This window comes from Physella acuta, unplaced genomic scaffold (genome assembly GCF_028476545.2).
Source record: "Physella acuta isolate Inbredline_101_S28 unplaced genomic scaffold, ASM2847654v3 ptg000605l, whole genome shotgun sequence".
Classification (NCBI taxonomy): Eukaryota; Metazoa; Mollusca; class Gastropoda; family Physidae; genus Physella; species Physella acuta.
Window position 1 is genome coordinate 322,536 of NW_026732124.1, and position 66,252 is coordinate 388,787.

The 66,252-nt window shown below is 36.5% G+C and overlaps 4 protein-coding genes, 1 long non-coding RNA gene and 1 other non-coding gene across 9 annotated transcripts; 2 read left to right on the forward strand and 4 right to left on the reverse strand.

Moving 5' to 3' along the window:
* Positions 1-1,914: 1,914 nt before the first annotated feature.
* Positions 1,915-8,209, reverse strand: LOC131947741 (lipoyl synthase, mitochondrial). The gene is made up of 11 exons (XM_059309023.1): positions 8,114-8,209; positions 6,532-6,698; positions 6,241-6,334; positions 5,765-5,845; positions 4,825-4,981; positions 4,350-4,407; positions 4,026-4,154; positions 3,012-3,157; positions 2,762-2,832; positions 2,400-2,511; positions 1,915-2,175 (listed from the first exon to the last, which is right to left on the reverse strand). Exons 1-11 carry the CDS (start codon positions 8,171-8,173, stop codon positions 2,120-2,122), a joined length of 1,131 nt encoding a protein of 376 aa, XP_059165006.1. The 5' UTR covers positions 8,174-8,209; the 3' UTR covers positions 1,915-2,119.
* A 5,820-nt stretch (positions 8,210-14,029) lies between these two features.
* On the forward strand, positions 14,030-35,395 carry LOC131947742 (serine-rich adhesin for platelets-like). Of its 2 annotated transcripts, XM_059309024.1 has the most exons (6): positions 14,030-14,271; positions 16,318-16,426; positions 31,165-31,335; positions 32,195-32,319; positions 32,612-32,660; positions 32,967-35,395. In XM_059309024.1, the coding sequence occupies exons 1-6, from the start codon at positions 14,113-14,115 to the stop codon at positions 35,360-35,362; spliced, it is 3,009 nt and encodes a 1,002-aa protein (XP_059165007.1). In that variant the 5' UTR covers positions 14,030-14,112; the 3' UTR covers positions 35,363-35,395. The 2 variants fall into 2 exon arrangements, with proteins under 2 accessions (XP_059165007.1, XP_059165008.1); XM_059309025.1 differs by lacking the exon at positions 14,030-14,271 and having other exon boundaries at positions 16,358-16,426; positions 31,165-31,331.
* Positions 18,166-18,271, reverse strand: LOC131947751 (U6 spliceosomal RNA). Its single transcript, XR_009387918.1, has one exon. It is a non-coding gene; the product is annotated as a U6 spliceosomal RNA (small nuclear RNA).
* On the forward strand, positions 21,222-23,535 carry LOC131947744 (uncharacterized). Its single transcript, XR_009387917.1, has 5 exons — positions 21,222-21,293; positions 21,856-21,999; positions 22,583-22,696; positions 22,984-23,041; positions 23,280-23,535. It is a non-coding gene; the product is annotated as an uncharacterized LOC131947744 (long non-coding RNA).
* A 3,390-nt stretch (positions 35,396-38,785) lies between the features above and the next one.
* On the reverse strand, positions 38,786-47,786 carry LOC131947750 (ankyrin repeat and protein kinase domain-containing protein 1). 3 transcript variants are annotated; one of them, XM_059309040.1, is made up of 4 exons: positions 47,768-47,786; positions 42,026-42,155; positions 40,989-41,163; positions 38,786-40,700 (listed from the first exon to the last, which is right to left on the reverse strand). In XM_059309040.1, exons 3-4 carry the CDS (start codon positions 41,147-41,149, stop codon positions 39,677-39,679), a joined length of 1,185 nt encoding a protein of 394 aa, XP_059165023.1. In that variant the 5' UTR covers positions 41,150-41,163; positions 42,026-42,155; positions 47,768-47,786; the 3' UTR covers positions 38,786-39,676. The 3 variants fall into 3 exon arrangements, with proteins under 3 accessions (XP_059165023.1, XP_059165024.1, XP_059165022.1); XM_059309041.1 differs by lacking the exon at positions 47,768-47,786 and adding an exon at positions 47,634-47,745 and having other exon boundaries at positions 40,989-41,160; XM_059309039.1 differs by lacking the exon at positions 47,768-47,786 and adding an exon at positions 47,634-47,745.
* A 1,190-nt stretch (positions 47,787-48,976) lies between these two features.
* On the reverse strand, positions 48,977-55,271 carry LOC131947730 (uncharacterized). Its single transcript, XM_059309014.1, has 6 exons — positions 55,160-55,271; positions 53,836-53,902; positions 53,588-53,653; positions 52,991-53,007; positions 52,661-52,712; positions 48,977-52,407 (listed from the first exon to the last, which is right to left on the reverse strand). The coding sequence occupies exons 1-6, from the start codon at positions 55,259-55,261 to the stop codon at positions 49,271-49,273; spliced, it is 3,441 nt and encodes a 1,146-aa protein (XP_059164997.1). The 5' UTR covers positions 55,262-55,271; the 3' UTR covers positions 48,977-49,270.
* Between the last annotated feature and the right edge of the window lie 10,981 nt (positions 55,272-66,252).

Sequence of the window (66,252 nt, forward strand, 5' to 3'; positions counted from 1 at the left end):
TATACAGAAGTGCCACAATAGGCAAGTAGCATTAAAAGGTAGTTTAGTAAGTAAGACATTAGTTTTAGGCTACTAGATTATAATGAGGAATTGAGTCATAATTGCTGATAACCCGAGCAATGCTTAAAGATAGAAACTATCCTCTAAAAGAGATCTTCCAGAACACTATCAATTGATTGATTAAACATCCAACATAATGTTGTAAATTGATGATTCACATCGCTAATTCCAATGTACAAAAACCAGAACTCGCTAACAACAACACACACAAAACCTGTCCCTCGTAGACAAGTACTCCAGAATCCTGGAACTTTGCATTCATCTTGCCCCAAAGTTAACTATTTTGGAGTTATTCCTCTTGTATAACCTTAAGACATCATGGAATCACTTCTGTAAATACTGGACTCGCTGATTCATGATTGTCATGTGATCACACTGGAGACACTACACAACCATTCTGGTTTGATGTAGACAACCTACTCTAACACAGGACTTCTTCATTAGCTGTTGCCATGGTTACCGATAACTATATGGGAATCTTGAAACTACCTTATATCATGAAACCAGTTTACTGTACATACTAAGTTATGTGTTAATTTATTATAGATGGGTGAAGATTGAAGCATCTGTGATTGTGTCTTGTGTTCAAGTTGTGTTTTTAAAAATGTTTGATGATAAATATCACTACCTGTGAACAGATGTGAAAGGACTTAATAGATTTGCCGTAACATGCAAATCATAATTATGCATTGTAGTAGCGGCAGTAGCTTTAGTAACTAACCCTGTGTTTTGGTGGTCCAGCTGATAGGATACACACACAGCCACACAGTATATATATATATATATATATATATATATATATATATATATATATATATATATATATATATATATATACACATATATATATATATATATATATATATATATTGATATATATATATTGATATACATATATATATATATATTGATATATATATATATATATATATTGATATATATACATATACATACATATATGGATATATATATATATATTGATATATATACATATACATACATATATGTATATATACAATATATATATGCATTATATATATAGAGAGAGATATGTATATATGTATGTATATGCCTGTATATCCCCTAAAGAAGTGAAATATTTTTATCATGTTAATTTTCTTGGTAAAAAGCCAAGGTTTTTCCACATAGAAATTAGAAATTTTAAGGTACTATTGCTTTATATTATTCAAATTTGAAATGAGAGTAATTTATTAAAAATTTTGCTTTTAAAAAAGGAAATTTTAAGTTTTCTATTAAGTGTAAATTGGAAAAAATGTAAGAATGAGCTGAAGTTGTGTAAAGACACCTTCTTTCAAATAGTTAATTAATTTGTTAAAACATTTTAAATGAGATTTACAAAATGTGAGTTTTGGCACCTTTTTTCTTACAACCAAAATGCACTGTGTGTATATTTCATATTTATAAACGTTTGCTTTTTACATGTGTACAGAAATTGTGTATAAAAATTAGTTTTGCCAATGACAAACTAGTATTATTCATCCTATGCTTCAACGGTCACATTCATACTGGTGTATGTTTATATGTTATTTATTCAGATTTATCACGTTTCATAATTAGACATGTTTATGCCACTTTTAGTGAATAATTATTTAAATTAGAAGGCTAATGACAAAATAAATTTTGTAGAAACAAGTAATGAAATTGTATTTTTTCTTTCTACATCTAACATAATATCTTAATGAGGGGAAAGAGGGGACGTGTAAAGGCCATACTTTACAAAACTAGGCAATTATGAGTTACAAACATATTATTGTGTATTACTTTATTAATATAAGTCAGTCTGTTTCCGCAAATATTAAAAAACAAAAACAAAAAAATTCCATTAAGCCATAATTCATTATTTTCTGCATGATACCATTCTTTTTATTGTGCACATATATTATAAATTAATATCATTGAACCACACACAATATAATTTACTACATTTTTTAAAAATAGAATTCCCTGAATCCATTATGTGGAGCGGCTAAATGTTGGGGACCTAAGTCCAGTCAGCATCGAACCCAAGTAAAAAATACTAAGATGCAGCCATTTCCCATCATTCCTGTGTTTGTGATTTCCTTTCTTTTAACAAATTCTTCATGAAAAACTCGCCTGAAAAAACAAAATATAACAAGTGTTTTGTAGAGCACTAAACACATTTTCTGAAACTGAGATCAAAGCTGTTAACATATGTAAGCTGGTCATTAGTTTCAAAGGAAAAAAAATGGTTTGCCTCATAATGTCCACATGTAGACCTATGTGAAACAACTGACCTGGCCAATGTAAGGGAAACAACCTCATAAAAAGGCCTGACTAATTAAAGGGAAACAACTCACCAGCCTTATAAGAAGACCTGACCAATGGACCACTCGCTGTATAGAGAAAACCTAACTTGTTTCCAACTTCCTGCCAATAGTTAAATTTATCTGGATGGATATACTCCTTCACCTGTAACAAGACAAAGTTATTCAATACTGAGTTTATTGTATACATGATACTTAATTGTTTAACTTTAAAACTATTTTTTTCTTCTCATCATGCATAAAAAGGTTTTAATTATTACATCATATTCAGAAAAATAAATGCAATAATATATGAAAAATTAAAAATCAAAGGCAAAATATTAATATCATATTATTCATGTTAAATTTACTGATATAATTAATGTAAAGGGAACAATGTTCGATACAACACCCACCTTCAAGTGTCTTTTGGTTGGTTGCATGTACTGGCCAAAGGTTAAACAATCTACACCAATCTCACGTAGATCTGTGAAAGAAATGTTTTATCAAGCAGGTATAGAATTACAAGGATATAATAAATGTGAGGATATAATAACTATGAGGATATAATAACTGTTTATCCGGAGATTAAACACCTACTTATGAGATATAATAAAACTTAAACTGATAACATATTGAAACAGTGAGACTCAAACTAAAACTTACCTTCCAGAGTTTTCAAGACTTGGTCGTCTGTTTCACCCAAACCCAGCATGATGGACGTTTTGGTGATCATTTTTGGGTTTCTAGACTTGACAAACTGTAACACAGACAAGGACTGTTGGTAGTTGGCTCGTGGATCTCGCACCAACCTGATGAAACAATTCAAGGGAAAGTTTGATTCACAAGAACACTGATGTGTGAAATAGTACATGAGACAGACAAGGACTGGTGGTAGTTGGCTCGTAGATCTCGCACCAACCTGATGAAACAATTCAAGAGAAGGCTTGATTCACAAGAACACTGATGTGTGAAATAGTACATGAGACATGGACATGCAATTATCCATTCAGGCAAAAACCCTTCTAGGGAAATGCCATTTGAGCAAAAATCTGGCAAGTCGTGAAGTAATAAATTACAGGATGTTGGGAAACAAATATGTTGGGTTTCTTGCCCTTGACCCTCAAGGGAAATTTTTTTATGATCATGTATAGTACAATGTGTTTGGACATGACTGCTTGCACTTAAGACAGGTTAGGATCTAGATTAGAGTACGTATAAGGTCCATAGTCCTCCCGGCTAAAATGGGTAGGCCTCCATGTTAGGGAAAGTAAAGAATGACGGTAATAATATTGACCACATTTTCCTGCTATATGCTATGGTCATAGAAACAGACAAGCTCTACTTGATCTGCCCGAATGGTTAACTTACTGGTAGCACATGGCTTATGTGCAAAATAAATACAGTAGGTTAATAAAAAAAACTGGCTCTATAAATAACACTGATATGTCATGGGAAATAAATTCAATGACCACTAATAAACATTACAATAAATAAATGAAAGCAAATACTTAAATTTAAATTACTAACAAAGAATTGCAATAAATGACAATTAAAAACTAATTTTAATAAGAAAAACAAAAACCAATAAGCAATCATAAACACTACTAAACAAAGTAACCATAAACTATCACGGTGACTAATGTAAAAAAAATAAACAACACCAAGGTGTAGCCTAACCATTGTAAACTCTCCACTGTCTCCACATTATGTGCATACACATCTAGACCAGAATCTGCCACAACAGCAACAGCTTCCTTATCTCCCCTGAAGTCTGGCGTTAAACACTCTACAAGGATGTTTTTATTTCTGCAAGCAAATCAAAAAGTCACTAAATTTTTCCCTTAGACAAGTGATATAATTAGACAAAAGAAAGTGTCACGATGTTTTATTCCTTTAATCAAATAAAAAAATCCCTCCATTTTTCCCTAAGACAAGTGATATGACTGGACAAAAGAAGGTGTCAAGAGTAACCTGTCAATCATAGTAACTAAATACTACTACCTGGACTTGATTTCCCTCACTGTGTTGGCAAAATGCAGGGAACCACCATCAGGTAGATCTAAAGAAACAAAAAGTATTTAAAACAAATGCACTCATTTAAGTTTAGTACTTATAATTTAGTACTTGCCTACCTAAAGTGTTAAACAATTATTAATTGTCGGTGACAAGACAAATTATCTCAGGCAAAATATCCCAGGGAAATTTTACAAGGACAATGGATCTTAGGACAAAATATCTCAAGACAAATGATATCATGGACAAATGATCTCAGAAAAAATATCTCATGGCAAGTTATTTATAGTATTTTTTATTATTTTAGTCCACTAGGTTTATTTTTATTTAATTTACACATGATAATTGTGAGAAAATCATATGTCCTGAGATCACCAGTCATGGAACCTACCTGTCATAAGCTTCCACTACCCTGAGAGCTATATAAATACATTAGAGTGATTTACTCTTGAAATGTACTTACCATCCCTATCAACTGAGGTCAAGACGACATAATCTAGACCCCATTCAGCAATAGCCGTGGCTGTATTTACTGGTTCCATTGGATCTGGTGGTGGGGGGCTGCGCGATGTCTTGACTGAACAAAATCTGCAGCCCCTGGTACATTCATCCCCAAGAATCTAGTGTAAAAAAAAATTGAAATATAACCATGATATGGTATACGAGGACTGAGTTGCCCAGTCAGTAAAAGTGCTTTATTGAAGTCACTGTCTATCTTATTGGTAGACAAGAGAGTCATTAATCTTACTTTAATCTATTTAGAATGAATTGAGGTTCTAAATTTCATTTAGCAATATAAGTCTTGAAAAGACATTGAAGTTTTGTTAAATGCTTTGTTTTTAAAGTTGTCAGAGTTGTGATATTATTGGTATTAATTATAGAGTTGTTTATTTTAGTTCAAGATGAATATAATTTAATTGAATTTAAATAGAATAAAAAGCTTAACAAAAAAATTGTACATTTAAAATCTTTAAGTCTTTGATACCAATCACTGTTTCTGGCTACTATCTAGATCCAGGTTATGTGTTGCCAAAATAATTCATCATCTTTTCTTGCACATGCTCAAGACACAAGGACTGACAAAGTAGAGTTTCAGTGTATGAGGGATAGTGTTGGTAGCACTAAGCTTAGCTGCCTTTGTTTACCTAGCATTAGTCAGGTACCTATCAGAGTGAACGCAGGGTTATCCTACCTAAAGCCCTGGATACCAACTCAAGATTTTTGGGTTAGCAGTCGTAAGCTCTACCACATGACCATACCATCCACAGGTCAAAAGAGATACAGCACATATTAATGTCACTGTTTTCGGCAAGTCACTTTAACTGTTTTATCTAATATCATTGACAATATTAGTTTCTGTTAAAGATCAACACGGAAAACTATGTAACAATTTGAAATTTTACCATAATTGTAGCTGTGGCTGTTGCATGTTCGCCCCCACCCCAGCATTCACCTATATTGGGACACTTGGCTTCTTCACACACCTGCAACAATACATTTTATTTGGGTACAGAATTGTCTAAATGAGATCTTTAAAAGCATTTGTGATGTGATACTATACAAACGTGTGTTGTTGGACTTCATTAATGCAATGTAATAAAATATAGAAAACGATTCAGTTTTTTTTGTAGAAAATGTGTCGAAACTAAAAATTAGCTGTAAATGTAATCTTTTTTTAAGGTAATTATTTTCATTTCAAATTACCGAATTTTAAGTTCAAAATTTTAAAACAAAAAACTTCAAAGGAATTTAAATTTTAAATGGTTTAACAACTTGATCAAGCAAGTTCTCTTTTTAAAGTGGTGGTACTAGTTAAGGCTAGCTATCCGTTACACAAAATAACTAATTTCAGAGTTTATGATTAATTTGTAATACTTACAGTATGGAGATTCAGTTTTTTCAGGGACTTTTTCAATGCAACATAATTCTTTCCAATGGGTATTTCTGTTTTCAACCAATCTGGCAAACGCAATCTGTGGATTTAAGGATTTACCTGTTAACAAACAAGCATATATTTATTTTAGTAAAAGGGTTAAGTAAGGTATTCACCATTTTACCCTATATAAACAAATTATTGAAGTTTGTTTTGGGCCTAAAAACATGTTGTCTACATCAATATATATATATATATATATATACATGAAATATCAAATAAAATATATGTTCATACCTTTCTCCTTTAACTCTTTTAATACTCTCATGACCAGAATATTTTTCTTGTCCTTCATTTTGAATGAAATCTTCCAATCCAGGCCCTTCAGCCAGTTTTTCTTTCTGCTCATCAGTTAATTTAGCATAGCGGCGGCATTTTATACATGCAACATTTGCATTTAACTTCTGAAATATAAAAGTAGGCCCAATCAATGTGTGTGATGTGTCAAAAGTGTAGTCAGTGTAGGTCTCAAACTTGAACTTCAATGTAAAAAAGGTGTAGCCAATTACTAACAATGTGATGCTTGTTTACACTTAACATTTAATCTAGAATGGAGAAACATGTTTAGGAGGCATTCTTATGGATTGAAGTAGATTTTTATCATTTCTTAACACATAGGCTAATTAATAATGAAATTGAATTAGTTGTTGCAAAAGAAGAAACTTTCCATAAAAAGCAACTGAAGAAAATGCAATTCAGTGTTCACAGTTAATAATAGTACATATTATTGGCAAATCATGCTAGATTTTACACATAAAACTGATTAAAACTTTTATAATGATTTTTAAATGGTTTGCAACAATTTTTATAAAAAATGTATACTATATGCTACATTACACAGAGTTTTGTAAACCTGACGTCAGTTCAGTAGAATTTTGCTTATAAAGTCCTACCATAGCCCTAACCGTAAAACTAATACTAATAATTAGCCCTTGCATTAACACTAAACTTGATACTACAGTACTGCTGTGCTAGTAACCTAAGTTACTTTTAGCTTGAGTTTTAAATATGGTCATATATTGAGTTTGTTGTTGAAGTGTTGTCTTGGCAGGCAGCCAAAGCCAAAAGAAAAGGAAGGAGAAGAACAATCTGATGAATACTATAAAACTAAAAAAATAGTAAAACATCTAGATCTATCTATTTTTGGATAAGACATAAGACTCTATCTAGGCCTATAGGCCTAAAATGCCCTAAATTATTACCAGAGTTCAATACTCAATGTAGAAATAGGACTACTACTCTGACCTAGACAGAAATGTATATATTTCTTTTCATACTTAGGGCCTAAAGAATAAAATATGCCAAGTCATTCACAACTCAATCAATAACAATCACTCGTGTTATTTGCTTAACTTAACTAGATCTATGTCACATTAAAGTGACATTATGAATGTTATGAATTATGAACATCTGGTAAAACTTCCAATAGAGAGACCTAGATCTAGAATCTAGAATCTAGATCTAGCCTAGATCTATTCTAAGTCAAAAGACTGAAAAGAGATTGCTCCCAGTGATCATAATTTCAAAAATATTAATTATAATTTTGAAAATAACTGAACATGAAATAGTTCTAAATACGAGATCTAAATATGGATTATATTTTCAATCTCAGTCAGATTCTCGGTCTGCCAATCATGAATCAGCTGTTTTACAAATTAATGAAATTTGATTACATAACACACCAAATAAATTCAAGCTTATCTAATGACAAATATATGCAGTAAATTCAATTTAAACATAAAGTAAAAGCTTTTTAGACTCCACTTAAAGCTTTAGAATTTAGAGCTTTAATTTGTATATCAGTAGTCATGTTACTTACGAAAGCCTGAGAAAAAATATATGGGATGTGTCCTGTCTTCGAAAATGTACACACAGCCATTATTTAGTCTAACATTGACCAGATAAAATTATTAAATAAATGTTTTATTTTTATACAGTTTTTTTAACATAGTATTTTACTGTAATATTTTTATCTTTTATAATCAACACTAAGCATATAATGATACATTCAAAATAATTCAAATTTGGGATTTAAAATTTGAGTAGACTAATTTTAAATTTAATAGGTTTCTTTTTAAAGACATGCTTTGGGAAAATCCTACTCTGACGTAGTAAGTTATTGTGCTTAGCTATTTTTATTTAACAAAAGAAATGTATGCTTTCATTTTGTTTATTTTAAATTGACCTTATTAGTGTATCACTCTTAATTTATGTTAATGTTATTATAACCACTCCTGACTCATGCTATTTATTTACCGCACGTTGTAACTTATCTTTTTCTGCCAATATGACATACGTGTAACAAAACCGGAAATCCATTATCAAAACATTGACTTACCCGAACTGCCGAAACCAAATGTGCGAAACATTAAGTTCTGATTTGCCGAAATGCAATGCTTTTATTACGAACGCCTAAACATTGTAAAACGAATGGTTTATTTCTTACTCAACGAATCCAGTCTTAAAACTGTGTCGCTACAATGTCGTTCATCAATGACGTACTTTTTTAGACCACCCCCCACACAGTTTTGGTCATCATAATCACAATCATCATAATCACACATTCAGAGGCGTAGCGACCCTTCCCGGCGCCCGGGGACAAACTTTTCGATTTGCACCCCCCTCAAACTTTCGATTTGCAACCCCCTCAACCTTTCAATTTATTTTTCCAACCCATTTTGGCGCCCCCTAAGGTCGGCGCCCGGGGACATATGTCCCCCCCGCCCCGCCCCCTCGCTACGCTACTCCACACATTAGAAAGAATTTATCCACTCCAAAAAAATTCAACTTTCATTTAGTTTAGCACCCCCCCCCCTTTCCCAACCAATTTGCTAGATGTATCAAACTATCTTGTCCGTACCCCCTATCGTTCAAAGAAAATAGGCCCCTATTTTAAAAATAGTTATAGTCGACGATCAACATATAGACCAAATAAAAAATAATTGCACTTCTTATTTCGGTTTTTAAAGCTACAGAACTTATCGTACTGTTAATATGAGCTGATCATAGTTCCCTATTAACATGAACAGAAGTAAACGCAAAACTGGGCAAATTTTGTACTAACCCTAACCCATTTAGCGTTATGTTGCCTTATGATGTTATATAGGCTTAATAAAAGCATTATACCCCCCCCCCCCCTTCCTATGCACCCGACAAAAGGACTCCCGACCGACAAAAAGACCTGCGATCATAAGGCTCCTGGTAAAAGGGCTCCCAACATATAGGCTGCCGACAAAAAGAGACTAGATATGGGCCTATAGGCTCTAGAGCTATTGGCTCCCGGCGTATTAGCTATTCTTTGGTGGGCACTCATAAATAGTTTCTTATTTCTCTGTTATCAAGTGGTATTGAGGTTAAACGGCAGTAAGGTACTCCTTGTGCTGATGTTTATTTATTTAATAATATAAAGCATTTATTTGTATAGGCTACATTTACCACTTCCAGAAATTTGTAGATGGTATTAGTGTACATCCAGAAGCTATTCAATGCTATTTATATGATGTGGTATTTCCTATGGCTCATTATTAGAGCCTATATATTACACAGGCTCATGACTCAACATCAAAATGGCGGCCATCAACCACGCTATTTCGCTGACAGAAATAATCATATTTATAATCACTTGTCAACTCGAACCTTTGCATCCAACTTTTTCTTGCCGCTATAAATATGACCTCGCGGATTAATACCCTTTTTAAAGTGACCTTTCTAATTTCTTTATACTGATTTATTCTATTTCCCTCAGGCTGTAACCACATTTATTACCTCCCTTGTGTCATAACCATATTTATTACTTCCCTTATATCTTGACCATAAAAACAAACACGGCTGACGTCCTAGAAGAACGTGGTTGATTTATCATTCCATCAACGCTGGGCTTGGATACGGATGTACAAGAAATCGATACCAGTCGCTGAAAATGTGACTGCAATTAACGACAAATCAACAACCCGAGTGGTAGCAAGAAAGAAGAGTTTCAGTATTCACTTCAGGCTAGGCTTAAGTGATGAAAAGTCAAAAATTAAATCTCAAAATACATTTTAAATGTCTGTTGTTTTTGTTTTTGTTTTTCCGGCTCAGATTCTAAATAACTTCAGGTTTTAAAGAAAAATACGCGTAGCATGTCTTTCATGTGTATATATAAAACTCATATTTTAAATAATAATTCCTAACAAACCTAATTAACAGTTATGCCTGTCTACGTTACTTAACTTGCCATTTATGTTATTAAAGAATTGTAATGCAGCTTAAAATACGCCATTATTTTATAACTTCTTTTTATTTAAACAAAATCATAACGATTTTTTAAAATGTGTAACATTATTTTGATTCTTCATGTTAAACTATCATAAATTAATAACGATTAGTTTAATATAGTTTGGATACTAAAATGAACTTGCTAAGTCTACCATCATTAACTGACCACCATCTGCATAACATCATTAACCTAAAATCATAAAAATACCATAACTAGCCTAACAAGATTATCCGACTTTTATTACCAGTGTTTCTTCCAGGTACCTCTTCGGATGGTGCCCCCCACCGAAGAAAGTCTACCGCTCCCCACCCACTCCACTCCACCCCCACCCCCGAACGAAATGGAATTTATATAGAAAATATATACTTTTAAAGGAGTGTCTGCCCCCCCCCCCGGGAAAATTAAGTCCACCTCCCCGAAAATTTCAAGCCCCCCCCCCCCCCCCCCCCCCCGAGGAAAAAAAAATTCTGGAAAAAAAACATTGATTATTACTAACCTACTACCATAACCTAGCAACGTTAGATAACCCTCAGCAGACTACCATTACTAATCTACCTTAATTAGCCTAACGTCATTAGCCGACCATCATTAGCCTACCATCACTAACTACATTAGCCTCTCATCAGTAATGGCATGCATGATGAGCCACATGTGACAGTGTAAGGCTATATTTAGCAGTTGAATAATAAAAATCGTAATGAGCACGTGTCTGGCTAATTAAAATGCATGTGGCCACCGTTGTTTTGTTTTCGCCTTCTAATTTAAATAGATGAATCACCTTCATTAAAATATTTTTTTTGAAAATGTTTTTAAGTGACGACATTGTTGGGTTGATGCGGGCTTGAATTAAACATATGGGGCTCATAGGCGGCGGCAGAGTTTCTTCCAGGCATCTGTGTGGGTCGACGTCCCCCCCCCCCCCCGAAGAAAGTCTACTGGCCCCCACCACCCCGGAAAATTTAATCTCCCCCCCCCCCGGAATATATAAAGTGCCCCCCCCCCCCCCCCTCCGGAGAAAAAAGTCTGGAGGAAACACTGGGCGGCGGAGATCTTGTCATCGACTAACCACGCTTAGATATTCCAACATAAGACAAATACTATCTTCTTGGTGTATATTTACGACTTTGAAAAAATAAACAGGAAATCTTAGAAATGAAAACAAAACAAGACGAGTAGACCAACTAAATAAAAAACTTGTAACCTTACGTTTTAAAGTTTTCCTACTGAATGCTAAACAATATAACAGCAGTGTTTCTTTCAGACATTATCTCATGGGGAAGGGGGGGGGGGGCGACTAAGATTCGGACTAAATTTTCGGGGGGGGGGGGGCGCAATGGTGCATAAAATAAACACTGTATAACATTCAGACCGACGGGATGACCTCAATGTTCTACAGTATAATCCACAGCAGAGCCGGATTTAGACTCGCTGAGTCTATCCCATGTTATCGACATAGTCGTCGGTTGTTGTTGTTTGTTTGTTGTTTTTTTTTTTTTTTTTTTGTTTTTTTTGTTTTTTTGTTGTTTTTTTTTTTTTTTTGTTGAAATTTGGAAGCAAAATAAACATAAACTAATGTCGTAAGAAAAAAAAAATGGTGGCATTTGTTACGTTTGGTGTGATTTTTCTTTTCACTTGTATGTAACCTTTTATTTCAGTAAACTATGAGCACTCACGTTTAGTTTTGAACTTAAATCTGACATTGACCAACAGACTGCGTTAAGTCTTAAGTCGAATACAGCGAATCAAAACAATTTTTTTTTTGTTCTCGGCGATAGATCTTGAAGAAATTCTTTACGCTCTATGGCGCGGAAAACCAGCTTAGCCAAACTGTTCGATCCTGGTGTGTTTGCCCTCCCACTCCCTCGAACAAAATAGAATTTAAATAGAAAATGTATACTTTTACCAGTGTCCGCCCCCCCCCCCTTTCCCCTCGAAGAAAAAAGCCTGAAAGACGCGCTTCATCATTGTGAAATGTTATAATTTGTAGCTTGAGTTATATATCTACTTTTACTTATCAATTCAGTCTTACCAATCGTTTACAGGCTGATTTTTCCATCCTGTTAAACGTCAAAACATCATTTCGTCATCCATAAATCAATTCTATGGGGCGTCTTTCAAGTCAGTAGAACGACCCTGAGTTCACCCAGCTCTGATGGGTACCTAACTCGTGTTACGGAAAGTAAAGGCGGCTGGGAAAAGTGCTGACCTCACTATCCCTTCATGTGCTGAGGTCACTGAAAGAGGTGAACTCTACTTCACTTAACCCCATGGATAAGTTTGAAAGGGGAACTTCGCTTAGTTTTTTTTTAAATAAATTGTATTTAAAACATATTCCAATGCATGAATGTTTTTTTTATTTCATTTTATTTCAGGGTTTTTTCCGCAAGGAACTTTCGACTTATTTTCCGGGTAGAACCATGAATCAGATTACCACATTTATTGGAGAATCGGATTACCACTTTTATTGGAGAAATAGAAACCACCCAGATACCACCGCTGTAGCCGGCAGGGCTGTTGGGCCCGGCGAGGATAGAATTATGTTAATATCGCCTAACGACTGGCGTGTATCGATCGCTTGCACCATATTTCTCTTTGTTTTATTGTCTAGTTTAAAACCCGGACCCGCGCCAACACACCGGTAGATAGCACACGTGTCACGGCGTGGTGTGTTAGAGGCAAGTACACACCAGAGGATAAGTAAAAAAAAATAAGTGTGTAACTTGTAACACTGTGTAGGTGTGTAGCTTTCTGAGCCTATTTTTTTATATTATTAATTTAGTAGGCTTAGCAAACAAAGAAGAAAAAAAACTCAAGCACGCGTTTGTTATTTTATTGATACGTGGTGTTAGAGTACACACAGTGCGTGTTGCGTTTCGCGAGCAGGATGACGCTTTGACAGTGAGTACGTTTTAGTTTATAACCCGCCTTTCTCGTGTTCGTAGAGTTTTAAAAGCAGTGTAAACAAAGTGATAATATATAACTTTATACTTAAGTAAGTTCAGTTTTATTTTCATAAAAGTGTTGTGAACTTATTTATGAAGGTCATTTTAATTATCTATTTATTTATTTATTTTGGTAAATTAAATGAGCGCGCTTAATGAAGTTGTTAAAACACAAATTGGTTCAGCCCTGTATAAAAAAAGACAAAGATACTCAAATCAAAAATTTTCAATCGCTTAGAACAGCAACACGCTCATAAGAATTGAAATATTTAAAAAAGAAATATATGTGCACAATGTAACACTATTTTGGCGTAACAAGGGGGTGATAATTAAGGGGGTCGCTCCACCTGGAGGGGCAATTTTCTATATATTTCGTGATGATTGGCGGTTTTAAAAAACCTATTCAATACTATTGTGTCGTTATAAATACGGATAGAAAGCACTCGTATATAGAATCTAGATGGGCTTTATAAATTATCTCTTTTTAGCGATTGTAAAATAATCTATAGTGTTAAAGAAAATGAATTACTTTATGTTGGGCTGTCTCTATAGTTTACTCCAACACCATAGACTTGTAGCTCAGTGATAGCACCCAGCCTTAACCGATGCTTTAAGAAGATGCTTGCCTTGGATGTCAGTACCAGACGTGACTCCCCTGCAGCCGACACCACTTCAGACTCGAGCGAATTCTCCAACAACCCAACAACACCATGCGCATGTCAGCAGACGACCAGCGGAGTGGATAACCAGACGCTCGAGTCTAAACACGTGCATCAGGTAGGGGATTAACTCTATTTATAGAATTCGAACACACTATTCCTCTGTGTTGAAATCGATGAGTTCTAAATCATCTGTCCCATGTGTCTTGGACACAAACAGGTACAGTTGATGATGAAAGTACAAGATTGCTAACCGAGTCTAATTATACGCATCATCTACAGAGTTTCTTCCAGGCATCTCATCGAGGGGGGGGGGGGCGAACGAGATGGAATATAGTAAACATATACTTTTACTAGTGTCCACCCGCCCCCCCCCCCCCCGGAAAAAGTTGACCGCCCCCTTCCCCGAAAATATCAAGTGCCCCCCCCCCCCCCCCGAGAAAAAAAATTGGAAGAAACACTGATCTACTACGGGGCCTAACTCTTTTATTTAACTTGACCTACCGTAATGTACACGATTACTAACCTGAAGTCCTCCAGTTCTGTTACCTGGTTAAAGAAGGCGTACAAAACAATTAGATATATGAGAGGAGGGGGTGAAAAGTCACAAATTTCACTTTTTAGGATCTGGAGACAAGAAAAACTTGCTTTGACTTTTCGCCCCTGTGACTTTTCACCCACTCCTCCCCTATACACATATAAGACATACACTATTGAAAAAAAAAAGTTGATTTGATAAATTTTAAGTTAAAACATAAAATTGAATAAATTGTGTGGTCAAATGCTCGATTGTTAATCCAAAAGTCACGAGTTCGATTCACTGGCTCAAATTAGACCACCCAGCCAATATGTCTACTTTGAACTAATCATGGAACATAAAGTAGGCTAAGAATGGTGATGACTACACAATCACTTCATAAGCAGACTTTAAAGAAAAAAAGTTTAACTTTATTTTGTTGCCAAATAAACTATCAACTCCACAAGAGTACTATCCTTAATTTACGCTTTGATATAACTTTTTATAATATGATATGATATGGCTATTATAACCAGTGGCGTCATTAGAACAGGGTGTCACCCAGTTCAGTAAGTGTTCGTGTCACCCCAGCCCCTCTCACAAATTTGCGTTTTCTGTTTTGTGTCACTCCCCCCCCCCCCTACTATTTTGTTATTTTAACCGGTTAAAACATTTTTTTTCGACTGTAAGTTTTACGATTTATCGTCTTGGTGTCCCCCCTCCCCCCTTAAATGGTGTCACAAGGTGCGGACCGCACCTCCTGCCCCCGCATTATGACGCCACTGACTGTAACTACTATATTAAACTAGCTTTGAAAGTAATTATACCTACAACTATAATCATTTTTTTTCTTAAGCAATAGATTAAAATATAACGGGAAAAAACATTATTCCGTATTTTTTTCTTCGAGTTTTTAATTTTAAAAGCAATACTAAACGATTGATAGCTTTGTCGATTGCTGCCACACTCCCGGAAGTCTAAACCCACGTGTGTGGGGGGTGGGGGAAAACGTGCTCTGAGATTAACATCAGCGTCTAAAAATAAACATAGTGCATGGAGTAAATAACAATGACGTCGTGTTTACTGGAGAGGTTAATGTGTAGGCTACGTGGGGTGCATCGCAGAAATTGTTGTAGTTAGAGTGGGGGTTGGTGTATCGAAACTTCAGCAGTGTTTCTTTCAGGCATCTGCCTTTTAGGGACAGCCCACTTTCATTGTATCTCTTCGATACAGAGTTTCTTCCAGGCATCTCTTCGTGGAAAGTCTACCGCCCCCCCCCCCCGAACGAGATGGAATTTATATAATAAACATACACTTTTACTAGTGTCCGCCCCCCCCCCCCCCGATTGCGCCCGAAAAATGTTTACCGCCCCCCCCCCCCCCCCCGAAAATATCAAGTGCCCCCCCCCCCCCTCTCTCTTTCACAATGAGGCTACCAGTTATCCAAAATATTAAGCAAAAACGTCATTTTTAGTATTTTTTACATAGTCATGGACTGTGTTTCATTTTTAAGCACAATACACCTTCATAGGTCAGATGGATATTTTCATTAGTCCTAAATTGGATACACTTTTACTAAATTTGATACATCTTAGTAAAAGGACATACTGCCATTATCCCTAAATTTGGTACGCCTCTATGTTGCAGGTGTATGCGGTAATAGCCCCTAAATGTAACCACATCAAGCAGATGGCTTGGCCTAAAGTCTGTCGTTTTTTACAAGGTTTACAGTACGGGGCACTGGTGGCCGATGTAGGTGAGTTGACGTTGTTTTGTCATGCAGGTTTTTTTTAAAACCTTTTTCTTCAGGTACTAGGGGGGGATATAACTTTCATGTAGAGGGGGGGGGGTCGTGGGCACAGTGATAATTTCCGAGTGGGTGGGTGTGGTGGATGATTAAAGTATATATAGTCTATATAAATTATATTCTTTTTTTCATTTTTTTCCGAGGGGGGGGGGGGGGTGGAAGTACTCTGGGGATGAGTATAATTGCCATCCCCTCTCCCTTCTCTAAGTTCACGTCAACGGTAGAAACCTCAAGCGTGACCATCTCATCTGTTAACATTTGTGATCATCTCATCTGTTAACATTTGTGACCTCATCTGTTAACATTTGTGACCGTCTCATCTGTTAACATTTGTGACCATCTCATCTGTTAACATTTGTGGCCATCTCATCTGTTAACATTTGTGACCATCTCATCTGTTAACATTTGTGACCATCTCATCTGTTAACATTTGTGACAGTCTCAACTGTTAACATTTGTGACCATCTCATCTGTTAACATTTGTGACCATCTCATCTGTTAACATTTGTGACCGTCTCATCTGTTAACATTTTTGACTGTCTCATCTGTTAACATTTGTGACCAACTCATCTGTTAGCATTTGTGACCATCTCATCTGTTAACATTTGTGACCATCTCAACTGTTAACATTTGTGACCATCTCATCTGTTAACATTTGTAACAATCTCATCTGTTAACATTTGTGACCGTCTCATCTGTTAACATTTGTGACCATCTCATCTGTTAACATTTGTGACCGTCTCATCTGTTAACATTTGTGACCATCTCATCTGTTAACATTTGTGACCATCTTATCTGTTAACATTTGTGAGCATCTCATCTGTTAACATTTGTGACCATCTTATCTGTTAACATTTGTGAGCATCTCATCTTTTAACATTTGTGACCATCTCATCTGTTAACATTTGTGACCATCTCATCTGTTAACATTTGTGACCATCTCATCTGTTAACATTTGTGGCCACCTCATCTGTTAACATTTGTGGCCATCTCATCTGTTAACATTTGTGGCCATCTCATCTGTTAACATTTGTGACCATCTCATCTGTTAACATTTGTGGCCACCTCATCTGTTAACATGTGTGACCATCTCATCTGTTAACATTTGTGACCATCTCATCTGTTAACATTTGTGACAGTCTCAACTGTTAACATTTGTGACCATCTCATCTGTTAACATTTGTGGCCATCTCATCTGTTAACATTTGTGACAGTCTCAACTGTTAACATTTGTGACCATCTCATCTGTTAACATTTGTGACCATCTCATCTGTTAACATTTGTGACCATCTCATCTGTTAACATGTGTGACCTTCTCATCTGTTAACATTTGTGACTGTCTCATCTGTTAACATTTGTGATCAACTCATCTGTTAACATTTGTGACCATCTCATCTGTTAACATGTGTGACCTTCTCATCTGTTAACATTTGTGGCCATCTCAATTGTTAACATTTGTGACCATCTCATCTGTTAACATTTGTGGCCTCATCTGTTAACATTTGTAACCATCTCATCTGTTAAAATTTAAGAACTACATCGTTTGACATATTTCTACCTGTATTTTCTACTATGCAATGAACAGGCATATTTTCTCTCATTTTAGCAATTAAAGGCAAGTCGATACCTTATTATGATATATATTTAATTAATTCCTTACAAAAAATTTTGTTCAAAAAGTTAAAATAATTATTTGGAAACGCTTCACGATTCTGCTTGTCATCTCTGCACGAGGGCCGTGCTAATCTTCTCTGTATCGTTCCAATCTTATTGTATGTACTGCGTGAACAGTACCAAAAAAAAAGTTAAAATTAATAATAAACGAATGACGACCTACCCCAAAAAAACATTGAATAAATATTTTTTTTCAATATTTTATTTTGGGTACTAAGAAAATTAAACAAAGTTTCTTTCTTTTTATTTACAGTAAGGATTATATTAATACAAGTGCAAAACAAAAACTTTTTATTTGAGTTTTTAAAACTGTAATTATGCAACTTTTCTAACTTAGTAAACTTTATTGTGTCTTTAATATTTTGTGTTCAATTTAATTTTATAGCTGGCTATGTAAATAAAATGTGTATTGTCTCCCTTGTATAAAAACTTCAAGAGTAAACAGACAAATTAGCAACTTTTTTTTTTTTTTTTTGCAGATGAAATGGAAAAACAAAATTAAAAAAAAAGAACTTTTAATAACAAGCTTTTATGTAATAATGCACTAAAAATAATAATAATTTTCTTTAAATATATAATAATACACTACTATTTAAATAACTATAAATAAAAGCGTGTCATTATATTTTCGTTTGGATACCTTTACTAATATTTAGGAAGAAACCCCCGAATCTGTCAGTTAGAAGTGCTCGAAATTTCGCTCGCCCGTTTCGACAGACAGAGGAAGCAAGTTAAATAAAAGCTTGTAAAAAAAAAGTATAATTTCTGTGTATCAAACACTGTTCCTGAGCACATTTTTTGTTTCCGAAAACCGAGAAGGTAAATCTCAAGGTTAGCAGCATCTTGGCTGATCGGTTGAATAAGGCTGGTATGAGATAATGATTGCTATGTAACATCTTGTGATTTAGCCTGTGATACAGAGGCGTAGCTATGGGAAGGCGGATGGGGCGGCTGACCCAGGCGCCGACTATGGGGAGCTGCGCCAAACGGGGTACAACAAGATTTTTTTTTTAAAAATCCTTATTCTGAGATACTTTAGTGAATTATACACTTGGCTTTACAGACTGATTCAATGTTTTCTACATCACTTCTATGATACCAAAGTTAAGATTGTTATCGGATAGCGACTAATAAGACGCGACCTCTATCTTGACAAATTGGTGTTGGGAAGGGGGGCGAGACAGATTTATATATATATATATATATATATATATATATATATATATATATATATATATATATATATATATATATATATATATAATTTGTGTGTACGGGTAGGGGGGGGGAATTAATAGTTCGCCACAGGCGTCTGAAAAAGATGTGTCACTACGCTACGACTCAGAGGCGTGGCGAGGAGGGGGGACATATGTCCCCGGGCGCCGACCTTAGGGGGGGGGGCGCCAAAATGGGTTTGAAAAACAAATTGAAAGCTTGAGGGGGTGCAAATCGAAAGTTTGTGGGGGGGGGGGTGCAAATCGAAAGTTTGAGGAGGGGGGGGGTGCAAATCGAAAGTTCGAGGGGGGGGTGCAAATCGAAAGTTGTCCCCGGGCGCCGGGAAGGGTCACTACGCCTCTGCTACGCCTCTGCTGTGATGGAATGTCCCCGGGTAAAATGCCAACATCTTTTGGTTTATCTTGTGATGGAATGTCTCGAGGTAAAATTTCACCACCCGCCAAATGGTGAAGATTATTTTGTGATGGAATGTCTCGAGGTAATATTTCACCACCCGCCAAATGGTGAAGATTATCTTGTGATGGAATGTCTCGAGGTAAAATTTCACCATCCGCCAAATGGTGAAAATTATCTTGTGATGGAATGTCTCGAGGTAAAATTTCACCATCCGCCAAATGGTGAAAATTATCTTGTGATGGAATGTCTCGAGGTAAAATTTCACCATCCGCCAAATGATATTCAAGGTTCACAGAGCGAAATGGTGGCAGCAATAGTGTATAACACTGGTTTCAGTACCCAGATTTATCCCACATTGAGCCCAGCAATCAATTTTTATCCCGATAAGCTGTCAATAGAAAAGAAATTGCGTTGTGGTGGGGGGGGGGGGCTTTTTCTAAACTACACACAAGCAAGCAACAAAGAAAGGTAGACCATGAATAGGTATTGATGTTTTATTAGAAGCACATAACGGCATTGATTTAGCATATCATGGCGACCATATTCTCAGATAAATCCTTGAGGCAGAGGCGTCGCGAGGTGGGGGCGGTGGGGGGGGGGTGACTTCATTTAGAGGTGACACCATTTTGGGGGGTGGGGTGACACCAAGAAAAAAAAAGTTGCAAGATATATAGAATAAATAGTTTTTGTTGCCAGTTCAATGAATGGTTAATTAGAGTTAAAATGTATTTTAAGTACATGATGACGATCTAGACAAGTTTGTGTGTGGGAGAGGGGGGGGGGTGACAGTATGACGCACATATGCAAACCATAGAGAAAACAATGCAACACCAAGATGTATTATATGAACACTTTTTCCCGGGGGGGGGGTGTTGAAACCAACTGCAAAACTTTTTTTCTAGTAGCCTAATCCCTTTAGGAGTATTGTAGGATTTTATTTCTTTACGCCATTTTATTACCAACTTTCTAGCTTAGTATTATCTAGCACAGACTGGATTTCGTAACAAAAATAAATTCTCTTCTAACAGATAAGCAATTAGATGCTCTCTCGCTCTCTCTCTCTCTATCTCTCTCTCTCTCTCTCTTTGTCTCTCTCTCCACCCCATGCGAATGGCTATCTCTGTATCTGTCAATGATCGGATCACTGAGTAACTAATAGATATACGGTCACTTCCTGTGTGTATCAGACGACTAATTCAATGATAATAACCCTATCTTTTCTTTACTCCGACTCTATAAATAGAATCTATAAATAGAATGACAAAGGGAAGGAAACGTAATTTTAAACTGATTTCCGCCATTAAAAAATAACATGAAACCTACAGTTCACGACACATCGCATAGGAATTTAAAATAAATATTAGGCCTTTAGGTTTAATACATACTGCATAGAATCTAGAAATTTAGATCTAGTGTTCTGATTAGTTTAGAATATAGTCTAGAATCTAATCATACGGCTGCACAAAAAGAAAGTTTGAAGGAAATAGAATAGGAATCTGCAGAAGCGGAGGTAAGAAGGTTAAATTAGTAATTTACATGATTTTTATTGTACTTTCACTGTTTGTTAGTCCCAATTATTAAATCTTTAGATCAGAGGTCAAGCTTGATCATGTGTAGTATCCATTGTGGTGCATTGGAATGAAAAGCCCACATACTTAAATATAGAATCTACTATGCCTATACTACAACTAAGTATACTGCCCTATACTTTAAATTTGTTACCACAAGAAAAAGGCCTATTTACTATTTACTATTATTAGTTAGAATTAAATTGAATTGAAATATTTGTTTATCTTTATAGTTTATAGTGAATGCATGCTAATGAGCATTATTCAAACTGCTGTTATATTTAGGCTTATAGGCCTATATATACTCTATAGTTTAGGCTATATAGACTACAGACTATATATTATATACCAATATTGTGCATAAAACTTAAAGCATGTAAGCATACACAATAATAATATTCATTAGACCCATAGTTACAGTAACTAAGACTCGTACTATTTAGTACTACTTTAATACTACCTTTAAACTATTAGGCATAATGAAATAATGATTAATGATTTCAGTGTTTTCCGCACTTGAGAGGAAAGAGGTTGTAGGGAACTTAGAGACTAAACCTTGCCAGCATACTGGATTTCTGGTGATGACAATAGCAGCAGATAGTATGCGGCTCAGTTAATACTAAAAACAATTGATTTTAGTAATTAGTGGTAAGCTGTTTTTAAAATAATATATTATAACATGGTATCGCAAAGATTCAGGTTGTCCGATAAATAGTAATTAGAGTCAAGATTATTTAGGACTATAGTTTAGTGCTTGGTTAGTAACATGCATCAAGTTGGGAAAGACATAGAAATTGAAATACATAGAATTTAATGTGTTCATTCGCAAACGTTACTATTTAAAATTTTTTAGGCCTGCTTTTTATTGCTGAATAATAAAATCACTATACTTATCCACAATATTATGTTTAAATAAAGTGAGTTTAGATCAGTCGAGTAAATAAATTTAATAACAAGACATAACTAAAATTTACAAATTTACACTGAATATATATATATATATATATATATATATATATATATATATATATATATATATATATATGTATGTATGTAATTTGATTGCTATTTTATAAAAGTATGTAAATCACAGAATAAACATTACTTTGTATTGTGTCTACAGCTTAACAAAAAATGCAACTACTTTGATGGATTGCACTAAATAGGGGTTAGCTTTAATTTAATAATTAGTGAGATATTCTTGCTAATCTATGTGTAAATTGCTTTTCAGGACTATGAGTGTGTGTTTGGCCATCCAGATTTCATAACTACAACTGATGTTCAATTACAAGGGATATTAATCAGTCTCACTGTGCCTAATCACTGTGCCTAGTTTCATCCTCAGGTAACTGTACTATAGGCATAACCCATTTTTTAAAGTAATTATTATAGCAAGAGATAGCATTATATGTTATAATAAATCTAATGGATTTTAATCCAAAATATTGTATTAATTATTGTCTTTTCTTAAATTCTAATAAATCAGTGAGTTGTACAACATAGAGGGTATTATATTTGAATGATAATTGAAACACATATTGTTACAGAGCTCAAAACTATGTACTTATCTAATGTAATTAATATATTGAAACAGTTTTATTGAAGCATATTATTTCATATTTTACCACACAGAGACTGATGTGTAAGCTTAAAGTAAAGACATCAAATCAAAGTATCAGCCATCAAGAGGGTAAATATTGATAGTCTACTTCATTAATCTTCAATATGAATGAACACAATTTTAAATCTATAATCTTTTCTGATAATGTTTGTTTCTTGTTATTCATCATGTTCAGTGCTTTATCTTTTCAAAGTAATTAGTCATAGTAAAGAAATATTAGAGATAGTAATATAAATTTGTAATTTATTTCTCTTGCAAGTTCCACAAAAGAAAGTATCAAAATATTTTGCCTTTATTTCATTTACAGAAAAACATTCAAAATCATATTGTGATACACAAGTCAAGCAAGTCTATGACCAGCATTTTGATACAGGCCAAGAAAAAGCTGAATACTTGATTGGAAGGGTGGCACAAAAAACATGAATTATCACTAGGGAAACAAGCTCGGAATACAGTTCACTGTTAGGACAGCAAGCCAAATACTTCTAAACTTATTTGAATCATTTTTGCTGTTTATTATAATTCATCCAATTGTCTTATTAAATATATAAATTTATATATATATATACACAATTCCTAATAAAGAATTTCTCAGAATGTTTTATTATAATATTTAAAAATGAAACAAACATGTTCCCAGAACACAGCCACATAATGTCAACATGTTCCCAGAACACAGCCACATAATGTCAACATGTTCCCAGAACACAGCCACATAATGGCAACATGTTCCCAGAACACAGCCACATAATTTCAACATGTTCCCAGAACACACAAAATGACAACATGTTCCCAGAACACACAAAATGGCAACATGTTCCCAGAACACAGCCAAATAATGTCAACATGTTCCATGAACTCACAAAATGGCAACATGTTCCCAGAACACACAAAATGGCAACATGTGCCGAGAACACACAAAATGACAACATGTGCCGAGAACAATGCCCCTTACAGATGACATGTTCCCAGAACACAGCCAGTAGTTGGCCTGCCATAAAAAGTTAACAATACTTCACTTTTTCCTTAACAATTTTACAAGCAGGTAAGAAAGCCATAAAACTTTACTGTGGTGGATATAGCCAATAAAAGTAGGGTAACCTTCACTATATGCAATTTGTAGTTTTCAATGCCTGTCCCATGCATATTATTTAGCCTAGTGTTTTGGGCCTTGCTTCATTTACTCAATAAATTACATAGGCATGAGAATTTTCATTTTAATCTGCAAAAGCTACATTCTGTAGATTACTATTTTCAAACTACATCATATATTTTTCTCTTCTCTGATGAAAAATATTCCTCATATTGTTTGTGTCAAGTATTTTATTTTTATCTATGCAATACTATATTCCTATTTTATAATAATTACTTAGATCTATATACAAATTCTTTTGAAAACTGTTCTTTATTGATTTGTATCATTTTCGTTATTTCTGAAAAATAAAACTTTGTTTGGGAATCCTTTTTTTTGTTTCTGTACAAATTAATAAACATAAATACCTACTAGGCTTAATATCCAGCAACATTAAACAATTAAGTAGGGCCTATTGTTAGTAATGGTAAATTTTATACTAATTAATGTGATTTCTCCTGGCCACCTTGTTCTGAATACCTTCAACTGTGTCAATGTTGCAACCAACTCCAATAATTAAAACTGAAGCCATTTACTATAAAGTAAAACTTGGGTGTAATCCAAATCCACCCAGTTGCCGGGGGCAAGGTACCAAACATGATGTCCAGTAAAGGGTTAAGAAAGTATCTATATATATATATATATATAATTCTCTTCTGGGAGCCGTTAGAAAACAAGCTGCAAGCGCCTCCTTGCAGTCCCCTCTCTTTCTCACTATCACTACCACCCATACCCCACCCCCACATTGTCTGGTGAGCTGTGTTCACTCTAAATGTTTACAAATCGTAGAGCCGTCTTTCTATTAGGGGCAGATAATTTAGTTCGATTTTAAACTTACAGGAGGTAACTAAGAAATAACTAAGAGGAGGCTGCTTTCACGGGGGAGGGGGAGGGGGGTTAATGTTTTAAAGCAAATATTTTCAGTGGCAGCGTTGGTACTGTCGAATTCACAAATAATGAATTACTGAAAAGTAGAAAATAAAACAACTAAATAGCGGCGTATGATACGCTGCGGGTCGGCTCGTCATTATTAAATCACTATTAAACCCCTCCTTGCCTACGCCATTGCTTGTATGCATACGGACGTTATCGGAATTTACTGTAATGCTTATAAGTCGAAAATGCGAAAAAGACACGTTTAACATTACTAGTTTGAAGAATAATATTCATGTTAGCCGAAACAGGTGTATTCTAAAGTTGTTTAAATTCATTTTATTGTTCATTACGATTATGTTGTCGTAAAATATAGGCCTATTTAAAAAAAGCATAACTAAAAAGTGTTTTAACGCATTTTCTTCTTACAAAAGCCTCTCATGCATGATATCATTAACATTACGGCAAATCAAACCCTTGAAGAAGCCCCATCAACCATTCAATTATTACGATGGGCAACAAATAAAACGCCCGCATCAAGGTACAGTCCTTATGCTATCGACATTAGCTCAACCCCGGCAACTAACGTGTCCCAAAACCAAGAATTGAAATCTTGACCCATTATTCTGATTAATTAGTGGTTAAACATCTTTAGGCATCTGAAAACGTTAGTTTTTAATCTAATGTACTCAAAAAGGAACAACATAAAGCTTTATGCCGCCTTAAAAACCCAATCCCATGTTACGCAAGGCGTCGATAGAGAAAGAATAAGGCTTTGAGTCAGAACAGGCAAGGGCTTAGATAACTGCCAAAATACCTAATCTGTAGACCTCACAAGTCTAGACGATATATTTGTGCCTCTGTTTTTAGACTTTCAGAACAAATACATGTGATGTGGTCAATAGGCACATAAAAGAGAAAAGTAGTTTTAATCTAGAGACTTCAAACATTTCTGAAGGACCAAATTTGAACTTGTAGGCCGTGGTGTCGATGCCAAAGTTTAGCGTCGTCCGCAAAGATAAGCTATCGTTATATCATCTCTATGCCCATATTGTGACAGATATTTACAAATGTGTCTAATATAGGACAGAATACATTGCTACTCAACAGAGATAAGCGCAATCACTTGTCCACGACTTAAGAAAGTAAGAAACCACTGTACTGCAAAACCCACCTAAATAGAAAATGTCTTAGATCTGTGTTTTAATACAAATGTGTACCTCGTCGCGAGTTAGGACCTGTAGGTAGTCTGTTACTACTCTATATCTAAAAACAATAAAAAGATAACATGAATTTTACTTGTTCAATTTCTTGGTTAACTGTATTTGTTGCATCTTGTTCAATTTTGTTAATATTAATTAACCTAAAGGGTTCAAATGTAACAAATAAAATTGTGACTAAGTTTCCGAGTGCGGGTATGCGGACACTAGTTGAAGTATATATCTATTTATATTTATAGAAATGAAAGTATGTTTATCTGTTTGTCCTATATGAATTACTACTTCTTTTTCATCGGATCGCCATAAAACTTTGTGAACAGAGTTTTTTCCAGGAATCTATTCGGGGGGGGGGGGGGGGGTGTGGGGGGTGGGGGGGGGGGGGAAAGCAGAACGAAACGGAATTCATATAGAAAAAAAAATACTTTTAACAGTGTCCGCACGCCCCCCCCCCCCCAACACGCCCCCCCCCGGAAAGATTTCGCCAGGGCGGCGTCCTAGCAGGAAGCAGAGGCGTAGCAACCTATTCCGGCGCCCGGGGCGAACTATCAATGTTGTGCCAACCCTATTCAAACGCTGGCAAAAAGGCGCCCATCCCTACATACACTCCTCTATATAAAATAATTGAGGATATCAGTCATGTATAAATCTGTTTTCTTAAATTTTAATGAAGAATGAGGATTTTTTAAAAATTGTCTACCCCTTTTGGCGCTCATTAAAGCTCATTTTAGATACAGTTTTGCATTATAAATATAAAAAAATACGGGGGGGGGGGGGGGGACGCCAAATTGAAAGTTTGTCGCCGGCGGGAGGGGGGGGGCGCCAAATTGAAAATTTGTCCCCAGGCGCCAGGAATGGTGCTACGCCTCTGAGATTCAATGATAAAACTACACCAGGTTCAACCGCCAGCTCCCCGGCGGTTGAATGACCCAGAGCGGCCAAGACCCACCTCGGGCGACACTACGGTTTAGATGGGTTACTATAAATGTTCACTAAGTAGAATAATGAGCGCCCGCCGGCGCCCTGGCAGTTGGCGACAGCGAGCGCCCCGGGCTCTACCGAGAGTGACTCTTTAAAGAGCACCCTACAATAGGGACACGGTGGCACACGACATTTTATAATTAAACCGAATTAGGGGCGCCCCTGCGGAAGTATAACCAGTGGCTCCCTGGAGCACCAAGGGACGCGTCTCTAACACAAGGGCGGTCGCCAATGTGTGTTCTATCTCACTATTACAGAGGTTGATTAACGTACACTCAAGGCTTTCATACAGTGAGCCTTGGAGCGTCTAGGCGGCAGTGTGGACAAACCCGCGCCCCAAAAAAAAGAATATGTGGGTTTGTTTGTTTAAGCATTACCAAAGATTTCATTCGTTTGTCATTCAAATTTGAGAAGCTAATGCTAATACCCATGTGGTGGTTTCTGCGAAAAAAAATTCGATTTGGTGGCGCCCCGGCAGGGTTCTATTTAGCTCCCCGGGTTTTCCCGTGAGTACTATGGTACATTTGTTCGTTTTAATAATTGCGAAACGCTATGAATATGATGGGCTACCATAATCGCTCACTATACCGAGTGAGGCGCCTTCCTACCTAGGCCCACCTACCTACATACCTAACTCCCTGCCTACGTACCTACCTATCTACTAACCTGCCTGCGCTGCTGCCTGCCTACCTACTTTCCTACCTACCGTTATTCCTGCCAAACTGCTTTCCTTCCACCCCGCCTGTCTACCCACCTCACATCCTACTTACACCCACACATATCTTCGTATGTATATATGTATGTGTTAGTGTTCTCTAGGACTATGTATTTTTACATTTTTGTTGTTACGTAGAACTATTCAGTATAGAGGAGTTTCCTTTTTTTTTTTGACGTTGTAACTGCCGCTAAAATATTCTTTTTTGTATGTGTGCATAAAATAGTGTAGGTTTATTAACAAAAGTAAATTTTAGTATGTATTTAAGTATATATAATCATTTTCGTCAAGCCAATGTGTTCATAATCTTAAATTTAAAAACCCATGAAACTCGATAGCCAAAGATTTAGAATGAGAATAATTGCTATTTAACCAGAAACACCTATTCTAATTATTGTAATATTTTTTAAAATAAATATACACAGAGATAGATTGTTTTCTTATATAATTAATTTAAAAAAACAACTGTATTTCATAACGAAAATTAACACAAAATACATTCGAATAGAAACTGTCAAGGGAGACTACTCTAATATTTGTAGGAATAATAGTTTTTATTTAGAGTTTTTTTTTTATTATTAGAAGAAAAGTTAATCATGTAGGTTCTATAAAAGATTACCTTGCATTTAAAAAAAAATATATATTCGATAGGTTTAGAAAGAGAAATAGTCAAAATTATTTATTATATTCATTAGTTGCTTTTTTTTAATAATATAGTACACAGACCTGTTTTAATTATTTTTTAAAAATCTTATTTTAATTAATAAATTATAAATGAAGATCGAGGATCTATATTTTTTTAAAAATAGTTTAACTGTCCCTTAACAATTGTATCAATCGCTGAGAAATTAAGAATTAATAATTACGTTTAACGCTTTATTAATTAAACTAGTTGAATTATTTCCGTTTTGATAAACTCTCTCTCTTTATAACTACTAACGCTTTATCATTGAGTTTCTCGAGAGAAAAATACAGGAGAGCGGTAGTTATCATTGACTCTGTCATTGATAATTTCATTGAGTCTTTCATAGAAAATAGTGTTTGATCGGCTGCTCTCTCTCTCTCTCTCTCTCTCTCTCTCTCTCTCTTCTTATTTAAAAAAAATATAGAGTAATTTCGTTAAATGTTTCCCCCAACCAACCAATCAGCAAGAAGCAATCGGACACGTGTCACACCAATGGCGGCGAGACACCGCGCTTTTAGAGGTGAATAAATCATGGCCGGCTATCTGCATCGGAAATCTTATCTGCGCTTGTTTTTGTGGATTTTAAAAAATGTATTGACCTGCATGTGGTTGAAGATATCACGATGTACTTTAGGAATAAGCTCTTGCGTACAAGCTTAAGCTTGGTTTAAACTATTGAACTGTTTTCTTCAGCTGTAGTATTTTATTCGAAAGGAAGATTTAGCAATGCATTCATCAAACCTGACTTTTTTTTCCCCTGAAGTTTTTACCTCCTGGCTGTAGACATGAACAATGGTTCTAGTAGATGTTTTCCCTCCCCCCCCCTTTTTCCCCTGAGAGATGCCTGAAGGAAACAATTGAATCAAACCTCAATGGTTGAGGCTTATTTCACTGAGTGTTTCTCATTGCGAGCAAAATCAATACATCTTTCCACAAGATAAACAAATTATGTCGTGTTATCTGAGTACGCCTTTGTTGTGAGTTTTATTTTAACTGGTGTTAGGTTTAACACTTAGCTTGCTGAATGATTGTTGTTTACCTGGTGTCAGGTTTAACACTTAGCCTACTGAATGGTTGTTGTTTACCTGGTGTCAGGTTTAACACTTAGCCTACTGAATGATTGTTGTTTACCTGGTGTTAGGTTTAACACTTAGCCTACTGAATGATTGTTGTTTACTTAGAGTAAGGTTTAACACTTAGCCTACTGAATGATTGTTGTTTACCTAAAGTAAGGCTTAACACTTAGCTTACTGAACTTTTCTCGCACTGTTTCTATTATAGCTGCAGCCATATTACAAATCTAGTACATAATAATCCTTTTTTTTAATGTTCAAAAGCTTAACAGCCCGACCTTTAAGGCAACAGCAGGCAATCAAATGATATTTTAATGCGAATACAGTATCAACTTACATTATCACATGTTAAAAGAAAGGCCAAAGCAGGTGTAATCAGGGTTTTATTTTCAGACATATTTCTTAGGGGGGGGGGGGTGAAAATTCCGTTAGGGAGGGGGATGGAAGCTGGTTAAAGTATATGTTTTCATTATAAGAAAAGCGATGCCTGAAGAAAACGCTGTGTGTAATAGGATCAGTTCCTGGTTAAATGTGCACACGATTATGGAGAGAAAAAAAACGCGCCAGACATTGAGCTATAAGGTCGCATTAATTATTTCTCGTCTGATCTCGTATGCCCCCCCCCCCCCCCCCATACGACGCTGGTATCGGCTGACACACGTCTGCGATTTGATAGTCTTCCAATCTTTGATGCTTTGATATGCCAGATAACAAGCACGCTTCCTGTACGAATTATGCTCGCAATCAGATATTTGATTGTGATCGATTTTTGGTTGCTTCTATCGGTAGTAGTCGTATAGAGACAGCTGACATTGGCGGATCTAGGGGTGCATGCGGGGCTTCACCCCCTTCACCGTGTGTTTACGGATTTTAGCGCCCCCTCCTTTTAAAAAGTTGAATAAATCTGTTGACTAAGTCGATTGATGTCTGCAATCAGTTTAAGTAATGTACAACATGTTGTCCTACATTTGTGTAGGTGTAAAAAGTTGGTGTTGGCTAAACAGTATTAGTTGCGCGCACATAGAAAATGGACTTGGCAGAGCATATGTCAAATGAAGTATCCATTCTTTATAACCTATACGCTATACGTTAGAAGCGGGGTCGTCTTGTAATCTCTTATCAGGTCAGATCCAGACCGAAATATATGCAGATAGAAAGTATGAGTATTTAAATAATTTGTTGAGACAGGCGAAGAGTTCATCTGTTTCAATGCCCTCGGCATACAAGGGGATAAAGTGGTCAGCACTATGACCAGTCGCCTTTGTTAGGTACCCATCGGAGCTGGGTGAACTCGAGACTTTCCGGTTAGAAGACAAGTTTTCTACCGCTAGGCCGCGCCGATCCATAGGCAGTGAATACTCCCCTTAATTTAATACCCCCCCCCCCCCCAGTTAATACTAGTAAAAGCTTGTAATAAAAACAAAATTATCTTAAAATATATTTAAAAGTCAAATCGATGTTTTTAATTAAAGCGGAGTAACTCTAAATGATCTAAATTTCCGGATGTTACTTTCAGGATGTGGCAGTGGTCGATATCTAAACGTCAACTCGCCCCTGTACAGCGTGGGTTCAGACGTCTGCCTGCCCTTCTTGGAACAGGCCAGGGCCGGAGGTCACGAGGTCACCGCGGCAGACAACTTACGTTTGCCGTACCGAGATGGCGTTTTCGACGCGGTGTATTCAGTTGGTAATATTGTTGGTACTTATGAGATCGCCGGCATTTCAATGAATCAATACAGTATTTAGTGAAGAACTGATTTTTTTTTTACAATAAGGCTTTTAACTTTTAGCTGATAGAGTTTAAGTTAGAGTAGGGTCAGAGTTTGGTAAGGATCAGAGCAAGGGTTAATTCGGATTAATTCCTGAGTTTCTTTCTTGCATCATCTTTATTTAGAAAATATATACCTTAACTTTTTAACTTTGCCGCACCCCCTCCATAGTTTAGTTAAAATTTGCAATTTTAAATGCACTCCCACCCCCCCCCCCACGAAGTTTCAAATGCATCCCCCCCCCCTCCCAGTTTTTCTTCAAGACTTTTTTCTCCTGGTGGGGGTGCACTTGAAATTTTCGTGGGGGAGGGAGACGGGACGAACACTGTTAAAAGTATATGTTTTCTATCTAACCTCTATTTCGTTCGGGGGGGGGGGGGGTGGCAGTAGACTTTCCACGAAGAGATGCCTGGAAAAACTCTGCCCCACACCCCACGGGGGGGGGGGTGAAAAGTCTTTTTAAAAAACATAGTTAAGTCCAAATGGGACAGTGGTGAGGTCAGTAAATATAACCTACCCGGCAGTGTTTTCAGTCTCTCCCCCCCCCACCCTCTCCATGCCCTCACCTTGTGACGCTTCTAGCTAACAGTGACATTCTCCAATGACGAACTACAGCTATCCAATAACTACATTCAGCAACCAATGACAACAATACCGCTAATATCAACCATAGCTACCTACACCAGCAATGACAATCGATAACTAACAATAACAACGATAACCTAACTAACGATGACGGACATCAATAAAAAAAAATCTCTTGTTAATTTCCTGCAGGGGTCATTCATCACTTCTCCTCACTAGAGAGAAGAATCCAAGCATTGAAAGAACTTTCTAGAATTCTCTCGTCCAATGGACAGCTCTTGATTTACGTTTGGGCCTTCGAACAGAAATACAGAAAGGTAGTATCTTTAGTAGATCTCTTGTTTAGCTTTACACCAATGCTGAAGATTTACTTCAGTGGCCTAGCTTTACATAAGTGGTGTAGCTTTATATTAATAACATATACTTACATAGACACCCGATTTCGCCGATACTATTGGCATGACTATTATCTGTTGCGTTTTCAAAGAAATCACTATTAATTTGTTCAGTCAGCAATTAATCCATAAATTTCATCTCTATGATGTAGGCCTACCTCAGAAGTAATCAAATATTCGAACATAAATTACTAACGACCATACATTATTTCAGTTTGAGAGTCAAGACATCCTCATTCCCTGGAAAAAGCCGAAGTCAAATGGTTCGTTCTTTTTTTTCTCTAAACTGTGGTCGATTTTGGTATTACCTATTCTTAAATTTAGGTTGTCCCACAAAAAATGTTAATACAGCCCCCCCCCACACACACACACACACACAACAGATGCCTAAAGAAACTCTCATAAATATAAGTATAGGTGATTTTAATTTAATCAACACTAGCAGTAACACTTCGATTTGGTTAAATAACTATTTTACTTTTATTTTTTTTATGAATGTATGTTTTTTTCCCCATTTAACCAAATGTCAATTTGAAAATGTCTTTATCAAAGATAATTTCGTGTTTCAGGACTAAATAGAACAGTCGCCAATATGTATGGGCAGGTTATTGGTGCTCCTGCGTATCAAGAAAGTCAGTCACTACCTAGACAAGAGTATGTCAACACTGGAGTATCATCCAAAATGAAAGTGCGCAACCCTGCGAATCGTCTATATACTCAACAAACGTGCGATCTTCCGCCGGAAAGTGGATACAATATAACGGATTGTACAAACAATGGGACGGACGACAGTAGCGATCTTCAGGAAGGTGTGGGTCTACAATCATGTCGTGTTCGTAAGCTGGGACACCCAACGAACTTCAGCAATATGCTCATATCAGATTGCCGCAAATTGGGGAGAATGCTCCGCAGTTTATCGCAGAAATCAAACTCCCAAAGCGATGAAGAACCAACGGAGCAACTAAACCAAACATATAATCTCAGTCCCAATTTCCAAAACATTCCCGAAGCTCAGAAGAGAAACCTGAGACAAAAATACTCTCCGAGATCTCGACGGCGAAAACGTGATGTAAACACCACCGAGAATTGTGTATCAAACGGGATGGGGGACTCTTTAACAAACGGTATTGGGGATGAGATTCGGTCTTCGATTTCATCACAGTGTAGTAGAGCGAGCAGCACCGCTTCTGAAGATTACTCTGAGGCGTCACACACGTCTTATGAGATAACCTCCCGTTTGTGGTCGGAGAGTGAGACTTCTGAACAACCACAAAGTGATCGGCTACAACAGCCACCAGACCGGACGGAGGAGACACCGGAAATATGTGAACTTATACCGGAATCTGTGCCTGATCAAGCGCTTACGGCATCGCATGTCAAAACGACATTTCCGGAAAATGTTAAAAATATGCTTCGAAAATTGACGCACAGTTTTCACCCAAATAAAAAACAACCGCAAGCGGAATCAACAGTTATCAAAGAAGATAATAACAGTAATATAAAACAAGAATGTGATTCGAAAATACCTGTAAGTTTAATTGATTCTTTAAAAACTAGGAAAACGGAATTAAAACAGGCGGACGAAAAGATGAATCTCTCCGACGCTATGACGTTGCTAGGAGACGGTGTACCGGAAGATCTAATCCTAGATCAACTGGATTTCACGGCTAGGCTTGTCTTTCACCAGATGAAACAAACAAACTTCGCCATTCGGAAATTTCCGCTCAGCAGTGTTGACAATCTTGATGAAAACAACGCTAGATCAGCGCCACCTGTACATCCGCCAGCTGTTACGTCATGTCCGCCTCAGGATATATTTGAAGCTTCTGCTCCATTCAACGATATCAAGCAAAAAATTGAAATGAATTATAACGGAAATAAACAATGGACTAACAAAAAGATCGAAGATAATACACACATTGTGTCAATGTTCGATCCTCTTAGGGACCAGTACAAGTTAAATGGTGACATTAAAAAACATAGTCCCATCCCTAAAACTGTTGTTACCAGTCGCTATCCTTTTAGGAAAGTATCCAAAAATGTATCGGCCAGTGATTCATTTACAAGCAGCAACGTGTCTAACATCGACTTGACTAGTGACTCTCAGACAAGCGTCCACGTCCCCAACACCACCTTGACCAATGACTCCCAAACAAGCAGCCAACTCTCCACCACCGACGCGACCAGTAACGCTAAGACGTCAAACAGCCGCGTCACAAGCGACTCGACCAGTGACTCCACGACCAGCGGCAGCTCATCCAGCACAGACGCCTCCAGCGAAGACTCTGACTCCACCGAGGACTCCGACTCCACCGAGGTCTCCGACTCCACCGAGACCTCTTACGCCACCGAATCTGAAGTCAGTACTAGCAACCGACCCGTATACAAAACGGCCGCCTTAAAACATTCCTCAAAACTTTACCTCAACCCATCCTTGCTCGGCGGCTACACCAACCCAACAAACACCCACGAATCCCCGTTTACAAAAAAACATCACCACCCTGGAAACCATCCTGTACACTATCATAATAAAATTTTAAATTCACGTTTGGAACAATTTACCGCGCCGGAAAAAGAAACGAGGTCTCGCCGCCGCAACAGAAACTCAAACGTCAACCACTCCAGCATTATGAAAGGTATACTAATGGGCAACACGACTGATGTGGGATCCAACCCTACCACAAACCACATCAAATCAACAAACACGCCATCAAACAGAAGTACCGCACCTGATAAACAGAGGAATAAAATAAAAAAGAAAAAGCCCACTAATAAATTGCATTTAAACGAAACAAAAGACGCTTTAGCAGAAGGGGCAGATAACTCCTTGAGCCGCTATTATCACGTCTTTAAACAAGGCGAGCTCGAGGGTCTTATCAACGGGCATGTGCCGTCTCTAGAGATCACAAAGTCGTTCTACGATCACGCCAACTGGTGTGTCATTGCTAAAAAGTTGGCGCAGTGACAGAATGACACGGGTAGAATGTTCAAGGATATCATCTACTATATAAATGGTTACAATGTTTATCAATATCATCTATCAGTGACATACATAAATGTTAATGAATATCTTCTATCAATGACATGAACGGGTAGAATGTTCATGAATATCATCTTTCAGTGACAGAAATAAACGTGTATATTGTTCATGTATGACATCTATCAGAGAAATAAATAAACGGGTATAATGTTCAAAAAGGGGACTATATATCAGACACAACCTAGAAACCTCACGCTGTTATAATTACAACGGGTAGACATTTTTCCTCAAACAAACTGTACGGGACTAACTACATCAAAATATATCATAGTGTTGAAACTAATGGTAGGTTTTTACTCAGTGTTATGTATCATCGTATCGTTGAAGTCATAATTTCGTTAAAATCCTGTGCTTTGCAAAACATTTTCAATATATATATATATATATATATATATATATATATATATATATATATATATATATATATATATATATATATATAAACACACACATAAATATACATACATGATACATCCATACACCCATACATACATACATATATACATACATACATACATACATACATACATACATACATACATACATACATACATACATACATACATACATACATACATACATACATACATACATACATACATACACAGTCTCATCCATCCATCGCCTACATACATGCATATATATATATATATATATATATATATATATATATATATATATATATATATATATATATATATATATATATATATATATACTATATTATCTCTTACCCTATTTCTCGTAAAACATACATGGTACACAGGTTTAAAACAAAAGCAAGTGCCTTGTATTGTGTGGCCTAGAGTCTAGCTCATACGAACGAACATTAATTTTTAATTACGCTACTTGTGAGAATCTTTCTAAACAACAACAAAACAAAGCAGCTTCCGTTAAAATAAACGGATGTTTGTTCCCTGTTCAAGATCTCTTTTTACCGATGATTTATTAGAGATGTTGTTTAAAAATGTAACGATTAATCAAAATTATTTTTGTAATTGAACCCCAGCAACGATCCTACTTTCGCGGGAGCTGACGTCTGAAAGAACTCGACAGACCTGTTTTGTGATCCAGTGCTATTGATCCTTGTCCCATTGTTGTTGTTTCCTTTGTTGTTTTAAAGGCGTGTATTCAGCCGAGAAAAGCCTCCCCGTGATTGGTGGATTATATTTCAGACACAAAAATAAATATTTCACCTCGCGGTTTTTTGTAGTATTGTATTGTTTGTGTTGGATGTATAAAATAAAACACGACGTTTTAAAAGAATCACTGCTGAATGCCAGTACATGGGATCAAGTATGTAGGTATTGTTTAATAAGGCTAAGGAAAATAAGGGTAGCAACTCATAGTTTAGTTAAGGGGGCTTTATCACTGAGATTAAGGGAGAGAAGCAGAAAATTAAAAAATAACACTTTAAAAATACACCTGAAAATATTTACTACATTTTGTTGGGGGGGGGGGGGGGGTACACAGCAATGCTAATACTGTTGTATTACGGTATAAAGCTTAGTAATTTTTTTCTATTAAAATAACGCTATTCCCATTATTTAATTCTTTTTTTCCCCCACGTTTTCTTTAACTTGCTTTCGTCTCTGTCTTTCCAATCAAATCTTGCGATCGAAATTTCTGGCACTTCCCAGTTAGCTAGCGCGCTGAAATTTTCAGGGAAGCTTTGTTTTGGATGACATTAGAATATTAAATTTATAGTAGTACCGGAGTGAGTTTAGGGAAATGAGGAGGGGGTATTTAGTGTCGTTTAGGGGCGTTATCTATCATGAGGGGGGTAGTTTATGAAGACATCAATTTCGACTTGTTCCTTTAGTACAGGGGTCTCCAAGCTTTTCAGCTCGAGGGCCGCATTAACTATCAAATATCAGTTTGGGGACCAGAGCTTCTTCCATGCATCTCTTTGGGGTGGTGGTATCCCCGTACCCCCCCCCCCCCCAACGAAATATAATTTATATAGAAATATATACACATTTTAAATGCACCCCCTACCCTGGAGAAAAAGTCTGAAAGAAACATTGTCGGGGGCCAACAACACACTCGAGGTCCAAGTATGTTCTCCTTGGGCAAACACAAAAACCCACCCGCCATTTTTTGAACTTGTCTCTAAGGAGGTCATTAGCTTGCTATTCAATGACCTCCATCTGCAGTTCATCTTGGCAACTGGTTACATTTGCTTCAATTGGGGTTTGAAACAGTCTCACTTCTGCCTTTGAATCCTAGTCAGAAAACCGCTACTGGAACTGCAGCTGGAGGTCTTGTTATCAGTTTTCACTATTGAGTCACAATGTTTTCATTCATGTATGCAACACCGAGGGCAATGGTATTAGCACCCAAAGCTACATTTTCAAATTGTTTTGAATTTTCTGGGCAAAGCTCCTCAGCCATTTCTAACAAAAAAAAATTTTTCCGTTAACAAAAAGATCTCCGCGGGCCGGACAAGAGGACCTCGCGGGTCGCATCCGGCCCGCGGGCCGTAGTTTGGAAACCCCTACTTTAGCAAATAGCTTAGTGCTAGTGCCATAGGTCCCCTGTTATTATCGGGCTGTTTGAAGACTTCATTCAATATGCCAGACCAGTGAGGAGGAGGTCTGTGTCGCATAAATTAGTAAATGGTAGTAAGCCACAGAGCGTGATGGGCTAAGGGAGGGAACTCTAGTTAATCAGATTTCGGTAGAACTTATCCCAGTAATAACAGAAGGCCTATTCGATACATCTAGTCTCATTAAAACAGAAATATTGATGGAAATGTTCTCGTAAAAATACTGTTAGTAATTTCTTTGGCAAAGCTGGTACCAAACGTTTTGCTTAGCATTTCAAAAAAATAGCAAATCCTTTATATTATATTATAAAGGCAAAAGATCAAGAAAGAGATCACGATGCATGTTCAACCTATGATCTTTTTATCTAATGCCCTAGGCTAAATCTCCATCATCATTCCTCTGTGGATAACATCGGGAGCGTAAGGACACAACTACTCCTCTACACCCGAGGCTCAATGGAGCCATAAAGTTGATGTATTGTATCAGATGGTGAAAAAAGTATAGTTCGTTAACTGGACGATATCCTGTTATCTTTTAGTTAACAGAACACCAGCAGAAAAAAAAAGTATCCATGTAATACCAATAGCATTTTTTATATTCAAATACCGTGTAAAACAACTGTGATACAGTGACTGTCTATAACGGACCAATAGGAAAAGGAAGAGAAGGTAATGTGTATGTATGTGTTAATCAATTTACAAATATTATTTGATTTGTTCCTGTTGTTATGTAAAATATTTAAACTACAATATGCAACAGCTTGCGTAAAATTTACAAATAGGTAAATGAAAAAAAAATGTTTTTTCTTCAATTTTTAATGCATGTTCAGGAATGAGGGCACATAAGAATGAGGTTACAAATAAATAAATTATGGCACACAATGATGAGAAACAATAATGAGAAGTTGAACAATGAGAGAAATACTGTGATGAAGCAGGGGAAGATTTATAATTTAATTAGTGGGAGAAGGGATATAAATAGAAGTTATAAAGGGCAATGATTAACAAAAATGGCATTGTCTCCCTTGTTCAAGTGTTGAAAGCCTTTAAAAAAATATTATTAATCAACCCAACCCAAGGTTTAATTAGAAACTTGTTTTGAATTTGTGATGGTAAAGTAGCCATCTTTTTCAAATATTCAAGGAGATACTAAACTAATACTTTCAACTTCTTTTATTTTAATAAACAAGAGATCGTATAGCTGTTAGCAATGGTAATAATACCATCATCAAATAGGCTGTTAGCAATGATATTCACATAGTACCATCATCAATTATGATGTTAGCAATGATATCTAACACAACAATACCATCATCAAATATGCTGTTAGCAATACTTCACACAACAATACCAACATCAAATATGCTGTTAGCAATGGTACTTCACACAACAATACCAACATCAAATAAGCTGTTAGCAATGGTACTTCACACGACAATACCATCATCAAATATGCTGCTAGCAATGGTACCTTACACAATACCATCATAATATAAGATGTTAGCAATGGTACTTCACACAACAATACCATCATCAAATATGCTGTTATCACTGACTCAGTAGCACTGTTACTGCCAGCAATGACACATCATATCATCATAATGTACAGGCTATCCTACACCCTGTACACATGTTACTGGATTCCCACCTTCACTGAATTACTCCACATTCACAAGCACTGTGTCCCACCATCAGAACTCCAGAAACCTGACATAGTCAATTAGTTTTCTGGGTAACGGCAATGTCTCCAACATGTATAGCTGGTCGCAGGTCGCCAGGTGTAACCTTATGACCTTCCTGCACTGGCATAGAAGACTAGACGGTTTAGTGGATACTAGATCTCTCTGTTCTACAAACTCCTCCACTTCTCTCACCAGTTCATGCTTACAAGGGTTTTTATTTTTCCACGCCAGTAAATCCTTCAAGAAAACAAACTGGATATTGCAATACTGAACAAACATGCGGACTAATTCTGCATACAATGAATTAAACTTTTTGTCTAAGCCTTCAGGTGTATGGTTTGTACATAGTGTTGATGCATTTCGCATTAATTCATAACGATGAGAAGTTTCTAGAGCAATACGCAGACCTGTCCATAAGTTAGGGAAATCTTTTTTCTTTGAGCGCGTGCAAAATTTATTATTGGCTTGTATGATTATCTCAACTACGGCAAAATGGCTGTACTGGACTTTGAGCAGGGATTTTTCAGTTCGGCTGTCTTCGCCGTGGAAGACTAAATTGTTCCTCATCACCATTAGACTGCAGGTCAAAGGTGAGAAGTTGTTCATGTCCACCCTGTGCAAGTCTTCCAGGTGTAGCCGCGGGAGAAGAAGAGACAGACACTGGACGCTGCCCTTCATACAGACCATATGCAGGGGCGTGTGCCAGTTGTCCTTGTTGGCTGTGGTTATCTGCCAGTCCAGGCAGTGATGTAACAACAGCTTCATCAGGTCAGGGTCGGCCAACTCTGACACCAACATCAGGGGTGATTTCCCTTTGTAGTTTTTCACATTCACATCGCAGTCCATGGAGAGAAGCAGACGGATAACCCTCAGAGCTGTCCCGTTTTCCAACAACTGGCGGTGTGACTTGAGTGACGTCAGCACTGTGTGGATCAGACGTCCGTGACTTGTCGGCAAGTTGGCACTGCATCCATTCTCAAGAAACAGCTCCAGGATGTCAAAGTACCCCAAGACACAAGCTCTTTCCACAACACTGTGAAGAAATTAAATTGGAATTATTAAATTGGTGTGATGCAGGCTATAAAAGACAGGGAAATGAAACAATAAATATTTTCAGTTTAGTAATACTTTGGTACCTACTAGCTATTGAGTTTGTAATGATTTAAAAATGTTTTGTTTCAAATCTGTTATTGACAAAAATAATAAATTTAAAATACAAGAAAAATTAAGATTTTCTTATTGCTCGGAGTGAAACCTGTGTAAACTTGTTTTGTAAAAATTCTTAGCCTGTTTTTGTATAGAGTAGCTAAACTGAACTAACCTTTGGTTTTCCATGATATATTCTCTCATATGTTTATTCAGGCCAGGTTGAAAATGACAGGGGTAAGTGAAACATGTCATGTTGGGGTCTTCTATTGCCTTTTGAAGTCCAGCTAAGTCATGAGACTCCACAAGAGCAGGAACTTTACAATTACAAGTCATGACTTCATTGCCTGCTTGAGGAAGCATAAAAAAAATGTTGGCATCTACATTTATAAACATTATTATCTAGCTGATCAGATAATTTTGTTTGGCTAAATTAAAAATAGTAAATGAAATAGATGATGTGATAGAATGCTTGACTGCTAACCCTATCTGAATAAAACAATCCCTTCAAATGCCAAGATTATATTAATCTATTTTGTCTGCCCTAGAAAGGGTACTTTACTTTCACATTACAAAGAGTAAGATTTTTTAAGCGACTCTAGATACCCATACTAGTTAACCATTCATCTTGTTCAATAACTACAACACTTGAAAAGTGTATGACCCATTTATAAAAATAAAATAAATATAAAAAAACATTTACAGAAACAATCATTTTTTTAAATGCACTGAAAATAAGAAAATAAAACTAATTTGCTTTCTTTCATAAAAGCTTTTGTCGCAAAATATGTAAAAGATCTCATGAGTGGCAAAATTAGTTTTATTTTCTTGTTTTACTACCCCTAATAGCCTTTAATAGATCAATTGGCTCTACGATTGTAAACATTCTTGTGATCCACAGCTCGCCAAAGTGTGAGGGTGATCACATCTAGCTAGTTATCTCCCCTTCCATTATTGAATAGTTTAGAAACCTTTTAATTAATTACCAATTCCTAATTAAACATCTAATTAAATTAATATATATATATAGACTTATATTGTCATAGAAGTGGAACATATCTGGAAGTTTGAATGAAATCGCTGCATTAGAAGTGGGTCAAAATTGAGTTACAAGATTTGCCACAAACACACAAACAAACAAACAAAAAGGTGTTGCAAACTGAATAAAAGCTTGTAAAAAAGAAAAGTAATGGTAAGTAGGCCTAGACTTACCTCCACAACTCTGTTCTTACAAATAACTGCTAGTACATGCAACTCTAAATCTTGATTTCATCTACATCAGTCATGATCATCCACTATTACAAGGAATTTGCAGTACCAACAATCTCATTTTTCAATGCACCTGGATAAAATTATATTATAATCACAAAACAATCTGTGCATAATCAGACTTCATACATTTCTTTTCACATAAATTTACTTCCAAGACAAGTTGGCTTTTAAATGAGTAAATCTACAGTATTTAATTTATGTCGCTATGTGACAGGAAAATTATCAGTGACCCATTATCTCATACATCTGCAAACTTGCCATCATTTCTATTTCACTAAATATTAAAATTATTAAAATGTTGTTCAAAATCTAAAAGAAGTTATCTGCCTTGTACCCTGAGGTCAGCTATAATATTAGTAATACCAGTGAGTATAGTGCACCCCTTTTCCAGTGTTTCTTCCAGATTTTTTTCTCCGGGGGGGGGGGGGGGGGGGGGCGGACACTGTTAAAAGTATTATTTTCTATATAAATTATATAAATTTCATTTCGTTCGGGGGGGGGGGGAGAATTTTTTTGAGGGGATGACCGCCCCCTCCCCCCACCCCACCCACCCCCCCTTCAAAGAGATGCCTGGAAGAAACTCTGCCCTTTTCTTATTGAATTGATGGGACACTACAGATGATTTTCTAATCATTTTCTGCCATTCCTATAGACTCTATTATTGGTCCTCTGCTGCTCTGTGTAATTTTGCTATTATCATAAGCATCCAAATTTTTATGTCCTCCATCCAATGACAGTCTTTGGCTTTCCCTTTTTTGCATTGTGCCCTGCATTATTGTTTAAATAGGTAGTTCGTGTGACATCTCAATAGTATCTCAGTTTTCGCAGACTTCTTAATCTTAAGTAACTAGCTATTGTAGGTAGTCTTCTTAATCGTCTTAATTAGTCTTTATATTGTTTATTAGTCTTTTTTTAATCACTTTTTTAGAATCTAGAAACTAGAATAGACTTTGAATTTCAGTTTATTATAGGCCTACATTTTAGGTCAGTGGTTCCCAACCTTTTTCGAGTGGCGACCCCCTTTTATAAAAAGAAAGTGACCCGCGACCCCCATAGAATTAAAAAGCCGAAATTAGTATGGAAATTAATAAGCACTAAAATAAGATTTTCTAGTAGACTTTCAATATGAACTACTCTTGATAACTGTTTTAATAGCATGAGTAAAATTGCATACTATTCACTAAACCTTCGTGGTTAAGTTTTTAATTTTTAAAAATTTTTGTTAACGCCAACCTATGTCATTATAATTATCTTAATTTTGTTTTTTAATCGAAGAATAGTGTTGAAAATATATTCTCGAAAAGTCAATCAATTTTACGTTTGGGTATGAATGGTAAATACTACACCAAAATTGTGTCTGCAGTTTTTCATCTTACTCCGAATCATTCTGCAAATCAAAGAATTCATCTTGTAATTCATCGGGAATGCTGACAACATCAAGGGAAGAAGAGAATGGGTAATGCGTAAATGCAGATTCTTCTTTTTTCAGCTCAGAGAAATAGCGATGCAATTCGTTTTCAAGAGATTCAAGATGCCAAGAAATCACTTCTTTCAAAATTTTAATTATCTCACCACCAGATTCATCTACCACACCGCAGAGTTTCTCAAATTTACAACATTTCCAAGATTTATTTTCTTTACCGGTTTCGCAGCTTTGATAAAAATGCCCCGAGATTATCATGGAAAGTTATAATATTCGTTCATTTTCCCTAAAGCTTCAGGTTAAGCTTATCTTGATGTTCGAACACATCTGCTAGGTATGATACTCTCTCAAACCACTCTATGTCGTTTTAAGTATACCAAGAAGTCTTGTTTCCTTTGCACTTCCAAGAACAATTTGATTTCAGATTTCAATTCAAAAACACAATTTACAACATTTCGTTTGACAGCCAGCGTACTGTAGTGTAGAAGAGCAGAACCTCGTGATCTATATTAATGTTTTTGCTCAGTTCTTTGAACGCTCCAGATTTTATATAATTTACGACTTATACTAGCAATGGACTCTTGGTGTCGATTGGTTAGGGCAGTGGTTAGGGAGCTAAACCTTTTCTGTTTTCTGAAAGGCCGATTTTGAGCTAAACATAGATGGCGCACCATCCGTACAAACCCACACAGCCGTTCTAACCCATTTTAATCATCCAGTTTCAAAAAAGGTATTTATTTTCTCCATGCTGCTATCTTCACAAAAGAGCAACTCTTCTTTGCTATCATCCGCATGAATATAGACACAGACCAGCAACTGCGAACACGAACTCACGTATGTTGATATATCAACTTGAAAAGCAAACAATGGTGAAAGCTTAATTTTAATAAAAATGTGTTATTTAACATTTACGTACATGCAGCGTTTGATGAGATTTTCTCCTATTGTTTTTTTTTTTTTTTTTTGCTTGGCATTTTCTATCGCGACTTCATTTGATGCTTGCACTAATGCTGGTGAAAACTTCCTGTTCGATCAAGTCTCTGGCGTTTGCAGCTAGCTTCTTACAGACGAAAGAACTCCATATATTTTTTGGTGTGCTCCGAATGACTCGTCTCAAATGACGTTTTAGTTTTAAAGATTTCATAGATTCGTGACTGAGAACAACTTTGTACAGTGCGCTTTGTTTCTTCTCTATTACATTTCCAGTGATGTTAATGAAGCCGAATTTTAAAAATTCTTCTAAATATTTATGTTTTGTTTCAAATTACTAAGGTTTAGTATAGCAGTTGGCGACCCCCCAGAAAGACCTTCGCGACCCCCAGGGGGGTCGCGACCCCCAGGTTGGGAACCCGTGTTTTAGGTTTATTGTATTATTTACTTCAAAGTGCCTACTCGGAAAAAGATTTTTCGCTCCAAGGTCTCCACCTAGTCAGCAAAAGATAGTTCTGCGCATGCGCAGTGACCTATGGCTATGGCTAGGGTTAGGGCTAAGATTAGGGTTAGGGCTAAGGTTAGAGATAGGGTTGGGGTTAAGGCTAGGGTTAGGGTTCTGCGGTTGTAAACACACGCATGCGCAGTACCATCGAAAACATCGCTGCGAAGGCAAGTCGTAGTTTCTCTCCATGGCGCATGCATGCGTATCTTTTTCCGGCTAGCATCTGCCTATTTTACTTGGGTGTGGGGAAATTGCGAGACGCGAAAAGCGAAATGGCAAGGCGGGAAAATGCGAGAAGATCATGCGAGACATACCTGCGGAATCAAGGGTAAATAGCGAGACACTTTTTGCGAAAAAAAGTTTTTTTTTTTCATGCTTATTTCATCTTTATTTATTTAAATTATTTTTTTTTGTTTTAAAATAAACTAGCATGTAGCCATACCCTTTAACACGAGTGTTCTATGTTGTTATTTTTTATCTAGATTTTATTATATATATATATATAAATATATATAGATAGATACTAAGAAGATAGATAGATCTATATCTAGATCTAGATCTATTATAAAATCCTAACATCGTTGCTGTGCTACTGTCATCGCCCGCTCTCGTTAGCGAGAGGAAAATCCCGTTTCAGTCGGCATTAATTTTAAAAATCTAGCCCGCTCATGTTTATACAAACGTGAGCTGTGTCATTGTGAATTGGTATAATTTTGTCAGCAGGAGAGATATTCTGCAACATGTATTCATGGATTGTTGTACTTGCAAAAAGTGTAAAAGTATAAACAATTCTTAAAAGTGTAATTTATTTTTTATTAAGTAATTTTAATTACAAACAAAATTTACAAACAAAATCTTCTGAAACAGTCCTGGCACTACTCAAACACACCTCGTGACACCATCTTTCACACATAGTACATCCAACCCACCAGTTCAATAGACTCCCATTTATACTGTGCTAACACAGAACACGAATATGAACATAATGAAAAAAAATGTGCGTCTGTAGATAATCTGAATAAAGTCCGCTATGGACAAAACTACCATTTAATAGCTAAAAGGGGTCATCCCTAAATGACGTTTTTTACCCCCCCCCCTCCCCTCCGTCACACATTTTCACAAAAATCCAGACCCCCCCTCCCACTAAAATGACGTCACACCTTAGTCTACAACCCCCCTCAAAATTGCAGTTGAATTTTTTTTTTAAAACATCGATATTTTCCCCAAATCTTGTCTAATTTCTGTATTTTAATCAATTCCTATTACAATTTATGAAAACAGTTTTCTAAAACGCGAAAAACGTCTAAAATTCTTTTTCTAACATTGCTTTTTAGCGCAATTTCCATTCTGGAGAATTGCGTTTATTAACCCGTCATTTCTGGATGGATGGATGGATGGATGAATGTATGGATGTGTGTCCGCAGCTTTAAGTCGTATCTCCTCCTCAACGAAGCAATATCGATGACTAGTTACAAAAACAATTATGTTAAGCAAGTTACGAGGATGAACATAGGCCATAAAAATTCCGGGTTTCTTTCATGGATTTCCCGGAAAAGCCAAAAAACCTCGAAAAAATGCAGTTTTTGGCCCATATCTCGGCAACCAGACCACTTAGCGACTTGAAACATGTACCAATCGATTCCTGCCATAATTTAGAACAATATTGCCGAAGAAAGTTTTCAAAAATATCCTTTCGTTTGGTCACAAAAAAATGTTTGAATTAATTAAAATTTGGACCGAATTATTAGGCATTTTATGCAACCACACCACACGCGTCATCACGTTCAATAGCTGCGCCATCACGTTCAATGGCTGCGACGTCACGTTCGGTAGCTGGGCACGGCGATCTTCAAAGACGGTTTCGGCGGCTTCGGCGTTCCACACAAAAGAAAGAAGTTGATCTATTGTCGGTGGTATTTCCGTCGGTTTCGAACAAGGTGGTATTCTAAGTCGACACAAAAGATGGGGGGGGGGGGGGGGGGGGGGGGAATTGACAAATCATCAGTATGTCTAGCGACGGAAAAATCGGAAGTTTTAACAATGTAAACGAAACGTCTTTGAAGTCTGGACCAAATACCACTGAAAATCGGGTGCGGTAAATTTTTCGCAGAAATCTTAGCATTTCAACACCACCCAGCTTAAGTATCGGGTTGTGGTAAAATGCGAGACAAAAAAGTCATGTGACCGACCGTTTTCGCGTCCTTCTCGCATTTTCCCGCCTCGCCATTTCGCTTTTCGCGTCTCGCAATTTCCCCACACCCATTTTACTTAGCCTACTTTCTTAGCTACTTATAGTATAGATCTAGAAATCTAGATTTAGTTATATAATAATCATTAGTATTAGAATTCAGATCTTCAAGTTAGATCTACTCTACACTCTACTCTTAAGTACCACAGACTAGTAGCCCTACATACAGAGACTACACTCTACAGTTACAGTTCATTACAGTAAAGGTAACAGTTCAGTACGCACTCGTTAGCCGCTAGATTATCTGATGATTGTGATTAGGCAGCAGATTAAGTTAAGACTTAAGAGTTTTTAAGTAAGATTATGGCTGATTATGCACTAATCTAGTACGTAGGGTAGGTACGTACATACTAGTACATAGATCTAGCTAGAGTTAGAGCAGCTAATCTAGAATGAATAATCAGCAGTAAGTCTAGCTTTAAGTTTAAAGATATTAATTTACCACAGAATGTAGAAAAACAAGATCTTCTAAGATGAAATCTAGACCTATCTAGATTCTAAATGTAGATCTTTATTTAGTATTATATTTGGCAAGAAGAAATCTATATTAATTATTATTTAACCGCTAGAACTAACTAAAGCAGGATTATTTGTTGGTTTCCGTCTTGGCTGATAAATTATTGAAAAAATTGCCAAATAATAAGATTCTAAAATCTAAATAATTACTGTTAGGCATACAAATATAAGACTTCCGTCAACATTTTCGTAATAAGTCTATCATTTCCTCAAAAAAATCCTTTGCGACGATGTGTTTCTTAGTGAGTTGCAACAATAGCAAGATGGGACAAACCCCATTTTGAATAAAATGTGTTTATCATTAATTATGATTTACATTTAAGCTATTGGGGGGAAAATGCCACATTTGACAATTGCATACAAACAAAACCCATAGGGTCATTACTGGGATAATAAATCAAATAGGCCTAAATTGAAATAACCAGTCAAAAATTTAATAAGCCATAATTGTACACACTCCAAAGAAAGGGGAGTAAAGTGTGATATCACACTTCAACCATTAAAAAGTTGCAATCAGCTGAATTATTTTTGTCAATTGTAATAAGAATTAATAAAAGTGGTTAATCTTGAGAAGGATTTTCTTGTGATAAACCTATCATGTATTCTGCTAATTTGACTTTGTTTGCAATTATTTTGATGTAATATCACATTATAGTGAAAGGGGGTAAAATTTTGCAAAAACGTTGATCCAGCATATTTTTAAAAATTTGTACTAACTTCTAGCTCCAAAATAAAATGTAATTGTGCTATGTAAATTTTTAGTTACATCCAGCAACAATTAAAATATTTTAGGACTGTTAATTGTGCTATCACTAAGTTTTCCTATAATAAAAAAAAAAGGGTTGCATCTTTTAGTTAGGAGGCAAGCCTTATCCAAGATTGTGAATAGTTACACAAATTTGTAAGCTGCTTGTTAGGTATGTTAGACCTAAAAAAAAAAAGTTTGTTTTTTTTTTACCAAACAATCATCAACTCTTGTCATTAGACTGGAAAAATAATTCTGTAGATTCTTCAATGTTTAGAATAAAGTCATTAGAATAAAGTGGGCTGTATTCCATTATGTATCATGTATTTTAAGTTAATGTTTTTGATCAAGCAAAAATGTGGATATCTATAGCTCTAACAAGAACAGGTACTTAATCAAGATAATAAAGAGTTGAAATTCAATTTCAAATACAACAACAAAAAAACAAAGAACAAACTATTGGTTTTCAACAAGGGATGAACTGAACTTTTTAATACTAAATGAATTTTACATATGGATGCATTTATATTCAAAATAGAAAGTCCACCAACCAAGTAGGCCTATATATAAAACAACAAAGTTTTGAGACATTTCACTAAAATAATATTTTTCTTATGTATTTGTCAGTTAGTTATAAGTAATACATAATATCTCAGACATTTCTCAGCTTATTCCTGAACAGATCTTTTTACACATGTAAAAATGTTAATCTCTTTATTATACAACTTCTTACAATTCAACCTTTGATAAATCACATTTTACATTTGCCTAAAATATGGATTAGACATTTGGATAAAACTCAATGTACAAAGCAAGTTTTACAGTAGATCTATTTCATCACTGCTGTAAGAGGACCTTTTATTAATTGTACCAGGTTCATCATCACTGAATCCTAAATCTGTTCCGCAACTAGATGGTGCAACAATGGTTGAGAGAGTATCATTGAAGTCTAAATCATGATGAACAAATGGCTTAGAAGATTTGTTTGAAGGAAACTCTGAGCCATCTATTAAAGTAGAATTAAACAGCTGAGGTGGCTGTTTTTTACAGTGATGGTCTTCTGCGTTGGTCAGTGAATTACAGGTGTGACAACGATGAGCAACTTTTCTTACTTTATTTGGCATTCTAAAGAAAGGCTTTGGTGGCACAATAGCTGGGGTATAAAATGATTTTTCTACTGGAGACGATGGCTTATTCAAGCATATTGGACTTACAGGTGATGATGGTTTGTTAGCTGATGGTTCATTACGTTGAAAGGTTAATTTGCTGTAGTTAGGTATTTTTACAGGTGAGGCTATATTAAAGTAGGGCCTTTCTACGGGAGTAGTGGGTCTAGCAAAGGATGAGTCAGACTGTATACATGTCTTATTTAAATGGGAAGTTGAGTTGCGTTGTAGTTTATTTCTTCTAGGCTTAAATCTTTTGACTATATCTTTAAAAGACAACTGAGCATCGTTGTTAGCAGCTGAGTTATCACTATCTATTCTAAATGGATTGTTGGGACAGAACTTTTCAATGTAAGAGACAGGAAACATTGGGAGAGATTGGTTGCTTTCAAGCTGGGTTGATGAGTGAACAATGGCTTTTTCTTTCAAAGCTTTGCAGTGACAATGATGTTCTATTCCAAAACTGTTTGGTTCTTGTTGGTGCACAAAAGGCTGATGACTATCTTGGCACTGATGGCTTGTTTGGGTTTCATTGTCTTTTACAATTTTGGTTTCTGGACTGGTCAAGTTTACACAGACATGAGGGGTCTGCAGGCATGGATGGACTTTAGATGGCGTCATCTGCAGAAAGGAACCGCTTCTTGGCGGTGTCCTTTGCCGATTACATGAACACAATTTGGATGTAGTGTTTTGAAGAAAGGAACAGAGCGAGTTCTGCAGACATAACTGATTTCTTGATGAATCAACCTTTGGTGGTGTCCCGTGAAAACATGAGTGGGATGTTGAAAGTGTATTTTGAAGAAATGAATGGGCTTTACTGGGAAACCCCAAAGATATGGAACTGTTCAATGTGCTTTGTGGAATTACATTTTGCAAAGTGTGAGAAAACACTTGCTGACTGAAGCTAAGATTGTGCCGCCTTCTTGCAAGCAGAAGCTGCTTTTGTACTTTTTTACGATCAAGTTTAACAGGCGATTTCAGCGCTGGCCAAGAATCATCCAACAAACTTTTGCTTAAGTCCACTGATGAGCACTGTTTTTCCTGGCAGGGTTTGAAAATGGAGGTTTGAAAATGTTCATCAAATTTACCATCACATTGTGAGGTGGGATAAACTGGCAAGTGGTTGTGCATTGAATATAATGAATGAGATAAATCTGTAAAGTAATCGCTTGTGGGCGAGTCAACAGCCTTACGTTTGAACTTTAAATTATCACTACCTCCACAAGTATTTTTTAAAGTGGTGTCCAAATTCCATTTATTTTTATCAAATCCACAATTATTTAATTGCCTCTCTAAGCAACACGGTACAGCCCTATTTGTCTGAACTTGGTAATTAGAATAAGTAGTGCCCGATAATTTGGATGGCTCTAAAGTCTGTGTCGATCTTGTGCTTGACAAAGATGGATTAGATGACTCTTGGCAAAAGGATGATAACCTTCTGCAACAACTTTTGTTGCAAGTGGCTTGGATCAATCTACAAACACATGGCTTGTTAACTCCAGCACTGCTGCCGAAATTAAAACTGGCAGCCTTAGTTAAGGGTAGATCCGTTTGCAGTTGACATGTAGGAGCACTACCACAACTAAAATTAGAATCAGTTGTTCGGCATCTTTCACTACATGAACAGGAATTTTTAACTCCATATCTGTTAACAAAATTGCTACTGGCAGCCATGGTGAAGGATGGATCATGGTGACAGCAAGAAGTATTAGTACTATTACTATACTTGCTATCAGCTGACTGACCAACTGTGCTACAAGAACATGGTTTTTTAACTCTGTTACCATAATTAAAACTTGCTGATGTGGTTGATGACCTATCTTTTGAAACTGAAGGAGATAAAAATGTGCAACTGCTAAGACGGCTATCAGCAGTCTGGCATGATATTGAATTAGTAAAAGATTCTTTACAGTTAGGACTGCTTTGCACATTAATACTGGAGGCTACAGAATTTTTTGGCTTTGATGCTAGGTATGTGTTGCTCGACGCCCGACAAGGTGACAAAGAAGCAGTGGTTCCTATGATTTTGTTCTCAGCATGCAAAATTTTGGTCCCAGCATTTATAACTTCCTTACTAGCTGGACTTTTGAATTCAGGCTGTTTAAATAACTGTTTCTTTGGTAGTGAAAGTTTAGATTTAGTGCCCAATGAACTAGGACTGCGATGCGATGTCAAAGGTGATGTGGGATGCTGTTTTTCTAGTCCTGGATTACCTTCACCATTTATTGCAACGGGGGTGATGCGTCGCCGAATCATAAAGTCATTATCACACTTGACAGGGTTCACATAATTTCTCAAGCGATCCTCTTGCTTTTCAACCACAAATGTTTGATGAAAATCAAATGAGTGGGTACTTTTATTCTGATTCTGTACGTGTGAAAAAGTTCTATTTAAAGAAGTGCCATTCTTTTGGGTAGGACTTGAAATAGAAACCAGTGTCACATCATCTAAGGAGGTGGTAACATTGAGACTGCTTGAAAAGGTTGAATTGGCATTAAAAGTTTCATGCTGCAAACCTTGTATGTCTAATCTAGCGATTCTTTTACTTAAGTTTTGTGGAGTAGAAGGATAACCATTATTCAATGTTTCTTTCAAGGAACTCTCCACATTTTCCACACATGAATCATCACTTGGTGTATGGAATGAATCACTACTGCAACTGCCTGTATCACTACTATCACTATCAAAACTGTTATCACTATAGTAGCTACTAGAACTCTTGGAACTTAATGTTTCTGCATCACTGTCATCATATGGTTCATATTTCTTCAAATGAGAAGCACATTCACCTGAGGAATTTTAATTTATATCTGTTAAGTTAAGGGCATGTGAAAGTAAGATCTAAAGGGGAGATAATTTAAAAAAAAAAAACAACATAATATCAATATTTTATCCAACTGTCATGGTTTGTGTAATAATGGTATAAGTGTGATTATTCATATTTATTAATTATCTTAGACTTAGCTTAGCAAATTAACATATTTGTTTTTGGTCTCTTGAAAATTTGAAAAGTCAATTTCTATCATGGATATTTTAACTTACGTGCAATAGCCATTGACACATTAAGATCTGTGACTGGTGCACTGCTTTTTACCTAAACAAAACATGATAAGAATAATAATATTACAAGTAATATAAATAACTTGGTTCTCATCTTCTCTTCATCTAAAATCAAAAGGGCACATAGTAAAATAAAGAAATGTGTAATGTACTACAGAGAGAGAGAGAAATAAATATTAGTTTTATAATAGCAGTAATAACATTAACAAAGAATCTAGAGTCAGAAAGTTAGGGACTTAATAACTGTAATTAGGTAGGAGAATGATACAAAGCAGTGAAGATAGAAAATTAATATATATTTTAATAATTTACCTCATTTTTTAGTTTATCTGAAAAACAAGAAAATGCAAGCAATCAAATTTGCCGATGTATAAAAACATTTATTTCGATGTAAAATCAAGCAATTGATTAAAATCTATATATATATAATTCTCTTCTGGCAGCCGTTAGAAAACAAGCTGCAAGCGCGCCTTTGCAGTCCCCTCTCTTCCTCTCTATCACTATCACTACCACCCCCACATGATCTGGTGAGCTGTGGTTCACTCTAAATGTTTACAAATCGTAGAGCCGGGTTTGTTGACGGCTATTATGGGCAGATAATTTAGTTTGAAACTATTTTAAACTTACAGGAGGTAACTAAGAGGAGGCTGCTTTCACGGGGGGGGGGGGGGGGGGTTTAGTGTTTTAAAACAAATATTTTCAGTGGCAGCATTGGTACTGTCGAATTCACAAATTATGAATTACTGAAAAGTAGAAAATATAACAACTAAATAACGGTGTATGATACGCAGCGGGTCGGCTCGTTTTAATTACTTCAAGAAAAGATTACCATAGATATCTATGAATGTATCTGAAATTGCACATTACTTTTAAAACATATATAATACAGAAATCAAATTTTTTACATACCTCTTTGTTTTGTGCTTTTAAGTTTTGAAAATCCAAAAGGAACATGGTGTTGTTTTTTCAGGTAACCTAAAAAAAAACATTAAAATTTTAATTTTCCGATTCATTGTTTATCGACCAAAGTCCTTAGACTTAGATCTATATGATATGTGTACTGTAACTATGGACATGTAATATATTTATTCTAATTATATTGCCATTCTAGGCCTAACCATAAAAAATGTGAATGCTAAAGAAAACAATTAACCTACCATTGTCCTTAACTATTGTCATTGTGGACAAATCAAGGAGATCATCATCTTCAAAAGGCTTGTCGTACTAAATAAAAAACATTTTAAAGACATAATTATTAATTAATAACACAGACTGCTAGCTAGCAGCTATAATTTAACATCTACCCCACTATGTATGCCTAACTGTTCTTATTTAGGATTTAAATTAACGAAGTGACTACTCAGAAGATTTTTCTCCCCAACATCTCCACTTAGTCGGCAAAAGATAGCTCTGCCCATGCGCAGTGACCTATGGCTAGGGTTGAATGAGGGTTAGGGATAGGATTAGGGTTAGGGCTAGGGTTAGGGATAGGATTAGGGTTGGTGTTAGGGTTCTACGGTTGTAAACACACGCATGCACAGTACCATTGAAAAACCATTGAAAAACCATTGAAAACATCGCCGCGATGGCAATCGTAGTTTCTCTCCATTGCGCATACGTATCTTGTTCCGGCTAGCATCTGCCTTAAATTAATCTTGGTATAGTTCTGTCTTTAGCTAGTTCAGCTAGCAATTAAGGCCAATGCTAGTCGGAAAAAGATATGCATGCGCAAAGGAGAGAAACTACGACTTTGTCGCGATGTTTTCGATGATACTGCGCATGCTTGTGTTTACAAACCCTATCCCTTCCCTTACCCTAACCCAAGCCCTAACCCTAGCTCAGCTATTAAGGTCACTGCGCATGCGCAGAACTATCTTTTGCCGACCAAATGGAGACGCTGGGGCAAAAAATCTTTTTCCGAGTATTCACTTCAAGTAATTAATGCAGACAAGCCAATTATATTTTATCAAATTATTTGCATCCCTTTTTGAGTTTTTGACAGTGTCACTAGATCTAATAATAATGAATATTGATAACTGAATATAGATCTAGATCTATTCTAATATCATTCTACTTTAGCCCATGGCCCAGACCACTGGTAATGCTGCCAATGCCAGCATCTAGAATCTAGATCTATCTCTCAGTACAGATAGATTCTCTAGAACTGAAGAACTAGCCCCACAAAATCCACCAACTTTACTTTTCAGTTTAATAGTAAAGTTAGGTAGATCTAGACTCTAGATCTATGAACAAATTGTTAAATATCACTATTTAATTTAACAACTTTAACAACGTTGGTTACTAAAACGAGTCGCAAAACCCTGCCCTATGCAAATTTTCGTCTAGAAAAATCTAAATTTTTAATTTTACATCGGAGCATTTCAAAGACAAGAGACGCTTTAGGAAGTTTATGTACACGTAAATTTAGATATATTTAATAATGAAACATGCAAATTGTTAGTAAATACACATTAAGTTTACTTTTTCAAAAATAGCATCAATGTTTGATCTAAATCGCCTCGAACTTGACTCAGCACCCACTAGAAAGGTTTTGAAATCAATAGAATTTAAGTTACCCGCCATGTTTGAGATGGGCTGGGCTACTTTTTCAACCCGGGATGATTTGATATGACTGCTAGGGACTACATTATACTTCTTCGGCGACGGGAATAATAGATTAAGCCCGTTCTGTCGAAATAGACAATGCTGAAACTTAAAATTGCTCGAATTTATCGGAATTAGTTTATTTTAGCCTCTGAAAAACTACTGTTTTTTTAAAGTAAAATAAGTGCTAATAGATTTTTCTAATGTTATAAACAATACGAATATGTTTGTGATTTTAAAAAATCCAGAGAAGACTAACAGACTATAAAAAAAAGAAAATACCATACACGATGTTATAATAGTTAGATCTTTATGTTATGCCCTGAGGGTCTTCCATTAAAAAAAAGTCACGCATTTTTTTATGGCCAATATGACCCATCACGCACAGTGTTTCCTTTGGGCATATCTCCCAAACGAAAAAATAATTTATAATGAAAATATATACCTTTACCAGTGTCCGCCTCCCAAAAAAATCCCCCTCACCCGGGCGGAAAAAGTCTGAAAGAAACAATGATCACGCAACATCACAATAACTAAAATAAGTTCACCTAAATCTAATTCCGGCATTCAAAAGCAGTTTTTGTTGCACGAATTCTCATTTTCTTTTTCTGGAATGTTAATTACGCTTAGTTACTATTAACTAAACGTATTGATCAATTTAATTACAATTACCAAAGTATACACCGCTGGTAATTTCAATTGTAAAATTTCATTTTTTTTAAAAACGGCGATGTTACAGTTTTTAACACTTTCCTTTCATCACAGTTAGCCACAAAAGTCCTGAATTCCCTACCCACCTCCTCGGATATTGACGCCAGTCATTTATGAACGACCCCTTAATAATGGCTAATAGTAAAAGAAAAAGCGTTAGCCAAAAAATATATTAAAATTATTTCTTAAGCCATAAACGCTTTAACTATTACAATCTTTATCATCTGTTCACTTTCGTGCCCAAAGACAGATGAAGTAGAGTTCCTCTTTTTAGATATGTAAGGGGGTGGAGTTGGTAACACTGTATACCCAGCCGCCTTTGTTTCTTAACGTTAGTCAGGCACCCATTAGAGCTGGATGGACTCAAAAGCGTCCTACACTCGAGCCCATATTTTTATTTCACTTTTCGTTTTCTTATTTAGATGTTGTAAAAAGATAAAAAAAATAAAATTAAAAGTCGAAAGGTTTGCTTGCATATTTTTGTTATTTATGATGAAAAGGGAAAGCTCCCAAGATTTAGCTTTAGCTATACAGTTATGCCTTAAGAAAATAACATTTTATATAAAATATAAAAATTACTACTACACTTTACAAAACAAAAACAATCTGTAACTTTTTTCCATAAACAACATTTTTCCGGGGGGGGGGGGGGCGGATACTGTTACAAGTATAAAAGTATATGTTTTCTATATAAATTCCATTTCACATTGGGGGGGGGGACATTGGATCTCAAACTTAAAAATAGTCGCATTTGAGGTTTTTCAGACAAATGATCTTCGAAGGGGGGGGGGGCTGAGCCCCTTGAAGAACCTCTACCGTACCCTCGAACGAAATAGAATTTATATTGAATATATATACTTTTATCAGTATCCGCTCCCCGGAAAATTTAGTCCGCCCCCCCCCCTCCCCCGAAAATTCCGTGCCCCTCCATCTCATCGGGGAGAATCGATGACGTCATTTTATTGTGTGCACTTTTATATATATATATATATATATATATATATATATATATATATATATATATATATATATATATATATATATATATATATATATATATGTTGTGAAAAGTTGACGCTTTTATGGGCTTCGTTGCTGTATTACAACGTAAACCTGGCTACGCCCCTGTGACGGAGTAACACCCCCCCTCCCTCCCCTGTAGCCGCGCCTTCACGACTAGGTCAATGGAAGTCAGAGGTTGGCCACTTGGGGTGTATTGGAGAACACCCTACTTTTGCGCGGACCTATTCAGCGATGAATGAAGTAGGCCGATGAATGAAGGTACGTGATGCCCAAGTTTATTCAGGGGGTGGGTATTTTTTTTTTAATGAGGATTGTTCAGTCAATTATTTCTAGCATTGACTTGAGATATGAAAAAAAAACAACATGTAGGTTTTATCACGACTTGCAAGCAACGGGGTGTCGTTTCATAATTTATGACGTAGCATTAGGGTTGTTCTATACTTTAAAATAACTTAGGGTCGCCCATAAATGACGTCATAGAACAATGGGGAAAAATGTTATGACGACGTGATACGCCTGTGCGTGGGAGTGGGGGGGGGGGGAGGGGAGGGGGAGGAAAAGGTGACGTAGCATTTTTTAAATAAGTCTACTAAGCTAACCACACATTTTTACCACATGCTCAGGTGGTGAGTTGTTATTATAAATTAGGTAGAAGTTTGGGGGAGGGGGGAATCATGATTCGTGAACGACCCCATCCCAACCTTTTTTAAGAAACTGTTTGAAGTTTGTAAACGCTAGCTGTGAATGTGATTTGCCGTGTGATAAATATAAATGTGGGGGGGGGGGGGGGGGGGGGTAAGCACGCCAGTCAATTAGAGCGAAAAAAAAAGTTTAATATAACCGTAGTGCGGTAATTACCCTGTGGGAAAATCTCACGTAGGCTACGAGAGAGAAACAGAAATACTCTTCAACAGAAGGGGGGTGGGCTGGGAATGCTACTTGTTCAGGATTAGTGATTTTTTTTTTATTGGAATTTGGTGTTTGTTTACATCAGGTGCAGCGATGTGAGAACATTGCCGCCTGCCGTGTACTTCTGGTATTTACCGCAAATATGACGTTGTGTTCGTGGTATTTTCCATTTCCGGTTGTGTATATAAATATGCCTATATTTGGTATTTATTTATTTCATGACTGATTGAGTATCCGCATTGCCGGAATTGACAAAAGAGACAAAGTGTGAGAATGTTTTTTGTTTTCGTCATTAAAAGGTAAATAATGGGGTGAGGGGGGGGGGGGGGTTGTCCTTAAATGACGCCAAACACTTATGAAAAGTGGTTTAGCACTTTTGTGACGGTGTACTAAGTGGTAGCCTATATTGACATATGAAAAGTAAAATAATGTGTAATGGATAAAACGAGACAAAACGTAAATTTTGTTATAATTTCGTTTTGTTTTTAAAGATAGGGTGAAACTTTGACGTTATATTTGGGGTCTTGTTTTTTTGTGTTACAATAGGGATGGGGGTCAATGTTTTAAATCGACTTAGACAAAGAGTTTCTTCCAGGCATCTCTTTGGGTAGCCCCCTCCCCCCCCCCCCCCCCTCAAGAAAGTCTATTGCTACCCCTTCCCCCCCCCCCCCCCCCCCCCCCCCGAACGAAATGATATTATTCAGAAAATATATATACTTTTAACAGTGTCCGCCCTCCCGGAGATTTTAGTCCGCCCCCCCCCCCCCCCAAAAGATGTCAAGTCCCCCCCCCCCCCCCCCCCCGCCCCCGGAGAAAAGGAGAAAAAAGTCTGGACGAAACACTGCTTAGACAGCGATGGATATGTTATGGGTGGAACAGAAAAGGTTAAATAGACTATCAGTCGTCATCTAACAATTAGACTTGAGGGAGTTGGTTCAACAACTCACCGGCACAACAAATCTATTTTAAAGTAAGATGTAGACGAGAGATCAAGCGAAAAGATATCAGGTGAACTTTGAAAATATATCTTGATTTTTTTTTCACAAGGTGGTTATAATTTAGAAAGGCAGAAAGTCAGGAAGACAAAAGCAGTGTTTCATTCGGGCACCCCCCCCCCCTTCCCCTCCCTTCTTATGACAAAAGAGAAAAAAATATTAAATGTAATCATTCCTAGAATTGTCAACGACTATACTATCCTTTTCCCGGAAGTCTCAAAGGTCCCTACCCCCTGATATGTAACCATTCTTATAGTTGTCCACCATCTTCCCTTTCTAGAAAGTTTCACACGTCCCCTCCCCAATGTACACCCAGTTAAAATGCCCCCCCCCCCCCCTACTATTGGAGTGAAATTTCTAGAAGAAAAAAACCCTTGAATAAGAACAGTTTGTAGCTAAACGATCCAAACTGCGGCGTCGACTTAGTTAGGGTCCAGCACCCAAGTAAAAGTCCGGTCCTGATTATATCGTGTTGTACTTGTATGACTCAATTTTACGTCATTGTAAGGTAGTGGAGCGTAAAATAATTTACAACTCGAAGTTTCGAGTTCGGTTCTAGGACTCGGGTCCTTCCCGGGAGTCCACCACAAAAAAAAATGTTAAGTTCCGTTTTCGAACCTGAATGTCCATGGGGTGAGTGAAGTAGAGTTCACCTGATTCTGTGACATTGACATATGAAGAGATAGTGTGGTTAGCATTATGCACAGCCGCCTTTACTTTCCATAAAGTAAGTAAGGTACAGAGTTTCTTCCAGGCATCTCTTCGGGGGGGGGGGGTTGAGCCCTCTCCAGAAGAAAGTCTACCACCCCCCTCCCCCTTTCCCCCGAACGAAAATATATACTTTTAATAGTGCCCCCCTCCCCCGGAGAAAATGTCTGGAAGAGACACTGGTTAGGTATCCGTTTTCGCTGGGTGGACTCAGGACGTTCTACTGACTTGAACCCGGATTCGAACTCGAGGCATTCCAGTTAATCATTCTAGCACTCTATTGATAGGCCTCGCCGTTCCATACTTGACTTTAAAACAGTTCTGAAAATACAACCCCTCATGGCCGAAGATCTGACAATCGGATAAGGTCTATTTCATCTGCCCGTATGGTCGGTTATAATGATACTTTCCTCAGTTTTATTAAATGCTCTACAGCTAGGCCACACCGTCCCTTTATTAAACCTTATGTAACTTTTTGTCTTTAATTTGAATCGTGACTTCTGATCTGTGTCTACTTTATTTGTTACGTCAACATCTCACTTAAGAAACAAATTGAATTTGTTATCAGCTTCCCGTTGATTAAAATTACATCTTCAGTTAACAATGCCGTTCGTTTAACCTTTTAAATGTTAAATTACTACCTGGTTTTAAATGAATAAAGCCTAACTTAGTGCAAGGAAGGTGTTTGTCATCTCCAGAGAATGTCACACATAAAAATGAAGACGTTGTCTCTTGTTATATCATGAGTAGTATATTAGGTCACTTTTGGGTATCATTTTTGGCGGAGGAGCGGAGGGTGAGGAACAATGACATATAGTAAAATACTCGGGAGGAGCGGAGGGTGAAGGGCGCAAAGAGATATAGCAAAATACTCCCAGCCTGGCGCATCGGGAGGGTAAGGGGTGGGTGAGCAGGATGCGCAGAGGGCGCAAAGACATATAGTAAAATACTACGCCAACTGGGGTTGGCGGAGGAGTGAAGGGTGGGTCACCTTTTGGTGACCTTGTGACGTAATCTTTGACCTTGTGACGTAATTAGTGACCTTGTGACGTCATCATTGAACTAGTTACGTAATGTTAATGCGTTTTAATGAGTTTTAAATGAGTTTTTTAAATTTTAATTAATTTTTTATTGACTAGTTACGTAATTTGATTATTTGTTTACTTTTTTAATTGTTTAATTTGTTGTTTACTTGTTGTTTAATTTAATTACTTTGTTTATACTGTGTAATTTTTATTAACGAGTTACGTAATTTGATTATTTGTTTACTTTTTAATTAATTTTTTATTGAGTAGTTACGTAATTGGATTTTAATTTTTTTGAATTTTTAAATTTTTAATTTTATTTTATAATTAGTTAAATTATTATTAACTAGTTACGTAATTTGATTTTAATTACTTTGTTTATTTGTTTATTTAATATATTTCTTTTCTTTGTTGTTTAATTTGTTGGTTTGTTTATTTGCTTGTATGTATGTTTTAAATAAAAGACTAACACTAGCGTGTACTTTGTATAGGGACCATTCAGCAACACAACGAACGGTTACCAAAAATAGAACATCCATTTAACCAACCGTGCAACATGTGTTACATATCGATCCGCAATCCTTTGTTCTTGTCAAACAACGGGCGCGTTAATATTGATCGCACCCACGGGCCATCACAGCATGATGTCCCACCTAATTAAATTTTGTTATGCTTCACCGAGTTTCCCCGCTAGGTTTGATAGGTCATGATAATTAACGACGTACATTAACTGCCTCTCCGCGTTAAGTGTGGGAACATCTGTTACCACGTTAATCGATTTTACCGATCGCTTTGTTAGCTCCGCGAAGCACGTAGGTCATTATGCAACAGCTGTTGTGCGACAGCTGGTGGTGTAATTAGGTTGAGCAACCGTATAAATGACCGCGAAAATTGCGTTCTAAACACTTCGACTTCGGACTTCACACCAAACTTCACAGCGACTTATCCTGGATGAGACCTCTGTTGACTCCTGAGACTAAACCCACGCCAGCTTTACCAAGCATCACATCTACCTAACCCTACACGGGACCACATCTTTTGTGCGTGTTTATTCTATTAAAGGTAAGGATAATATTACTTTTGTGTTAAGGGAGCTAACCCCTTTTAATTAAACCTTTTTCTAAATACGTAGTCACAGGTATTTACTTTAGTTTTGTATCATACACCAAGGTAAGGTTAATAGTACGTATTGTTTTAAGGGAGCTAACCCCCATTCAAATACCTTTTAATTAATTACTTTACTTTTGAATCGCACACCGAGGTAAGGTTAATAGTACGTTTATTTTAAGGGAACTAACCCCATTAAAATACCCTTTAAATAAATATGTATCTAAATAAGTAGTCAATTGAATTTTCTTTTTTAGTGTACAACCGACTCATCGACACAACCACTGACCCAATTGAGCTACCTACCCAGCCCCGAGGCATCCACTGAACCAAACGTTCCAACTACATCCAACTACACCACTTCGGATCTCCACATACAGCTAACTTCACGTTCAGCTTAGACGTGCAAACCCATAGGTACGTTTCATTTTCAATTTTATTTTAAGTATGTTTTTTTTTTTTTTTTTTTTTTTTTTTTTTATTTCATGTATTTTATTTTATGTAATTCTTTTTATTCTACAGCCAGCGACCTATCCAAGCATCCGACTGATCCACACACTAGACACATCGTCAATAATGGAAGCCGCCCAACCTACCACCCACCAAGCCATGACCCGTTTCACATGCGAGATCTGCAACCGAGTGTTCACCCTTAAACAGCATTTGACAAGACATCACGACTCTGCACACGGTCGAGGAAGACATTCCTGTTCAACTTGCGGGAAAGTATTTACACGACTTGACAATTTGACAAGACACTTTACGAAAGCACACAGCAACCAAACATTACCGACCGACACCCCATCAGCAACCAACAGACAAACACACCAACCCACATCTGTGACCGACACACATACTCCCCAACTCCCATCAGCGAGCCAAACAGCTCGTACCGAGACCAACACTAGCCCTTTAAAACGACACACGACGTATGACGACATAACAAACAACAAACGCGTAAAGACTAACAACGACAGTAACGTTAATTCACACACCACTATTTTTCCTGTAGACGACCTTAGGGGAGATGCAGTAGACTTACACATGACCACAGACAAAGCTTCACCTACATACCTTCTTACAGACATTCCTGACTTTTATTAAACATAATCACGCCATTAACATGTTACAACACGATTCACATTCCAAACCCTACACAGACAATTTTTCCTTTTTTAGATGTTTAGCCACACATTTAGGAACACCCTTAAAAAATCTTAGAAAGCCAACATTAAAACTCGCGAAACAGTGGCAAGCGCACCAAGGTCTCGGGACCTTGGATAATTTTAGCGGGGTTAGGTTGGTCGAAATTCCCCTCTTAGAGTCCTGTTTTAGTGTAAATATTGAGATTTTTGAATTTAACGAAAACCAGATCCTTTCCCCAAAACTTAGAAGTAGTGATAGGTTTAGGGAGACTGTATACCTTTTATTTTTTCAAAATCAGTTTATGTACATTAATAATATAGGTGGGGCGGGTCACTCTTTCGCGTGTTCTGTGTGTAACAAATTATGGCCCACCGTTCAACAAATGAACAGACACGTGAAAGGGTGTAATGGGGGGAAACCCGTAGATAGGTATAAGGGAGGGCTTTATCAGACACAGCAAACAATCTGGGAGTTTTTAGCGTCCTATGGGTTAGTTGTAGATAGTAACTTTGTTTTATCCCTTCAGAGCAACTTACGATTTCGAATGCTATTTCGACCATACCGAGTTACCCCCGTTAGGTAGAGTTACAAAAAGCGTTGCCAAACACGTGCCTTTGTCTTGCTCTGTCGCCTCAAACGTAGATGGGTTCGTCGAACCCATCTGTTTTATTTCGACTGGTGACCCTAAAGAATTAGTGACTAGAGTTATTGACAGACTCCACATAATCGCCGAGGCAGCTTATGGAATTTTGAAAAAACAGTTCGAGCCTGTTTTTAAGCAAATCAGGAAGTTATTTCCACCTAAAGCTAGGGGTAGTGAAAATAAGTCGAACGACAAAGGGTTTGATAGGTTTCTTAGCGGTAGATTAGACGAATATTTGCGACAAATGCCGGTTATAGGGTTTAATTCAGGAAAATATGATATAAATCTCGTTAAGCCGTATTTTATTCAGTACTTTTTAGCTTATTCAAACACAGAAGAGGGGTTAGAGGAGGGACCTAGAGCTAGTTGTAACGATGACGAAGACGACGTAGAAGATAAACAAACACCGTTTAAATATGTAGTTAAAAGAAAATAATATTTTATGTGTATATCAACTAATAAATTAAAGTTCTTAGATATAGTTAATTATCTAGCACCTGGGTTTAGCTATAGTAAATACCTTGCCGCGTATAATGTTAAAGAGACCAAGGGATTTTTTCCGTACGAATATGTAAAAAATTTAGCCGTCTTAGATGAAACTTGTTTACCTCCGCATTCGGCCTTTTTTTCATCATTAAAAAATTGTAACATTTCAGTCGAGGAGTACGCGACGTGTAGCCAAATTTGGGTAGAGAAGGGGATGCAAACTTTTAAAGATTATCTTATTTGGTATAACAATATCGATGTAAAACCGTTTATCGAAGCGCTCGAGCAGCAAACTAATTTTTACAAAAATTTAGGGGTTGATATTTTTAAAGACGCGATTTCTGTAAATATAAGGTTTAGATTAGGGTTTGAGTAGTTCACGGCTAGGGTTATGCTTGGCTTTTGGTCAATTCACATTCAGCAGTAAATATAAGGTTTAGATTAGGTTAGGGTTCGGGTAATTTAATTACGGTGGTTTACGGTACAGGTAATTATTAGCTGTACTAATAACTGAGACAAATATAAAATTATCAGGTAACCAGGGTAGAAAATTGCAGTGCATTTAAAATTGTTTTAGTCTAAGTGTGGGAGTTTTCATCTTTTTATAGAGTAGATACTATCGCCTTAGGATATGGTATAGGATATATATGATAGATTGTAGAGTAATATTGCCGAATCATTATCGAGCAGATAATTCTCACAAGGTATGAAGAATTTTAGAGTTGATATCGCAGGCTTATTATCTAGTAGATATTGTCACCTAATGATATAATAAACTGTAAAGTAGATCATTATCATCATCATTCATGTAGATTCCTTGTGGAGCATATGGACACACTTACTCCTCATTCGTATAGGGTTTTGGGCGATTATCCATGAGATTCTGGTTACATATGCTTCACTGACAACTGATCTTGTCCAAGCTTGTTTTTGACTATCTACTTTTTTCTTTACTTGAGGATTCAATTTTCAATTTTTTTTACTGTGTTGTTTGTTGGTTTGCGCAAGGTATGTCCAATTTATCCCCAGTTACGCTCTTATAAAGTAGGTATTGTCGACTTAACAAAGAGTAGATACTATCACTTTATCATAGAGAATAGGAAAGCTGGTCAAATGTAGGGAGATACTTTTTTTCAATTATGGCGACGTTTTGAGATTTAAACGATATTTCTTGATGTTTTAAAAACTATTTTGAAATAATTTGAAGCCATGGTATTTTTTAATAAATATTAATTATATGAAAGTGGGTGTGGATTGGTTGGGTTGGCAAACCAGTAAACACAATTTAAAATGGACAATGCCCCATATCTGTGGCTGGATTTGTCGCTAAACAACAACAACAACCATACTAGCGTGACATTCTGTGTCTTTCATGGTAAATTAATTTGAAGCCAAAGCACTATTAGTATATCAGCTTTAAACGTGTTTGTAGGTAAAGGGGTCTTAAAACGGCTTCGATTTTTCCGCTGAACACATACATCATAGAAGAAGCCATTTTGTGAGATCGGGGTCATTTCCGGCGACAGGAAGTTACTCTCAGCCATGAAATCAAAACGCCATGAAACAATAGGAGGGTCAAGGTCGCACCGGAAACACGGGCCATCTTCTCGTGAATTCTCGTGTATCATGTCAAGGCTCGTAGGTTGCTGTAAAAACTATTAAAAATACTCTCCCTTTAGTCGTACCACTGTAATCGAAGCATGATATCGCCAAAACGATACTTTAACTTTTAATCTAACTATAACGCTAATAGCAGTAAAACCTCCATAATATTCACCATATTACTTGGTGCCATTAACAGAAATTACTAGAAAGGATACTAATGAAAGCTAGAGATTATGTTTTCATTTGTCCTTGAGCCCCTAATCAAATAGCTTATACCAACAATAATAAAACTCTTTTCCTCTTAAGATGAGGATTAATCAAGATTATGAACAAGCAAAAGAGTTATGATTTTTGGACTAAAAAATGACCATTCGTAATGGATTAAGATTTATAAGGGAAATTATACCGCAATTATTCCACACAGTCTAGATATTGGTTTCATTTTAAAAATGGATTGGAATTAGTATTAATCCTTATTTTTAAAATGTAGGCGATAAAATGGTCGACTTTAGGGACAGAGCAAAATATTTTTGTCACATCTCACAAAAATAACCCCTCATTGCTGTAACCACATCGTCATCTCGCACAATACACATGCATTCATGAAAAAAA

Bases quoted from the DNA above. Each gene is read 5' to 3' on its own strand.
- LOC131947742 (XM_059309024.1), top strand. From the start codon at position 14,113: ATGCTTGCCTTGGATGTCAGTACCAGACGTGACTCCCCTGCAGCCGAC. The intron at 31,336-32,194 runs GTAATATTGTTG...AATTTCCTGCAG, and splicing joins CGACGCGGTGTATTCAGTTG to GGGTCATTCATCACTTCTCC. The intron at 32,320-32,611 runs GTAGTATCTTTA...ACATTATTTCAG, and splicing joins TCGAACAGAAATACAGAAAG to TTTGAGAGTCAAGACATCCT.
- LOC131947741 (XM_059309023.1), bottom strand. From the start codon at position 8,173: ATGGCTGTGTGTACATTTTCGAAGACAGGACACATCCCATATATTTTT. The intron at 4,408-4,824 runs GTAAGTACATTT...TTGTTTCTTTAG, and splicing joins GACCTCAGTTGATAGGGATG to ATCTACCTGATGGTGGTTCC. The intron at 2,176-2,399 runs GTGAGTTGTTTC...TTGTTTTTTCAG, and splicing joins CAGGTCTTCTTATAAGGCTG to GCGAGTTTTTCATGAAGAAT.
- LOC131947750 (XM_059309040.1), bottom strand. From the start codon at position 41,149: ATGACTTGTAATTGTAAAGTTCCTGCTCTTGTGGAGTCTCATGACTTA. The intron at 40,701-40,988 runs GTTAGTTCAGTT...ATTTCTTCACAG, and splicing joins TATATCATGGAAAACCAAAG to TGTTGTGGAAAGAGCTTGTG.
- LOC131947730 (XM_059309014.1), bottom strand. From the start codon at position 55,261: ATGGCGGGTAACTTAAATTCTATTGATTTCAAAACCTTTCTAGTGGGT. The intron at 53,903-55,159 runs GTAAACTTAATG...TTTTTTATTTAG, and splicing joins TTGATGCTATTTTTGAAAAA to TACGACAAGCCTTTTGAAGA. The intron at 53,654-53,835 runs GTAGGTTAATTG...GTTTTTTTTTAG, and splicing joins GACAATAGTTAAGGACAATG to GTTACCTGAAAAAACAACAC.